The sequence below is a fragment of the Eriocheir sinensis genome, unplaced genomic scaffold (genome assembly GCF_024679095.1).
Source record: "Eriocheir sinensis breed Jianghai 21 unplaced genomic scaffold, ASM2467909v1 Scaffold141, whole genome shotgun sequence".
NCBI classification, from domain to species: Eukaryota; Metazoa; Arthropoda; class Malacostraca; order Decapoda; family Varunidae; genus Eriocheir; species Eriocheir sinensis.
In genome coordinates, this window is record NW_026110751.1 from 37,330 (window position 1) to 109,418 (window position 72,089).

Here is a 72,089-nt window from a genome sequence, read left to right on the forward strand (position 1 = left end):
AAACAAAGTAAATTTGTTTCAAAATATATATACGAATACACATAAAATAACGTAGATTTCTATAGAAATATATATACAAAATACACATGAAATTATGTAAATACGTATAAAAATATATATGCAAAATACATATCTAGGTAAATTCGTGTCAAAATAAATAAACAATCAATAAAAGAATGTGTATTTGTATGAAAATAGATATATAAAATACACATAAAATAACCTAAATTTGTACCAAACTATATACAAAAATACACAAAAATATTTTAAATTTGTATGGAAATAAATATACAAAATACACATAAAATTAGGTAAATTTGTATTGAAATACATACACAAAATACACATAAAATAATGTAAATTTGAATGAATATACATAAACAAATACACTTAAAATAACGTAAATTTTTATAAAAAATATGTACAAAACACAAATAGAATAATGTAAAATCGTATCAAAATAAATACACAGAATATTAATAAAATAATGTAAATTTGTATGAAAATAAAGAAGGAAAATACCCATAAAATAACGCATTTTTTTTATTTATAAAAATATATATATCAAAATACACATAAAATGAAGTAAATACGTATAAAAAAATGTATACAAAATACACATAAAATAATGTAAATTCGTATCAAAATAAATACACAAAATACCAATAAAAGAATGTGTATTTGTATGAATATATATATACAAAATACACATAAAATAACGTAAATTTATATAAAACTAAATAGAAAAATACACAGAAGTAATTAAATTTGTATGAAAATATATACAAAATACACACGAAATAAGCTAAATTTTAATTGAAATATATATACAAAATACATGAAATAAAGTAAATTTGTATCAAAATATTTATACAAATACACATATAATAACGTAAATTTGTATAAAAATATATAAACAAAATACACATTAAATAATGTAAATACGTATAAAAAAAATATGTACAAAATACACATATAATCATGTAATTCGTATCAAAATAAATAAACAAAATACCAATAAAATAATATAAATTTGTATGAGTAAACGTGTATGATGCATATTTTTTCAGCTCAAATTTACCTTATTATATACGCATTTTGTATATTAATTTTAATACAAATTTAATTATTCGATGTATTTTTGTATCTATTTTTATAAATATATTCTTTATTTTTTGGGTATTTTGCATCTTTATTTTCATACAAATTTACATTATTTTATTGATATTCTGCTCATTCATTTTGATAGGAATTGACATTATTCTATGTGTATTTTGTATATATTTTTCATACAAATTTACGTTATTTTATGTGTATTTGTTTATATATTTTGACACAAATTTACAATATTTTATGGGTAATTTGTATATACATTTCAAAAGAAATTTACCTAGTTTCATGTGTATTTTGTATATCTATTTTCATACAAACTCAAATTATTTCTATGTATTTTTGTATATATTTTAATACAAATTTAAGTTATGTTATGTGTATTTTGTAGATTTATTTTCATTCAAATATATATTATTTTATTGGTGTTTTGTTGATATATATTGATACGAATTTACATTATTTTATATGTACTCTGGGTATATATTTTTATACGCTTTTCCATTATTTAATATTTATTTTGAATATATATTTTTATACAAATTCATGGTATTTTATGTGTATTTGTATATATATTTTCATATAAATTTACATTATTTTATGTGTATTTTTATACATATATTTTATTACAAATCTACCTTATTTTATGTTTATTTTGAGTGTGTATTTTGTATATTTATATTTATCCAAAAACACATTCTTTTATTGGTATTTTGTTTATTCATTTTAATTCGAATTTACATTATTTTATGTGTATTTTGTATACATTTTTTTATACGTATTTACTTAATTTTATGTGTATTTTGTATATATATATTTATAGAAATCTACGTTTTTTTTTGTATTCGTATATATATTTTGAAACAAATTTACATTGTTTTATATGTATTTTTGCATATCTCTTTCAATACAAATTTACCTTATTGTATGTGCATTTTGTATATTTATTTCAATGCAAATTTAAAAATTTTATGTGTATTTTGGTATATATATTTTTATAAGATTACGAAAATTTGAATAAAAATATATACAAAAAAACAAAAAAATAAATTTCAATTTATATGAAAATAGATATACAAAATACAACTATAAGTAGTTAAATTTGTATTTAATTACATGTACAAAATACACATAAAATAATGTAAATTTGTATGAAATGAAAACAAATTCACATAAAATAACGTACATTTGTATACAATAGATATACAGAATAATTTTATGTGTATTTTGTATATTTATTTTCATACAAATTTAAATTATTTTTGTGTATTTTTGTATATAGTTTTATACAAACTTAGGTTATTTTATGAGTATTTTGTATATCTATTTTCATACACATACACATTCGTTTATTGATATTTTGTTTATGTATTTTGACGAGAATTTAAATTATTTAATGTGTATTTTGTATATATATATTTTTATACGTATTTACATCATTTTATGTGTATTTTGTATATATATTTCTATTGAAATCTACGTTATATTATGTGTATTCGTATATAGATTTTTTACAAATTTACAGTTTTATGTGTATTTTGCATATTTTTTCAATACAAATTTACCTTATTGTATATGCATTTTATATATTAATTTTAATACAAATTTAATTATTCTATGTGTATTTTTGTATATGTATTTTTATAAAAATATGCATTATTTTATGGGTATTTTCCATCTTTATTTTCATACAAATTTACGTTATTTTATTGATATTCTGCTCATTCATTTTGATATGATTTGACATTATTCTATGTGTATTTTGTATATATTTTTCAAACAAAGTTACGTTATTTTATGTGTATTTGTTTATATATTTTGACACAAATTTACAATATTTTATGGGTATTTTGTATATATATTTCAAAAGAAATTTACTTAGTTTGATGTGTATTTTGAATATCTATTTTCATACAAACTCAAATTATTTTTATGTATTTTTGTATATATTTCAATACAAATTTTAGTTATGTTATGTGTATTTTGTAAATCTATTTTCATTCAAATATATATTATTTTATTGGCATTTTGTTGATATATATTGATACGAATTTACATTATTTTATATGTACTTTTTATATATATTTTTATACGCATTTACATTATTTTATATTTATTTTGAATATATAATTTTATACAAATTCATAGTATTTTATGCGTATTTGTATATATATTTTCATATAAATTTACATTATTTTATGTGTATTTTGTACATATATTTCATTACAAATTTACCTTATTTTATGTTTATTTTGTATGTGTATTTTGTACATTTATATTTATACAAATACACATTCTTTTATTGGTATTTTGTTTATTTATTTTGTTTCGAATTTATATTATTTTATGTGTATTTTGTTTACATTTTTTTATACGTATTTACCTAATTTTATGTGTATTTTGTATATATATTTTTAAAGATATCTACGTTATTTTATGTGTATTCGTATATATATTTTGAAACAAATTTACATTGTTTTATATGTATTTTTGCATATCTCTTTCAATAGAAGTTTACCTTATTGTATGTGCATTTTGTATATTTATTACAATACAAATTTAAATATTTTATATGTATTTTGGTATATATATTTTTATAAGAAATGCGCTATTTGATGGGAATTTTGCATCTTTATTTTCATACAAATTTACATTATTTTATTAATATTCGGTGTATATATTTTGATACGATCTTACATTATTCTATTTGTTTTTTGTATATATATTTTTTTATACATATTTACATTATTGAATGTATATCTTGCATATATATTTCATACAAATTTATTATCTATTATTTATTTTCATACAAATACACATTCTTTTCATGATATTTTGTTCATTTATTTTGACACGAATTTACATTACTTAATATGTATTTTATATATATATTTTTATACGTATTTACATAATTTCATGTGTATTTTGTATATATATTTCTATAGAAATCTACGTTATTTTATATGTATTCGTATATATATTTTGAAACAAATTTACAATGTTTTATTTGTATTTTGCGTTTTTTTTAATACAAATTTACCTTATTGTATGTGTGCATTTTGTATATTAATTTTAATACAAATTTAATTATTCTATGTGTATTTATAATATTTGATGGGTATTTTGTATATATATTTCAAAAGAAATTTACCTAGTTTTATGTGTGTTTTGAATATCTATTTTCATACAAACTCAAATTATTTTTATGTATTTTTGTATATATTTCAATACAAATTTCCATTATTCTATGTATATTAAAAATAAATACAGAATTCAAAAATATATATGTCAAATTTGTTGATTTATATATACAATTTACATTTGTTTTTATATATATATACGCATTTACATTAAATATCTATTTCTATAAATATATATATACAAATTCATGGTATTTTATGTATATACATATATATATTTATACAAAAATTTACATTATTTTATGTGTATTTGTATCATAATATTTATACAAATTTACCTTATTAAATTTATTTGTATTTGTACATTTATATTTATACAAATACACATTCTTTATTATAAATTTGTTTATATTTATACAAAATACACATTAGATTATGTATTTTGTATACATTTTACATACAAATACACATTATTTTATGTATATTTTGTATATATATAAACAAAATATCAATAAAAGTATGTGTATTCGTATATATATATATAAAATACATAAAATTACCTATATGTTTTATCAAAGTATTTTTGCATATATTTTCAATAGAAACCTTATTGTATGTGCATTTTGTATATTTATTTCAATAGAAATTTAAATATTTTATGTGTATTTTGGTATATATATGTTTATAAAAAATGCGTTATTTGATAGGTATTTTGCATCTTTATTTTCATACAAATTTACATTATTTTATTAATATTCGGTGTATTTATTTTGATACGATTTGACATTATTCTATTTTTTTTGGTATATATATTTTTTATACATATTTACATTATTTAATGTATTTAATTTATATATATTTTATACAAATTAACGTTATTTTATGTGTATTTGTATATATAATTTCAAACAAATTTACATTATTTTAATTGTATTTTGTATATGTATTTAAATACAAATTTACCTAATTTTATGTATTTGTATACTTATTTTCATACAAATTTAAATTATTTTTGTGTTTTTTGTATAAAAATATAATAAATTTCTATGATTATATTATTCAAAATACATATAAAAAAATAAATACAGAATACTCAAAATATATATATAAAATACATATAAACAATGTAAATTTGTTTCAAAATATATATACAAAATACACATGAAATAAGGTAGATTTCTATAAAAATATATATACAAAATACACATAAAACTAAGTAAATACGCATAAAATGTATACAAAAAACATAAAATAATGTCAATTAGTATCAAAATAAATAAACAAAATACTAATAAAGAAATGTGTATTTAAATATATATACAAAATACACATTAAATAATATAAATTTGTTTAAAACTATACAAAATACACATGAGATAATGTAAATTTGTATAAAATATACATACAAAATACACATTAAATAATGTAAATTCGTCAAAATAAATAAACAAAATATCAATAAAAGAATGTAATTTTGTATGAAAAAAGAAATACAAAATACACATAAAATAAAACAAATTTGTAAAAAATATATACAAAAATACACAAAAATATTAAATTAAATTTATTTTTTGTATTAGTTGTATTTTTATTTTAATATAAATTCAAAATATTTATATGTATTTTGGTATATATAATTTTATAAAAAATGCGTTATTTTATAGGTAATTTGCATCTTAGTTTTCATACAAATGTACATTTATTTATTAATATTCTGTGAATATATTTTGATACGATTTTATACATATTATTTGTGTTTGGTATATATTTTTTATACATATTTTCTTTATTTAATGTGTATTTTTATATATATTTTATACAAATTAACGTTATTTGATGTAAATACGTATATAAATATATATTTACAAAGCTTTTCACAATTTAAATTATTTTTGTGTGTTTTTGTATAAACATATAGAGTAAATTTCTATGATTATATATATTCAAAATACATATAAAATTATGTAAATAAGTATAAAAATATGAAATACACCTAAAAAAAATTAAATTCGTATCAAAATAAATAAACAAAATTCCGAGAAAAGAACGTATATATGTAGGAAAATAAATATACAAAATACACATAAAATTACGAAAATTTGAATAAAAATATATACAAAAAAACAAAAAAATAAATTTCAATTTGTATGAAAATAGATATACAAAATACACATATAATTAGTTAAATTTGTATTTAAATACATGTACAAAATACACATAAAATAAGGTAAATTTTTATGAAATGAAAACAAATTCACATAAAATAACGTACATTTATATAAAATAGATATACAAAATATACATAGAATAATGTAAAATCGTTTAAAAATAAATACACAGAATATTAATAAAATAATGTAATTTTGTATGAAAATAAAGATGCAAAATACCCATAAAATAAAGCATATTTTTTTAAAAAATACATATACAAAAATACATAGAATAATTAAATGTGTATTAAAATTAATATACAAATGCACGTACAAGAAGCACGTAAAACAATTTGTATTGAAAAAATACAAAATGCACATAAAGTATGTAAATTTGTTTCAAAATATATATACGAATACACATAATAACGTAGATTTCTATAGAAATATATATACAAAATACACATGGAATGTAAATACGTATAAAAATATATATATACAAAATACACATTAAATAGTTTAAATTCTCGTCAAAATAAATAAACAAAATATCAATAAAAGAATGTGTATTTGTATGAAAATAGATATACAAAATACTCATAAAATAACCTAAGTTTGAATAAAACTATATCAAAATACACAAAATAATTTAAATTTATATGAAAATAAATATACAAAATACACATAAAATTAGTAAATTTGTATTGAAATACATATAAAATACACATAAAATAATGGAAATTTGAATGAAAATATATAAACATGCATTTAAAATAACGTAAATTTGTATCAAAATATACAAAAAACACATTAAATAATGAAAATATGTATAAAAAAATATATACAAAAACAGATAGAATAAAGTAAAATCGTATCAAAATAAATACACAGAATATTAATAAAACAATGTAAATTTGTATGAAAAATAAAGAAGCAAAATACCCATAAAATAACGCATTTTTTATTTATAATAATATATATACCAAAAAATACACAAAATATTAAAATTTGTATAAAATAAATATAAAAATGCATGCTATAAGGTAAATTTGTATTGAAATAGATATGCAAAATACATATCAAACAATGTAAATTTGTTTCAAAATATATATACGAATACACATAAAATAACGTAGATTTCTATAAAATATATACACATAAAATGAAGTAAATACGTATAAAAAAATGAATACAATAAAATACATAAAATCGTATCAAAATAAATAAACAAAATATCAAAAGAATATTTCTATAAATATAAATATACAAAATACACATAAAATATCGTAAATTTGTATAAAACTATACAAAAATACACAGAAGTAATTAAATTTGTATGAAAATATATATACAAAATACAGCTAAAATAAGCTAATGATGATTTGAAATGTACATACAAAATACATAAAATAATGTAAATCTGTATCAAAATATTTATACAAATACATATAATAACGTATATTTGTTTAAAAATATATAAACAAAATACACATTATGTAATGTAAATACGTATAAAATATGTACAAAATACATATAATCATGTAATTCGTATCAAAACAAATAAACAAAATAGCAATAAAATAATGTAAATTTGTGAGAAAAACATATACAAATAACGCAAATTTCTATAAAAATATATGTACAAATATGCAAATAAAATAAAGTAAATTTGCAAAAAAATATATATACACAAAACACACTTAATAATGTAAATGCGTACATAAAATAACCTAAATTTGTATAAATCTATATACAAAAATACACAAAAATAATTTAAAATTGTTTGAAAAGAAATATACAAAATACACATAAAATTAGGTAAATTTGTATTGAAATACATATACAAAATACACATCAAATAATGTAAATTTGAAAGAAAATATATAAACAAATACACTTAAAATAACGTAAATTTGTAACAAATATATATGCAAGATACACATTAAATGATGTAAATGTGTATAAAAAATATATATACAAAAAACAAATAGAATAATGTAAAATCGTATCAAAATAAATACACAGAATATCAATAAAATAATGTAAATTTGTATGAAAATAAAGATGCAAAATTTCCAAAAATTATCGCATTTTTATAAAAATATATTATATAGTAAGGTAAATTTGTTTTGAAAGAGATATTCAAAAATACATATAAAACAATGTAAATTTGTTTCAAAATATATATACGAATACACATAAAATAAAGTAGATTTCTATAGAAATATATATACAAAATACATATGAAGTTATGTAAATACGTATAAAAATATATATACAAAATACATATCAAATAATGTAAATTCGTGTCAAAATAAATAAACAAAATATCATGAAAAGAATGTGTATTTGTATGAAAATAGATAATAGATAATAAATTTGTATAAAATATATATGCAAGATACACATTAAATAATGTTATTATGTATAAAAAAGTATATACAAAAAACAAATAGAATAATGTAACATCGTATCGAAATAAATACACCGAATATTAATAAAATAATGTAAATTTGTATGAAAATAAAGATGCAAAATTCCCATAAAATAGCACATTTCTTATAAAAATATATATACCAAAATACACATAAGCTATTTAAATTTTCATTGAAATAAATATACAAAATGCACATACAATAAGATAAATTTGCATTGAAAGAGATATGAAAAAATACATATAAAACAATGTAAATTTGTTTCAAAATATATATACGAAAACAAATAAAAAAACGTAGATTTCTATAAAAATATATATACAAAATACACATAGAATTAAGTAAATACGTATAAAAAAATGTATACAAAATACACATAAAATAATGTAATTTCGAGTTAAAATAAATGTAAATTTGAATGAAAATATTAAAACAAATACACTTAAAATAATGTAAATTTGTATAAAATATATATGCAAGATACACATTAAATAATGTGAATGTGTATAAAAAAATATATAAAAAAAACAAATAGAATAATGTAAAATCGTATCAAAATAAATACACAGAATATCAATAAAATAATGTAAATTTGTATGAAAATAAAAGATGCAAAATTCTAAAAATTTTCGCATTTTTTATAAAAAAATATATATAAAAAAAACATAAAATATTTAAATTTGTATTGAAATAAATATACAAAATGCATATACAGTAAGGTAAATTTGTATTAAAAGAGATATTCAAAAATACATATAAAACAATGTAAATTTGTTTCAAAATATATATACGAATACACATAAAATAAAGTAGATTTCTAAACAAATATATATACAAAATACATATGAAATTATGTAAATACGTATAAAAATATATATACAAAATACATATCAAATAATGTAGATTCGTGTCAAAATAAATAAACAAAACATCATGTAAAGAATGTATATTTGTATTAAAATAGATAATAGATGATAAATTTGTATAAAATATATATGCAAGATACTCATTAAATAATGTAAATATGTATAAAAAAGTATATACAAAAAACAAATAGAATAATGTAAAACCGTATCAAAATAAATGCACCGAATATTAATAAAATAATGTAGATTTGTATGAAAATAAAGATTCAAAAATCCCATAAAATAGCGCATTTCTTATAAAATATATATACCAAACTACACATAAAAATTTTAAATTTGTATTGAAATAAATATACAAAATGCACATACAATAAGGTAAATTTGTATTGAAAGAGATTTGCAAAAATACTGACTGGGGATGTGTTACGAGTGGGGTTCCACAAGGTTCGGTATTAGGTCCATTTTTGTTTATTATTTATATCAATGACTTAGACACAGGAATTAGTAGTGATGTTAGTAAATTTGCAGATGATACCAAGATTGGTAGAGTAATTGAGTCGGATCAGGACGCTAGTATTCTCCAAGGTGAACTCAACAGATTATATGAATGGGCGGATAAATGGCAGATGGAGTTCAATGTAGGGAAGTGCAGTATTCTAAGTGTAGGTAGGAACAACCCCTCACATAACTATTGCTTAAATGACACTCTCATAAGTAGGTCTGGGTGCGAGAGGGTTGGGGTCTTAGTGAGCTCTGATCTCCGTCCAAAGGGCACAATGCATTCAAGCTAGAAATCGAGCTAATAGGGTACTGGGATTTATTTCAAGGAGCGTAAGCAACAGAAGCCCCGAAGTCTTCCTCAAACTATATTTAGCATTAGTTAGACCTCATCTTGACTATGCGGTTCAGTTCTGGGCACCCTACTATAGCATGGAGATAAAAATGTTCGAATCGGTGCAGAGGAGGATGACTAAGATGATTTAGGGGTTGAGAAACTTGCCATACGAGGAAAGACTCAAACAGTTTAACTTGCATTCTCTAGAAAGGCGAAGGGTGCGTGGAGACATGATCGAGGTTTATAAATGGATGAAGGGCTTTAATAAGGGAGACATTCATAAGGTTTTGTTGGTAAGAGAACCGGGTAGGACACGAAGTAATGGGTTTAAACTAGATAAATTCAGATTCAACAGGGACATAGGCAAAAATTGGTTTACTAACAGGGTGGTGGATGAGTGCAATAGGCTTAGCAGTCATGTGGTGAGTGCCAATACAATTGTCACATTCAAAAATAGACTAGATAAATTCATGGACAGCGATATTAGGTGGGATTAGATACACGGGAGCTTAGGGTCAAAGGAGCTGCCTCGTACAGGCCTACCGGCCTCTTGCAGACTTCTGCGTTCTTATGTTCTTATGTTTTTATATAAAACAATGTAAATTTGTTTCAAAATATATATACGAATACAAATAAAAAAACGTAGATTTCTATAAAAATATATATACAAAATACACATAAAATTAAGTAAATACGTATAAAAAAAATGTATACAAAATACACATAAAATAATGTAAATTCGATTTAAAATAAATAAACAAAATACCAATAAAAGAATGTGTATTTGGATAAATATAAATATACAAAATACATATACAAAATAAACATAAAATAAGGTAGATTTGTAATAAAATATATGTACGAAATACACATAAAATAATGTAATTTTATATGAAAGTATATATACAAATACACATAAAATACCATGAATTTGTATAAAAATATATATTCAAAATAAATATAAAATAATGTAAAAGCGTAAAAAAATATATATGCAAAGTACATATAAAATAATGTAAATTCGTATCAATATAAATCAACAAAACACCAATAAAATAATATATATATGAATGAAAATAAATTTACAAAATACACATAACATAACTAAAATTTGTATTAAAATATATACAAAAATACATAGAAATAATTTGAGTTTGTATGAAAACAGATATACAAAATACATATAAAACTAGGTAAATTTCTTTTGAAATGTATATACAAAATAGCCAAAAAATATTGTAAATTTGTGTCAAAATATATAAACAAATACACATAAAATAACGTAAATTTGTATGAAAAATATATACAAAATACACATAGAATAATGTCAATTCGTATCAAAATGAATGAGCAGAATATCAATAAAATAATGTAATTTTTTATAAAATTAAAAATGCAAATTACCCAAAAAATAAAGCTTATGTTTATAAAAATACAGATACAAAAATACACATCGAATAATTAAATTTGTATTAAAATTAATATACAAAATGCGTATATAATAAGGTAAATTTGTATTGAAAAAATATGCAACATACAAGTTTACTCATACAAATTTATATTATTTTATTGGAATTTTGTTTATTTATTTTGATACGAATTACATGATTATATGTGTATTTTGTACACATTTTTTTACACGTTTTTACATTATTTAATGTGTATTTTGTTTATATATTTGCATACAAATTTACGTTATTATATGTGTATTTATATAAATATTTTGATACAAATTTACTTTATTTCATGTATTTTGTATATATATTTCAATTCAAATTTAGCTTATTTTGTGTGTATTTTGTATATATTTTCATAGAAATTTAATTACTTCTGTGTATTTATGTATATCGTTTTATATAAATTTACGTTATTTTATGTGTATTTTGTATATTTATATTTATACAAATACACATTCTTTTATTGGTATTTTGTTTATTTATTTTGATACGAATTTACATTATTTTATGTGTATTGTATACATTTTTTTTATATACGTATTTACTTCATTTATGTGTATTTTATATATATATATTTATATAAATCTACGGTATATTATGTATATTCGTATACATATTTTGAAACAAATTTACATTGTATTTATGCGTATCTATTTCAATACAAATTTACCTTATTGTATGTGTTTTATATATATTTTTAATACAAATCAAATTTTTTATATGTGTATTGTTATATATATTTTTATAAAAAAATGCTTTATTTTATGGGTATTTTGCATCTTTATTTTCATACAAACTTACATTATTTTAATAATAATCTGTGTATTTATTTTGATACGATTTAACATTATTCTCTTTGTGTTTTGTGTATATTTTTTTATACAAATTTACGTTATTTTAGGTGTATTTGTTTATGTATTTTCATTCAAATTTACATTATTTTATGTGTATTTTGTATATGTATTTCCATACAAATTTACCTAATTTTATGTGTATTTTTTATATTTATTTTCATACAAATTTAAAATATTTTTGTGTATTTTTGTATATAGTTTGATACAAATTTAGGTTATTTTATGTGTATTTTGAATATCTCTTAAATATATATACAAAATACATATGAAATTCTGTAAATACGTATATAAATATATATACAAAATACATATCAAATAATGTAAATTCGTGTCAAAATAAATAAAAAAAATATCATGAAAGAAAGAATGTGTATTTGTATGAAAATAGATAGTAGATAATAAATTTGTATAAAATATATATGCAAGATAACATTAAATAAAGTAAAATGTATAAAAAAGTATATACAAAAAACAAATAGAATAATGTAAAATCGTATCAAAATAAATACACCGAATATTAATAAAATAATGTAAATTTGTATGAAAATAAAGATGCAAAATTCCCATAAAATAGAGCATTTCTTATAAAAATATATATACCAAAATTCACATAAAATTTTTAAATTTGTATTGAAATAAATATACAAAATGCATATACAATAAGGTAAATTTGTATTGAAAGAGATATGCAAAAATACATATAAAACAATGTAAATTTGTTTCAAAATATATATACGAATACAAATAAAAAAACGTAGATTTCTATAAATATATATATTCAAAATACACATAAAATTAAGTAAATACGTATAAAAAATGCATACAAAATACACATGAAATAATGTAATTTCGAATTAAAATAAATGTAAATTTGAATGAAAATATATAAACAAATACACTTAAAATAACGTAAATTTGTATAAAATATATATGCAAGATACACATTAAATAATGTAAATGTGTATAAAAAAATATATACAAAAAACAAATAGAATAATGTTAAATCGTATCAAAATAAATACACAGAATATCAATAGAATAATGTAAATTTGTATGAAAATAAAGATGCAAAATTCCTAAAAATTATCGCATTTTTTATAAAAATATATATACCAAAATACACATAAAATAATTAAATTTGTATTGAAATAAATATACAAAATGCATATTCAGTAAGGTAAATTTGTATTAAAAGAGATATTCAAAAATACATATAAAACAATGTAAATTTGTTTCAAAATATATATACGAATACACATAAAATAAAATAGATTTCTATAGAAACATATATACAAAATACATATGAAATTATGTAAATACGTATAAAATATATATATACAAAATACATATCAAATAATGTAAATTCGTGTCAAAATAAATAAACAAAATATCATGTAAAGAATGTGTATTTGTATAAAAATAGATAATAGATGATAAATTTGTATAAAATATATACGCAAGATACTCATTAAATGATTAAATAATGTAAATATGAATAAAAAAGTATATACAAAAAACAAATAGAATAATGTAAAATCGTATCAAAATAAATACACCGAATATTAATAAAATAATGTAAATTTGTATGAAAATAAAGATGCAAAATTCCCATAAAATAGCGCATTTCTTATAAAAATATATATACCAAAATACACATAAAATTTTCAAATTTCTATTGAAATAAATATACAAAATGCACATACAATAAGGTAAATTTGTATTGAAAGAGATATGCAAAAATACATATAAAACAATGTAAATTTATTTCAAAATATATATACGAATACAAATAAAAAAACGTAGATTTCTATAAAAATATATATACAAAATACACATAAAATTAAGTAAATACGTATAAAAAAAATGTATTCAAAATACACATAAAATAATGTAAATTCGAGTTAAAATAAATAAACAAAATACCAATAAAAGAATGTGTATTTGGATAAATATAAATATACAAAATACACATACAAAATAAACATAAAATAAGGTAGATTTGTAATAAAATATATGTACAAAATACACATACAATAATGTAAATTTATATGAAAACATATATACAAATACAAATACCATGAATTTGTATAAAAATATATATTCAAAATAAATATTAAATAATGTAAGAGCGTATAAAATATATATACAAAGTACTTATAAAATGAAAATTAAGATGCAAAATACCTATAAAATAACGCATTATTTTTATAAAATTATTGATACCAAAATATACACGTAAAATATTTGATCTTGTATTAAAATAAATATACAAAATTCACATACAATAAGGTAAATTTGTATTGAAATAGATATGGAAAATATATATAAAATAATGTAAATTTGTTTCAAAATATATACGAATACACATAAAATAACGTAGATTTCTATAAAAATACATATACAAAATACACATAAAATTAAGTAAATACGTATAAAAAAATGTATACAAAATACACATAAAATAATGTAAATTCGTATAAAAGTAAATAAACAATATACCAATAAAAGAATGTGTATTTGTATAAATATAAATATACAAAATGCACATAAAATAACGTAAATTTATATAAAACTATATACATAAAATAACGCAAATTTTCTATAAAAATATATGTACAAAAATGAACATTAGATAAATTTGCATAAAAATATATATACAAAACACACATTAGATAGTGTAAATGAGTATAAAAATATGTATACAAAATACCTATGAAATAATCTAAATTCGTATCGAATTAAATTAAGAAATACCAATAAAATAATGTAATTTTGGATGAAAATATATATACAAAATACACATAAAATAACCTAAATACAAATACAAATGTACACATAAAATAATTTAAAACTGAATGAAATAAATATACAAAATAAACATAAAATAAGGAAAATTTGTAATGAAATATATGAAAAAATACACATAAAATAATATAAATTTGTATGAAAATATATATTCAAATACACATTAAATAACATGAATTTGTATAAAATTTGTATCAAGATATATACTTATACACACAATAAAATAACGTAATTTTTTTTATGAAAATGTATATAAAAAATACACATAAAATAATTTAAATACGTAGAAAAATATATATACAAAAAACACATAAAATAGTGTAAATATGTATGAAAATATATAAACAAATACACATAAAATAATGTAAATTTGGATAAAAAATAAATACAAAACTAACATTAAATAATGCAAATACATATATAAAAAAATATATACAAAAAACACATAGAAGAATGTTAAATCGTATCAAAATAAATAAAGAGAATATCAATAAAATAATGTGAATTTGTATGAAAATAAAGATGCAAAATATCCATATAATAACGCATATTTGCATAAAAATATATACTTAAAAATACATATAAAATAATTAAATTTGTATTACAATAAATATACAAAATGCACGTACAATAAAGTAAATTTGTATTGAAATAGATATGCAAAATACACATTAATAATGTAAATTTGTATCAAAATATATATACGAATTCTTATAAAATAGAGTAAATTTCTATGAAAATATACATACAAAATAGATATACAAAATACACATATAACTAGTTAAATTTGTATTTGAATACAAGTACAAAAATCACATAAAATAATGTAGATTTGTATGAAATGAAAACAAATACATTTTATATAAAATATATATACAAAATACACATAGAATAATGTAAAATCATATCAAAATAAATACACAGAATATCAATAAAATAATGTAAATTTGTATGAAAATAAAGATGCAAAATACCCATAAAATAAAGCATATTTTTATAAAAATAGATATACAAAAATACACAGAGATTAATCAAATTTGTATTAAAATTAATATACAAAATGCACATACAATAAGGTAAATTTGTATTAAAAAAAATGCAAAATACACATAAAATAATGTAAATTTGTTTCAAAATATATATATGAATACTCATAAAATAACGCAGATTTCTATAGAAATATATATACAAAATACACTTGAAATAATGTAAATACGTATAAAAATATATATATATAAAATACACATTAAATAATGTTAATTCGTGTCAAAATAAAAAAACAAAATATCATGAAAAGAATGTGTATTTGTATGAAAATAGATATACAAAATACACATAAAATAACCTAAATTTGTATAAAACTATATACAAAAATACACAAAAATAATTTAAACTTCTTTGAAAATAAATATATAAAAAACATATAAAATTAGGTAAATTTGTATTGAAATACATATACAAAATACACATAAAATAATGTAAATTTGAATGAAAATATATAAACATATAGACCTAAAATAACGTAAATTTGTATCAAATATATATAAAAAAAAAACATTAAATAATGTAAATATGTATAAAAAATATATATACAAAACACAAATAAAATAATGTAAAATCGTATCAAAATAAATACAGAAAATATTATTAAAATAATGTAAATTTGTATGAAAATTAAGATGCAAAATACCCATAAAATAAAGCAGTTTTTATTAAAATATATATACGAAAAAACATAAAATATTTGATTTTGTATTAAAATAAATAGATATACAAAATACACATAAAATAAGCTAAATTTGAAATGAAATATATATACAAAATACATTAAATAATGTAAATTTGTATCAAAATACTTATACAAATACACATATAATAACGTAAATTTGTATAAAAATATATAAACAAAATACACATTAAATAATGTAAATACGTATAAAAAAATGTACAAAATACACAAATAATCATGTAATTCGTATCAAAATAAATAGACAAAATACCAATAAAATAATATTAATTTCTATGAGAAAACATATACAAAAAAACATAAATAACACAAATATCAATAAAAATATATATAATATAATATATTTTTATACATATTTAAAATATTTAATGTATATTTTGTATATATATTTTATCCAAATTTACGTGATTTTATATGTATTTGTTTATATATTTTCATACAAATTTACATTATTTTATGTGAGTTTTGTATATATTTCAATACAAATTTGCCTAAATTTATGTATTTTGCATATCTATTTTCAGACAAACTTAAATTATTTTTGTGTATTTTTGTATATATTTTTATACAAATTTTAGTTATTTTATTTGTTTTTTTGTATTTATATTTTCCTACAAATATACATTCTTTTATTGGAATTTTGTGTATTTAATTTTTTACGAATTTACATTATTTTATGTGTATTTTGTATATATATTTTTCTACGTATTTAAACTATTTTAGGTGTATTTTCTATATACATTTTCATAAAAATTTACGTTATTTTATTGAGTGTATTCGTATATATTTTGAAACAAATTTTATACAAATTCATGTTATTTTATGTGTATTTGTATATATATTTTCATACAAATTTATATTATTTTATGTGTATTCTTACATATATTTTATTACAAATTTACCTTATTTTATGTTTATTTTGTATATTTATTTCATTTATTATAATCAAATTTAAATTTATTATATATGCATTTTGTATATTAATTTTAATACAAATTTAATTATTCTATGTGTATTTTTCTATATATATTTTTATAAAAATATGCTTTATCTTATGGGTATTTTGCATTTTTATTTTCATACAAATTTACGTTATTTTATTGATATTATGCTCATTCATTTTGATACGATTTGACATTATTCTATGAGTATTTTGTATATATTTTTCATACAAATTTACGTTATTTTATGTGTCTTTGTTTATATATTTTGACACAAATTTACAATATTTTATGGGTATTTTGTATATATATTTCAAAAGAAATCTACCTAGTTTTATGTGTATTTTGAATACACATAAAACCCAAAACCCAAAATACATATTAAGTAATGTAAATTCGTGACAAAATAAATAAACAAAATATTATGAAAAGAATGTGTATTTGTATGAAAATAAATAATAGATAATAAATTTGTAGTTAATATATAATTTACATATGTAAATAATGTAAATATGTATAAAAAATATAGAATAATACACCGAATATAATAAAATCATGTAAATTTAAAAAATATATCAAAAACAAATAGAATATTAAAATCGAATCAAAATAATACACATAAAATTAATAAAAAAGTTGCAAAATTCCCATCAAATAGCGCATTTCTTATAAAAATATAGATACCAAAATACACATAAAATATATAAATTTGTATTGAGATAAATATACAAAATGCACATACAATAAGGTAAACTTCTATTGAAAGAGATATGCAAAAATACATATAAAACAATGTAAATTTGTTTCAAAATATATATACGAATACACATAAAATAACGTAGATTTCTATAAAAATATATATACAAAATACACATAAAATTAAGTAAATACGTATAAAAAAATGTAAACAAAACACACAAAATAATGTAAACTCGAAACAAAAAAAATAATCAAAATACCAATATTTTATGTTTTTTCGTATATATATTTTTATAAAAAAATCATTATTTTATGGGTATTTTGCATCTTAATTTTCATACAAATTTACATTATTTTATTAATATTTTCTGTATTTATTTTGATTCGATTTTACATTATTTTATTTATGTTTTGTATATATTTTTTTTATACATATTTACATTATTTAATGTGTTTTTTGTATATATATTTGATACATATTTACGTTATTTTAAGTTACTTTATGTGTATTTGTTTATATATTTGGACACAAATTTACAATATTTTATGGGTATTTTGTATATATATTTCAAAAGAAATTTACCTAGTTTTATATATATTTTGAATATCTGTTTTCATAAAAACTCAAATTTTTTATATGTATTTTTGTATATATTTCAATACAAATTTTAGTTATGTTATGTGTATTTTGTAAATCTATTTTCATTCAAATATATATTATTTTATTGGTATTTTGTTGATTTATATTGATACGAATTTACATTATTTTATATGTACTTTGTATACATATTTTTTATACGCATTTACATTATTTAATATTTATTTTGAATATAAAATTTTATACAAATTCATGGTATTTTATGTGTATTTGTATATATATTTTCATATAAATTTACATTATTTTATGTGTATTTTGTACATATATTTCATTACAAATTTACCTTATTTTATGTTTATTTTGTATGTGTATTTTGTATATTTATATTTATACAAATACACATTCTTTTATTGGTATTTTGTTTATTTATTTTGTTTCGAGTTTACATTATTTTATGTGGATTTTGTTTACATTTTTTTATACGTATTTACTTAATTTTGTGTATTTTGTATATATATATTTTTATAGAAATCTACGTTATTTTATGTGTATTGGTATATATATTTTGAAACAAATTTACATTATTTTATATGTATTTTTGCATATCTCTTTCAATAGAAGTTTACCTTATTGTATGTGCATTTTGTATATTTATTTCAATTCAAATTTAAATATTTTATGCGTATATATAAAATAATGTAGATTTGTATGAAATGAAAACAAATACATTTTATATAAAATATATATACAAAATACACATAGAATAATTTAAAATCATATTAAAATAAATACACAGAATATCAATAAAATAATGTAAATTTGTATGAAAATAAAGATGCAAAATACCCATAAAATAAATCATATTTTTTACACAAAGATACACATAGATTAATCAAATTTGTATTAAAATTAATATACAAAATGCACATACAATAAGGTAAATTTGTATTGAAAAAATATGCAAAATACACATAAAACAATGTAAATTTGTTTCAAAATATATATACGAATACACATAAAATAACGCAGATTTCTATAGAAATATATATACAAAATACACTTGAAATAATGTAAATACGTATAAAATATATATACAAAATACACATTCAATAATGTTAATTCGTGTCAAATAAATAAACAAAATATCATGAAAAGAATGTGTATTTGTATGAAAATAGATATACAAAATACACATAAAATAACCTAAATTAGTATAAAACTATAAACAAAATACAAAAAATAACTTAAACTTGTATGAAAATAAATATACGAAAAACATATAAAATTAGGTAAATTTGTATTGAAATACATATACAAAATACACATAAAATAATGTAAATTTGAATGAAAATATATAAACATATAGACTTCAAATAACGTAAATTTGTATCAAATATATATACAAAAAACACATTAAATAATGTAAATATGTATAAAAAAAATATATACAAAACACAAATAAAATAATGTAAAATCGTATCAAAATAAATACAGAAAATATTAATAAAATAATGTAAATTTGTATGAAAATTAAGATGCAAAATACCCATAAAATAACGCATTTTTTATAAAAATATATATACGAAAAAAGATAAAATATTTGATTTTGTATTAAAATAAATAGATATACAAAATACACATAAAATAAGCTAAATTAAAAGAAAAATATATACAAAATACACATAGAATAATGTAAAATCGTATCAAAATAAATACACAGAATATCAATAAAATAATGTAATTTTCTATGAAAATAAAGATGCAAAATACCCATAAAATAAAGTATATTTTTCTAAAAATACATATACAAAAAAACACATAGAATAATTAAATTTGTATGAAAATTAATATACAAAATGCACGTACAATAAGGTAAATTTGTATTGAAAAAATATACAGAATGCACATTAAAGCGTAAATTTGTTTAAAATCTATATACGAATACATAAAATAACGTAGATTTCTATAGAAATATATATACAAAATACGTATATATACAAATATATATATATATATATATATATATATATATATATATATATATATATATATATATATATATATATATATATATATATATATATATATATATATATATATATATATATAAATATAAAACACAATAAATAATTTAAATTCTCGTCAAAATAAATAAACAAAATATCAATAAAAGAAAGTGTATTTGTATGAAAATAGATATACAAAATACTCATAAAATAACCTGTTTGTATAAAACTATATACAAAAATACACAAAAATAATTTAAATTTGTATGAAAATAAATATACAAAATACACATAAAATTAGGTAAATTTGTATTGAAATACATATAAAAAATACACATAAAATAATGGAAATTTGAATGAAAATATATAAACATATACACTTAAAATAACGTATTTACTTCATTTTATGTGTTTTTTGTATATATATTTTTATAGAAATCTACGTTATTTTATGTGTATTCGTATACATATTTTGAAACAAATTTACATTGCTTTATATGTATTTTGCATATCTATTTCAATACAAATTTACCTTATTTTACATATAAAACAATGTAAATTTGTTTCAAAATATATGTACGAATACACATAAAATAACGTAGATTTCTATAAAAATATATATACAAAATACACATAAATTTAAGTAAATACGTATAAAAAAATGTGAACAAAAAACACATAAAATAATGTAAATTTGAAACAAAATAAATAAACAAAATACCAATAAAAGAATGTGTATTTATATAAATATAAATGTACAAAATACACATACAAAATAAACATAAAATAAGGTAAATTTGTAATGAAATATATGTACAAAATATACATAAAATAATGTACATTTATATGAAAATATATATACAAATACACATAAAATACCATGAATTTGTATAAAATTATATACTCAAAATAAATATTAAATAATGTAAATGCGTATAATATATATATATATATATATATATATATATATATATATATATATATATATATATATATATATATATATATATATATATATATATATATATATATATATATATATATATATATATATATATATATATATATATATATATATATATATATATATATATATATATATATAAAATACACATAAAATTAAGTAAATACGTATAAAAATGTATACAAAATACACATAAAATAATGTAAATTAATATCAAAATAAATAAACAAAATACCAATAAAAGAATGTGTATTTGTATAAATATATATATACAAAATACACATTAAATAATATAAATTTGTTTAAAACTATACAAAATACACATGAAATGATGTAAATACGAATAAAAATATATATACAAAATACACATTAAATAATGTAAATTCGCGTCAAAATAAATAAACAAAATATCAATAAAAGAATGTGTATTTGTATGAAAATAGATATACAAAATACATATAAAATAACCTAAATTTGTATCAAACTATATACAAAAATACACAAAAATATTTTAAATTTGTATGAAAATAAATATACAAAATACACATAAAATTAGGTAAATTTGTATTGAAATACATACTCAAAATACACATAAAATAATGTAAATTTGAAAGAAAATACATAAACAAATACACTTAAAATAACGTAAATTTGTATAAGAAAATATGTACAAAACACAAATAGAATAATGTAAAATCGTATCAAAATAAATACACAGAATAATTCATAAAATAATGTAAATTTCTATGAAAATAAAGAAGCAAAATACCCATAAAATAACGCATTTTTTTATTTATAAAAATATATATACCAAAATAAACATAAAAAAATTAAATTTGTATTAAAATAAATATACAAAACACATACAATAAGGTAAATTTGTATTGAAATGAATATACAAAATACATATAAAACAATGTATTTGTTTCAAAATATATATACGAATACACTTAAAATAACGTAGATTTATATATATATATATATATATATATATATATATATATATATATATATATATATATATATATATATATATATATATATATATATATATATATATATATATATATATATATATATATATATATATATATATATATATATATATATATATATATATATATATATATATAAGTAAATATATAAAATACATATAAAATACATAAATAATAAAATTGTATCAAATATAAACAAAATACCAATAAAAGAATGTATTTTATGAATATAAATACAAAATACACATAAAATAACGAAAATTTATATAAAATTTTATACAAAAATACACAGAAGTAATTAAATTTGTATGAAAATATATACAAAATACACACGAAATAAGCTAAATTTGAATTGAAATATATATACAAAATACATGAAAGAAAGTAAATTTGTATCAAAATATTTATACAAATACACATATAATAACGTAAATTTGTATGAAAATATATAAACAAAATACAAATTTAATAATGTAAATACGTATAAATAAATATGTACAAAATACACATATAATCATGTAATTCGTATCAAAATAAATAAACAAAATACCAATAAAATAATATAAATTTGTATGAGTAAACGTGTATGTTGCATATTTTTTCAATACAAATTTACCTTATTATATATGCATTTTGTATATTAATTTTAATACAAATTTAATTATTCGATGTGTATTTTTGTATCTGTATTGTTATAAACATATGGTTTATTTTTTGGGTATTTTGCATCTTTATTTTCATACAAATTTACATTATTTTATAGATTTTGTGCTCATTCATTTTGATTCGAATTGACATTATTCTATATGTATTTTGTATATATTTTTCATACAAATTTACGTTATTTTATGTTTAAAAATATGTACAAAATACACATATAATCATGTAATTCGTATCAAAATAAATAAACAAAATACCAATAAAATAATATAAATTTGTATGAGTAAACGTGTATGTTGCATATTTTTTCAATACAAATTTACCTTATTATATACACATTTTGTATATTAATTTTAATACAAATTTAATTATTCGATGTGTATTTTTGTATCTGTATTTTTATAAACATATGCATTATTTTTTGGGTATTATGCATCTTTATTTTCATACAAATTTACATTATTTTATTGATATTCTGCTCATTCATTTTGATACGAATTGACATTATTCTATGTGTATCTTGTATATATTTTTCATTCAAATTTATGTTATTTTATGTGTATTTGTTTATATATTTTGACACAAATTTACAATATTTTATGGCTATTTTGTATATACATTTCAAAAGAAATTGACCTAGTTTTATGTGTATTTTGTATATCTATTTTCATACAAACTCAAATTATTTCTATGTATTTTTGTATATATTTTAATACAAATTTTAGTTATGTTATGTGTATTTTGTAAATTTATTTTCATTCATATATATATATATTATTTTATTGGTGTTTTGTTGATTTATATTGATACGAATTTACATTATTTTATATGTACTTTGTATATATATTTTTATACGCTTTTACATTATTTAATATTTATTTTGAATATATATTTTTATACAATTTCATGGTATTTTATGTGTATTTGTATATATATTTTCAGATAAATTTACATTATTTTATATGTATTTTGTACATATATTTTATTACAAATCTACCTTTTTTTATGTTTATTTTGTATATGTATTTTGTATATTTATATTTATCCAAATAAACTTTCTTTTATTGGAATTTTGTTTATTTATTTTAAATCGAATTTACATTATTTTATGTGTATTTTGTATACCTTTTTTTTATACGTATTTACTTAATTTTATGTGTATTTTGTATATATATTTTTATAAAAATTTACATTGTTTTATATGTATTTTTGCATATCTCTTTCAAAACAAATTTACCTTATTTGGTATATTTATTTCTATACAAATTTAAATATTTTATGTGTATTTTGGTATATATATTTTTATAAGAAATGCGCTATTTTATGTGAATATTTCATCTTTATTTTCATACAAATTTACATTATTTTATTAATATTCGGTGTATTTATTTTGATACGAATTTACATTATTCTATTTGTTTTTTGTATATACTTTTTTATACATATTTACATTATTTAATGAGTATCTTGCATATATATTTTATACAAATTTATTATCTATTATCTATTTTTATACAAATACACATTCTTTTCATGATATTTTGTTTATTTATTTTGACACAAATTTACATTATTTGATATGTATTTTGTATATATATTTTTATACGTATTTACATAATCTCATATGTATTTTGTATATATATTTCTATAGAAATCTACTTTATTTTATGTGTATTCGTATATATATTTTGAAACAAATTTACATTGTTTTATATGTATTTTTGAATATCTCTTTTAATACAAATTTACCTTACTGTATATGCATTTGTATATTTATTTCAATACAAATTTAAATAATTTATGTATTTTGGTATATATATTTTATAAAAATGCGATAATTTTTGGGAATTTTGCATCTTTATTTTCATATAAATTTACATTATTTTATTGATATTCTGTGTATTTATTTTGATACGATTTTACATTATTCTATTTGTTTTTGTATATATTTTTTTATACACATTTACATTATTTAATGTGTTTCTTGCATATATATTTTATACAAATTTACGTTATTTCAAGTGTTTTTGTTTTTATATTTTCATTCAAATTTACAATTATTTTAATTCGAAATTACATTATTTTATGTGTATTTTGTATACATTTTTTATACGTATTTACTTAATTTTATGTGTATTTTGTATATATTTTTATAGAAATCTACGTTTTTTTATTTGTATTCGTATATATATTTTGAAACAAATTTACATTGTTTTATATGGATTTTTGCATATCTCAATACAAATTTACCTTATTGTATGTGCATTTTTATATTTATTTCAATGCAAATTTAAATATTTTATGTGTATTTTGGTATATATATTTTTATAAGAAATGCGCTATTTTATGGGAATTTTGCATCTTTATTTTCATACAAATTTACATTATTTTATTAATATTCGGTGTATTTATTTTGATACGATGTTACATTATTCTATTTGTTTTTTGTATATACTTTTTTATACATATTTACATTATTTAGTGTGTATCTTGCATATTTATTTTATACAAATTTATTATCTATTATCTATTTTCATACAAATACACATTCTTTTCATGATATTTTTTTATTTATTTTGACACGAATTTACATTATTTGATATGTATTTTGTATATATATATTTTTATACGTATTTACATAATTTCATATGTATTTTGTATATATATTTCTATAGAAATCTACTTTATTTTATGTGTATTCGTATATATATTTTGAAACAAATTTACATTGTTTTATATGTATTTTTGAATATCTCTTTCAATACAAATTTACCTTACTGTATATATATATCTGGGGAGGCGGTGGCTGAGTCGTCAAAGTAACGGCCTCGTGTTCAGGAGGACGCGAGTTCAATCCCCGCCCGGTGCCACCAAGCTGGGATTTTTCATCCGCCGCCGAGTGGCTTAAAACTACCCACATGCTGTCCAGAAGACCACCTATCAACCCGGACTCTAGATTCTAGGATCAAAGATGAGCTCTGGGAGGGCAGCATGAGCCAATGCAAGATGGCGCCACTATAAACACTTGCCTGCGCCAGAACGAGCTGAGCCGACCATCAGGACCTACCGGAAAGAAGCCTTGGACCGACCATCAGGATCCACCTGGAAGAAGCCTACCGGCGCAATAGGCTGTAAAAAAAAATATATATATATATATATATATATATATATATATATATATATATATATATATATATACATTTTGTATATTTATTTCAATACAAATTTAAATATTTTATGTGTATTTTGGTAAATATATATCTTTATTTTCATACAAATTTACATTATTTTATTGATATTCTGTGTATTTATTTTGATACGATTTTACATTATTCTATTTGTTTTTTGTATATATATTTTTTATACACATTTACATTATTTAATGTGTATCTTGCATATATATTTTATACAAATTTACGTTATTTTAAGTATATTTGTTTATATATTTTCATTCAAATTTACATTATTTGAAGTGTATTTTGTATATGTATTTCAATACAAATTTACCTAATTTTATGTGTATTTTGTATATTTCTTTTCAAACAAATTTAAATTATTTTTATGTATTTTTGTATATAGTTTTATACAAATTTAGGTTATTTTATGTACGCATTTACATTATTTAGTGTGTGTTTTGTACATATATTTTTTTGCAAATTTACTTTATTTTATGTGCATTTTTGTACATATATTTTTATAGAAATTTGCGTTATTTGAATATGTTTTCTCATACAAATTTACATTATTTTATTGCTATTTTGTTTATTTATTTTGATACGAATTACATGATTATATGTGTATTTTGTACATATTTTTTATACGTATTTACATTACTTAATGTGTATTTTGTTTATATATTTTTAAACAAATCTACGTTATTATATGTATTTGTATAAATATTTTGATACAGATTTACATTATTTTATGTATTTTGTATGTACATTTCAATTCAAATTTAACTTATTTTAGCTGTATTTTGTATATATATTTTCATACAAATTTAATTACTTCTGTGTATTTTTGTATATAGTTTTATACAAATTTACGATATTTTATGTGTATTTTGTATATTTATATTTTTACAAATACACATTCTTTTACTGGTATTTTGTTTATTTATTTTGATACGATTTTTATGTATTTTTTGTATTCATTTTTTTATACGTATTTACTTCATTTTATGAGTATTTTCTATATATTTTTATAGAAATCTACGTTATTTTATGTGTATTCGTATATATATTTTGAAACAAATTTACATTGTTTTATATGTATTTTGCATATCTATTTCAATACAAATTTGCAAATTTACTTTATTTTATGTGCATTTTGTACATATATTTTTTTTAGAAATTTGCGTTATTTTATGTGTATTTGTATGTTTTCTCATACAAATTTACATTATTTTATTGCTATTTTGTTTATTTATTTTCATACAAATGAAAATAGATATACAAAATATACATAAATTAAATATATATATATATATATATATATATATATATATATATATATATATATATATATATATATATATATATATATATATATATATATATATATATATATATATATATATATATATATATATATATATATATATATAAATACATAAAATGTAAATTTGTATCAAAATATTTTAACAGATGCGCATAAAATAACGTAAATTTGTTTTAAAATATACAAAATACACAATAAATAATGTAAATATGTATAAAAAAAATATATACAAAACACAAATAGAATAATGTAAAATCGTATCAAAATAAATACACAGAATATTAATAAAACAATGTAAATTTGTATGAATATAAAGATGCAAAATACCCATTAAATAACGAATTTTTAAAAATATATATACCAAATACACATGAAAAAATTAATTTGTATTAAAATAAATATACAAAATACACATACAATAAGGTAAATCTGTATTGAAATAGAAATGCAAAATACATATAAAACAATGTAAATTTGTTTCAAAATATATATACGAATACACATAAAATAACGTAGATTTGTATAAAAATATAAATACAAAATACACATAAAATGAAGTAAATACGTATAAGAAAATGTATACAAAATACACATAAAATAATGTAAATTCGTATCAAAATAAATAAACAAAATACCAATAAAAGAATGTGTATTTGTATAAATATAAATATACAAAATACACATAAAATAACGTAAATTTGTTTAAAACTATATACAAAAATACACAGAAGTAACTAAATTCGTATGAAAATAGATATACAAAATACAGATAAAATAAGCTAAATTTGAATTGAAATGTATATACAAAATACATAAAATAATGTAGATTTGTATCAAAATATTTATAAAAATACCCATAAAATAACGCATTTTTTTCATTTATAAAAATATATATACCAAAATACACATCAAAAAATTAAATTTGTATTAAAATAAGTATACAAAAAACACATACAATAACGTAAATTTGTATTGAAATAGATATGCAAAATACATAAAAAACAATGTAAATTTGTTTCAAAATATATATACGAATACACATAAAATAACGTAGATTTCTATAAAAATATATATACAAAATACACATAAAATGAAGTAAATACGTATAAAAAAATGAATACAAAATACACATAAAATAATGTAATTTCGTATCAAAATAAATATACAAAACACCAATAAAAGAATGTGTATTTGTATAAATATAAATATACAAAATACACATAAAATAACGTAAATTTATATAAAACTATATTCAAAAATACACAGAAGTATTTTAATTTGTATGAAAATAGATATACAAAATAAGGTAAATTCGTTTCAAATTCAATAAACAAAATTCAGATAAAAGAACGTATATTTGTAGAAAAAATAAATATACAAAATACACATTAAATAACGAAAATCTGTATGAAAATATATAAAAAAGTAAACAAAAATAATTTCAATTTGTATGAAAATAAATATACAAAATACACATGTATTTTGTATATCTATTTTCACACAAATTTAATTACTTCTGTGTATTTTTGCATATAGTTTTATATAAATTTACGTTATTTTATTTGTATTTTGTAAATTTATATATATACAATACACATTCTTTTATTAGTATTTTGTTTATTTATTTTGATATGAGTTTACATTATTTTATGTGTATTTTGTATACCTTTTTTTATACGTATTTACTTCATTTGATGTGTATTTTGTATATTTATTTTCATAGAAATCTACGTTATTTTATGTGTATTCGTATATATATTTTTTAAAAAAATTACATGGTTTTATATGTATTTTGCATATCTATTTCAATACAAATTTACCTTATTGTATGTGCATTTTGTATATTTATTTTAATACAAATTCAAATATTTTATGTGTCTTGGTATAAATATTTTTATAAAAAATGCGTTATTTTATGGGTATTTTGCATCTTAATTTTCATACAAATTTACATTATTTTATTAATATTCTGTGTATTTATTTTGATACGATTTTATATTATTCTATTTGTGTTTTGTATATATTTTTTTATACATATTTACATTCTTTAATGTGTATTTTTTATATATATTTTATACAAATTTACGTTATTTTAAGTGTATTTGTTTATTATTTTCATTCAAATTTACATTATTTTATGTATATTTTGTAAATGTATTTCAATACAAATTTACCTAATTTGATGTGCATTTTGTATATGTATTTTAATACAAATTAAAAAAAAAATTGTGTATTTTTGTATATAGTTTTATACAAATTTAGGTGATTTTATGTGTATATTGTATATCTATTTTCATACAATATATATATATATATATATATATATATATATATATATATATATATATATATATATATATATATATATATATATATATATATATATATATATATATATATATATATATATATATATATATATATATATATATATATATATATATATATATATATATATATATATATATATATATATATATATATATATATATATATATATATATATATATATTTTTATATATGTGTTTACATCATTTGATGTGTATTTTGTATATATATTTCTATAGAAATCTACGTTGATTTATGAGTATATTCGTATATAGATTTTGAAATAAATTTACACTGTTTTATGTGTATTTTGCATATTTTTTCAATACAAATTTACCTTATTGTATATGCATTTTGTATATTAATTTTAATACAAATTTAATTATGCTATGTGTATTTTTGTATATGTATTTTTATAAAAATATGCTTTATTTTATGGGTTTTTTGCATCTTTATTTTCATACAAATTTACATTATTTTATTTATATTCTGTTTTTTTTTTTTTAGACAATTTCTAATTATTCTATGTGTATTTTGTATATCTATTTTTATACGTATTTACTTAATTTTATGTGTATTTTATATATATATTTTTATAGAAATCTACGTTATTTTATGTGAATTCGTATATATATTTTGAAACAAATTTACATTGTTTTATAATTATGTATTTTTGCATATCTCTTTCAATACAAATTTACCTTATTGTATGTGCATTTTGTATATTTATTTCAATACAAATTTAAATATTTTATGTGTATTTTGGTATATATATTTTTATAAGAAATGCGCTATTTGAGGGAATTTTGCATCTTTATTTTCATACAAATTTACATTATTTTATTAATATTCGGTGTATTTATTTTGATACGATTTCACATTATTCTATTTGTTTTTTGTATATATTTTTTTTATACATATTTACATTATTTAATGTGTATCATGCATCTTTTATCGTAATTTTGTTTATTTATTTTTTACGAATTTACATTATTTTAGGTGTATTTGATATGTATATTTTTATACTTATTTATATAATTTTATTTGTGTTTTGAATATATATTTTCATAGAAATTTACTCTATTTTATGGGTATTCGTATATGTTTTGATACAAATTTACATTATTTATGTTTATTTTGCATATCTATTTCAATACAAATTTACCATATTGTATGTGTATTTTGTATATTTATTTTAATACAAATTTAATTATTTTATGTGTATTTTTGTAAAAATATGCGTTATTATTTGGGTATTTTGCATCTTTAATTTCATACAAATTTACATTATTTTATTGATATTCTGTTTATTTATTTTGATACGATTTTACATTATTCTATGTGTGTTTTGTATATATATTTTTATATACATTTACATTATTTAATGTATATTTTGTATATATATTTTATATAAATTTACGATTTTTTATGTGTATTTGTTTATATATTTTCATACAAATTTACAATATTTTATGTGTAATTTGTATATGTGTTTCTATACAGATTTGCCTAATTTTATGTGTATTTTCCATATCTATTTTCAAACAAATTTAAATTATTTTTATGTATTTTTTTATATATTTTTATACAAATATTAGTTATTTTAATTGTATTTTGTATTTATATTTTCCTATAAATATACATTCTTTTAGTGGAATTTTGTTCATTTATTTTCATAAGAATTTACATAATTTTATGTATATTTTGTATATATATTTTTCTACGTATTTACATTATTGTATGTGTATTTTGTATATTTATTTTAATACAAATTTAATTATTTTATGTGTACTTTGTATACATTTTCTTATACGTATTTACTTCATTTAATGTGTATTTTGTATATATATTTCTATGGTAATCTACGTTATTTTATGTGTATTGGTATATATATTTTGAAGCAAATTTACATTGTTTTATATGTATTTAGCATATCTATTTAATATAAATCTACCTTATTGTATGTGCATTTTGTATATTTATTGTAATACAAATTTAAAATTTTTATTATTTCGGTATATATATTTTTATAAAAAGAGTTTTATATAAATTTAAAATATTTTATGTGTATTTTGTATATCTATTTTCATACAAATTCACTTTTTTATTGATATTTTGTTTATTTAATTTGACGCGAATTCACATTATTTAATGTGTATTGTGTATATATATTTTTATACGTATTTACGTCATTTCATGTGTATTTTGTATATATATTTCTATAGAAATATATGCTATTTTATGTGTATTCGTATATATATTTTGAAACAAATATACATTGTTTTATGTGCATTTTGCATATTTTTTCAATATAAATTTACTTTATTGTACGTGCATTTTGTATATTAATTTTAATACAAATTTAATTATTCTATGTGTATTTTTGTATATGTATTTTCATAAAAAAATGCTTTATTTTATGGGTATTTTGCATCTTTATTTTCAAACAAATTTACATTATTTTATTGATATTCTGTGTATTTATTTTGATACGATTTTACATTATTCTATGTATATTTTGTATATATATTTCATACAAATGAACGTTATTTTATGTGAATTTGTTTTCATTTCATACAAATTTACATTATTTTATGTGTATTTTTTACATGTATTTAAATACAAATTTAACTAATTATATGTGTATTATGTAGATCTATTTTCATGCAAATTGAAATTAATTTTGTGTATTTTTATATATATTTTTATTCAAATTTTCGTAATTTTATGTGAATTTTGTATATTTATTTTCCTACAAATATACGTTCTTTTATCGGAATTTTGTTTATTTATTTTGATACGAGTTTTCATTATTTTAGGTGTATTTGATATATATATTTTTATACTTATTTACATAATTTTATATGCATTTTCAATATATATTTTCATAGAAATTTACTCTATTTTATGTGTATTCGTATATATATTTTGATACAAATTTACATTATTTATGTGTATTTCGCATATCTATTTCAATACAAATTTTCTTTATTGTATGTGCCTTTTGTATATTTATTTTGATGCAAATTTAATTATTTTATGTGTATTTTTGTATATATATTTTTAAACAAATATGCGTTATTATATGGGTATATTGCATCTTTATTTTCATAAAAATTTACATTATTTTATTGATTGTCTGTTTATTTATTTTGATACGATTTTACGTTATTCTGTGTATTTTGAATATATATTTTTAGACATATTTACATTATTTAATGTATATCTTGTTCATATATTTTTGGAAATTTACGTTATCTTATGTGTATTTGTTTATATATTTTCATACAAATTTACATTATTTTATGTGTATTTTGTATATGTATTTCAATAAAAATTTGCCTAATTTCATTTGTATTTTGCATATCTATTTTCAAACAAATTTAAATTATTTTTGTGTATTTTTGTATTATTTTTATACAATTTTTATTTTATTTTATTTGTATTTTGTATATATATTTTCCTACACATATACATTCTTTTAGAGGAAATTTTGTTTATTTATTTTGATACGAATTTACATTATTTTATGTGTATTTTGTATATATATTTTTCTATGTATTTACATTATTTTATGTGTATTTTGTATATATATTTTCATAAAAATTTACGTAATTTTATTGTGTGTATTCGTATATATTTTGATAAAAAATTTCATTATTTTATGTGTTTTTTGCATATCTATTTCAATAAAAATCTACCTTATTGTATGTGTATTTTGTATATTTATTTTAATACAAATTTAATTATTTTATGTGTATTTTTGTATATATTTTTTTTAAATATGAGATATTTTATGGGTATTTTGCATCTTTAATTTTATAAATTTTTACATTACGTACATATCTTTTATACGTATTTACATTATTTAATGTGTATTTTGTTTATATATTTTTATACAAATTTACGTTATTATATGTGTATTTGAATATATATTTTGATACAAATTTACATTATTTTATGTATTTTCTATATTTATTTCAACTCAAATTTAGCTTATTTTATGTCTTTTGTATATCTATTTTCATACAAATTTAATTATTTTATTATTTATTTATTTAATTTTATTAAATTTTACGTTATTTTATGTGTGTTTTGTATATTTATATTTATACAAGTAAACATTCTTTTATTGGCATTTAGTTTATTTATTTTGATACGAATTTACATTATTTTATGTGTATTTTGTATACATTTTCTTATACGTATTTACTTCATTTTATGTGTATTTTGTATATATATTTTATAGAAATCTACGTTATTTTATGTGTATTCGTATGTATATTTTGAAACAAATTTACATTGTTTTATATGTATTTTGCATATCTATTTCAATACAAATTTACCTTATTGTATGTGCATTTTGTATATTTATTGTAATACAAATTTAAATATTTTATGTGTATTTTGGTATATATATTTTCATAAAAAATTCGTTGCTTTATGGGTATTTTGCATCTTTATTTTCATACAAATTTACATTATTTTATTAATATTCTGTGTATTTATTTTGATACTATTTTACATTATTCTATTTGTGTTTTGTATATATTTTTTTATACATATTTACATTATTTAATGTGTATTTTCTATATATATTTCATACAAATTTTCGTTATTTTAAGTGTATTTGTTTATAAATTTTTATTCAAATTTACATTATTTTATGTGTATTTTGTATATGTATTTCAATATAAATTTACCTAATTTCATGTGTATTTTGTATATATAATTTATACAAATTTAAATTATTTTTTGTGTATTTTTGTATAGAGTTTTATACAAATTTAGGTTATTTTATGTGTATTTTGTATATCTATTTTCATACAAATACACATTCTTTTATTGATATTTTGTTTATTTATTTTGATGCGAATTTACATTATTTAATATGTATTGTGTATATATATTTTTATACGTATTTACGTCATTTCATGAGTATTTTGTATATATATATTTCTCTAGAAATATACGTTATTTTATGTGTATTCGTATATATATTTTGAAACAAATATACATTGTTTTATGTGCATTTTGCATATTTTTTCAATACAAGTCTACCTTACTGTACCTGCATTTTATATATTAATTTTAATACAAATTTAGCTATTCTATGTGTATTTTTGTATATGTATTTTTATAAAAAATATGCTTTATTTTATGGGTATTTTGCAAAATTACATTATTTTATTGATATTCTGTGTATTTTTTTCGATACGATTTTACATTATTCTATGTATATTTTGTATATCTATTTTATACCAATGTACGTTATTTTATGTGAATTTGTTTTCATTTCATACAAATTTACATTATTTTATGTGAATTTTGTACATGTATTTAAATACAAATTTAACTAATTATGTGTATTTTGTATATCTATTTTCAAACAAATTGAAATTAATTTTGTGTATTTTTGTATATATTTTTATTCAAATTTTCGTAATTTTATGTGTATTTTGTATATTTATTTTCCTACAAATATACGTTCTTTTATCGGAATTTTATTTATTTATTTTGATACGAATTTTCATTTTTTTTAGGTGCGTTTGATATATATATTTTTATACTTATTTACATAATTTTATGTATTCTGAATATATATTTTCATAGAAATTTACTCTATATGTATATGTATAGAAAATACACATGAAATAATCTAAATTCGTATCGAAATAAATGAACAAAATACCGATAAAATAATGTAATTTTGAATCAAAATATATATAGAAAATACACATAAAATAACGTAAATACAAATAAATATATACACATAAAATTTGAATTTGAATGAAAATAGATATAAAAATAAACTTAAAATAATGCAAATTTATAATGAAATATATTTACAAAATACACATAAAATAATGTAGATTTGTTTCAAAATATATATACGAATACACATAAAATAACGTAGATTTATATATATATATATATATATATATATATATATATATATATATATATATATATATATATATATATATATATATATATATATATATATATATATATATACACATGAAATGTTGTAAATACGTATAAATATATATATACAAAATACACATTAAATAATGTAAATTCGTGTCAAAATAAATAATTAAAATATCAATAAAAGAATGTGTATTTGTATGAAAATACATATACAAAATACATATAAAATAACGTAAATTTGTATAATACTATATATAAAAATTCACTAAAATAAGTTAAATTTGTATGAATATAAATATACAAAATACACTTAAAATTAGGTAAATTTGTAAAGAAATACATATACAAAATACACATAAAATAATGTAAATTTGAATGAAAATATATAAACAAATACACTTAAATTAATATAAATTTGTTTAAAATATATATTAAAAATACTCATTAAATAATGTAAATATGTATAAAAAATATATATACAAAACACAAATAGAATAATGTAAAATCGTATTAAAATAAATACACAGAATGTAAATAAAATAATGTAAATTTGTATGAAAATAAAGAAGCAAAATACCCATAAAATAACGCATTCTTTATTAATATACAAAATACACATGAAAGGATGTAGATACGTATAAAAATATATATACAAAATACACATAAAATAATGTAAATTCGCGTCAAAATAAATAAATAAAATGTCAATAAAAGAATGAGTATTTGTATGAAAATAAATACACAAAATACACATACGATAACATAAATTTGTATGAAACTATATACAAAAATACACAAAAATAATTTAAATTTGTATGAAAATAAATATACAAAATACACATAAAATTAGGTAAATTTGTATTGAAATACATATACAAAATACACATAAAACACTGTAAATTTGAATGAAAATACATAAACAAATACACTTAAAATAACGTAAATTTGTATAAAAAAATATATACTAAACACAAATAGAATAATGTAAAATCGTATCAAAATAAATACACAGAATATTAATAAAATAATGTAAATTTGTATGAAAATAAAGAAGCAAAATACCCATAAAAAACGCGTTTTTTTAAAAATATATATACAAAAATACACAAAAAAATTTATTTGTATTAAAATAAATATACAAAATACACATACAATAAGGTAAATCTGTATTGAAATAGATATGCAAAATACATATAAAACAATGTAAATTTGTTTCAAAATATATACGAATACACATAAAATAACGTAGATTTGTATAAAATATATATACAAAATACACGTAAGATGAGGTAAATACGTATAAAAATATGTATACAAAATACACATAAAATAATGTAAATTCGTATCAAAATAAATAAACAAAATATCAATAAAAGAATGTGTATTTTTATAAATATAAATATACAAAATACACATAAAATAACGTAAATTTGTATAAAACTATATACAAAAATACACAGAAGTAATTAAATTCGTATGAAAATATATATACAAAATACAGATAAAATAAGCTAAATTTGAATTGAAATGTATATACAAAATACATAAAATAATATAAATTTGTATCAAAATATTTATAAAAATACATATACTAACGTAAATTTGTTTAAAAATATATAAACAAAATACACATTAAGTAATGTAAATACGTATAAAAATATGTACAAAATACACATATAATCATGTAATTCGTATCAAACTAAATAAACAAAATAGCAATAAAATAATGTAAATTTGTATGAGAAAACATATACAAATACATATAAAATAACGCTAATTTCTATAAAAAATATATGTCCAAAAATGAACGTAAAATAAATTAACTTTGGATAAAAATATATATACATAACACACATTAAATAATGTAAATGCGTACATTAAATAACCTATATACAAAAATACAGAAAAATAATTTAAATTTGTATGAAAAGAAATATACTAAATACACATAAAATTAGGTTAATTTCTTTTGAAATACATATACAAAATACACATAAAATAATATAAATTTGAAAGAAAATATATAAACAAATACACATATAATAACGTAAATTTGTATGAAATATATATACAAAATACACATTAAATAATGTAAATATGTATAAAAAAATATATACAAAACACAAATAGAATAATGTAAAATCGTATCAAAATATATACACAGAATATTAATAAAATAATGTAAATTTGTATGAAAATTAAGATGCAAAATACCTATAAAATAACGATTTTTTTTTAAATTATTGATACCAATATACACATAAAATATTTGAATTTGTATCAAAATAAATATACAAAATGCACATATAATAAGGTAAATTTGTATTGAAATAGATATGCAAAATACATATAAAATAATATAAATTTGTTTCAAAATATATATGCGAATACACATAAAATAACGTAGATTTTTATAAAAATACATATACAAAATACACATAAAATTAAGTAAATACGTATAAAAAAATGTATACAAAAAACACATAAAATAATGTAAATTCGTATAAATATAAATAAACAATATAGCAATAAAAGAATGTGTATTTGTATAAATATAAATATACAAAATGCACATAAAATAACGTAAATTTATATAAAACTATATACATAAAATAACACAAATTTCTATAAAAATATATGTACAAAAATGAACATAAAATAAATTTGCATAAAAATATATATACAAAACACACATTAGATAATGTAAATGAGTATAAAAAATATCTATACAAAATACCTATGAAATAATCTAAATTCGCATCGAATTAAATTAAGAAAATACCAATATAATAATGTAATTTTGGATGAAAATATATATACAAAATACACATAAAATAACCTAAATACAAATACAAATATACACATAAAGTAATTTAAAATTGAATGAAATAAATATACAAAATAAACATAAAATAAGGTAGATTTGTAATGAAATATATAAAAAAATACACATAAAAAAAATATGAATTTGTATGAAAATATATATACAAATACACATTAAATAACATGAATTTGTATAAAATTTGTATCAAAATACATACGAATACACACAATAAAATAACGTAATTTTTTTATGAAAATGTATAAACAAAATACACATAAAATAATGTAAATTTGTATAAAAATATATAAACATATACACATAAAATAATGTAAATTTGGATAAAATATATATACAAAATAAACCTTAAATAATGTAAATATGTATAAAAAATATATACAAATTACACATAGAATAATGTTAAATCGTATCAAAATAAATAAAGAGAATATCAATAAAATAATGTAAATTTGTATGAAAATAAAGCTGCAAAATATCCATATAATAACGCATATTTGCATAAAAATATATATAAAAAAATTCATATAAAACAATTAAATTTGTGTTAAAATAAATATACAAAATGCACGTACAATAAAGAAAATTTGTATTGAAATAGATATGCAAAATACACATCAATAATGTAAATTTGTATCAAAATATATATATGAATACTCATAAAATAGAGAAAATTTCTATGAAAATATACATACAAAATAGATATACAAAATACACATATAACTAGTTAAATTTGTATTTAAATACATGTACAAAAAACACATAAAATAATGTAGATTTGTATGAAATGAAAACAAATACATTTTATATAAAATATATATACAAAATACACATAGAATAATGTAAAATCATACCAAATAAATACACAGAATATCAATAAATAATGTAAATTTGTATGAAAATAAAGATGCATAATACCCATAAAATAAAGCATATTTTTATAAAAATACATACACAAAAATACACATAGATTAATCAAATTTGTATTAAAATTAATATACAAAATGCACATACAATAATGTAAATTTGTATTGAAAAAATATGCAAAATACACATAAAACAATGTAAATTTGTTTCAAAATATATATACGAATACACATAAAATAACGTAGATTTCTATAGAAATATATATACAAAATACACTTGAAATAATGTAACTACGTATAAAAAATATATTCAAAATACACATTAAATAATGTTAATTCGTGTCAAAATAAATAAAAAAAATATCATGAAAAGAATGTGTATTTGTATGAAAATAGATATACAAAATCCACATAAAATAACCTAAATTTGTATAAAACTATATACAAAAATAAACAAAAATAATTTAAACTTGTATGAAAATAAATATACAAAAAAACATAAAATTAGGTAAATTTGTATTGAAATACATATACAAAATACACATAAAATAATGTAAATTTGAATAAAAAAAATATAAACATATAGACCTAAAATAACGTAAATTTGTAACCAATATATATACAAAAAACATATTAAATAATGTAATTATGTATAAAAAATATATACAAAACACAAATAAAATAATGTAAAATCGTATCAAAATAAATACAGAAAATATTAATAAAATAATGTAAATTTGTATGAAAATTAAGATTCAAAATCCCCATGTCATGTGTATTCGTATATATATATTTTGAAACAAATTTACATTGTTTATATGTATTTTGCATATCTATTTTTGTGTATTCTGTATTTTTTTTTATACATAGAATAATGTAAAATCGTATCAAAATAAGTACACAGAATATCAATAAAATAATTTAAATTTGAATGAAAACAAAGATGCAAAATACCCATAAGATAAGCATTTTTTTTTAAATAGATATACAAAAATACACATAGAATAATTAAATTTGTATTAAAATTAATATACAAAATGCACACATACAATAAGGTAAATTTGTATTGAAAAAAAACGCAAAATACAAATAAAACATTGTAAATTTTTTTCAAAATATATATACGAATACACATAAAATAACGTAGATTTCTATAGAAATATATATACAAAATACACATGAAATTATGTAAATACGTATAAAATATATATATATATATATATATATATATATATATATATATATATATATATATATATATATATATATATATATATATATATATATATATATATATATATATATAAAATACATATTAAGTAATGTAAATTCGTGTCAAAATAAATAAACAAAATATCATGAAAAGAATGTGTATTTGTATGAAAATAAATAATAGATAATAAATTTGTATGAAATATATATGCAAGATATACATTAAATAATGTAAATATGTATAAAAAAAATATATACAAAAAACAAATAGAATAATATAAAATCGTATCAAAATAAATACACCGAATATTAATAAAATAATTTAAATTTGTATGAAAATAAAGATGCAAAATTCCCATCAAATAGCGCATTTCTTATAAAAATATATATACCAAAATACACATAAAATATTTAAATTTGAATTGAAATAAATATACAAAATGCACATACAATAAGGTAAACTTCTATTGAAAGAGATATGCAAAAATACATATAAAACAAAGTAAATTTGTTTCAAAATATATATACGAATACACATAAAATAAAATTTTGATTTCTATAAAAATATATATACAAAATACACATAAAATTAGGTAAATACGTATAAAAAATGTAAACAAAATACACATAAAATAATATAAATTCGAAACAAAATAAATAAACAAAATACCAATAAAAGAATGTGTATTTGTATAAATATAAATGTACAAAATACACATACAAAATAAACATAAAATAAGGTAAATTTGTAATGAAATATATGTACAAAATACACATAAAATAATGTAAATTTATATGAAAATATATATACAAATACACATAAAATACCATGAATTTGTATAAAATTATATATTCAAAATAAATATTAAATAATGTAAATGCGTACAAAAATATATATAAAAAGTTCATATAAAATAATGTAAATTCGTATCAATATAAATCAGCAAAATACCAATAAAATAATATATATTTGAATGAAAATAGATTTACAAAATACACATAACATAACTAAAATTTGTATTGAAATATATACAAAAATACATAAAAATAATTTGAGTTTGTATGAAAATAGATATTCAAAATACACATAAAACTAGGTAAATTTCTTTTGAAATATATATACAAAATACCCATAAAATATTGTAAATTTGTGTCAGAATATATAAACAAATACACATAAAATAACGTAAATTTGTTTGAAAAATATATACAAAACACATAGAATAATGTAAAATCGTATCAAAATGAATGAGCAGAATATCAATAAAATAACGTAAATTTGTATGAAAATAAAGATGCAAAATACCCATAAAATAAAGCATATTTTTATAAAAATACATATACAAAAATACACATAGAATAATTAAATTTGTATTAAAATTAATACACAAAATGCATATACAATAAGGTAAATTTGTATTGAAAAAATATGCAAAATACTCATAAAAGTGTAAATTTGTTTAAAAATCTATATACGAATACTCATAATATAACGTAGATTTCTATAGAAATATATATACAAAATACACATGAAATGAAGTAAATACGTATAAAAATATATATACAAAATACACATTAAATAATTTAAATTCTCGTCAAAATAAATAAACAAAATATCAATAAAAGAATGTGTATTTGTATGAAAATAGATATACAAAATGCTCATAAAATAACCTAAGTTTGTATAAAAATATACACAAAAATACACAAAAATAATTTAAATATGTATCTATTTTATACAAATGTACGTTATTTTATGTGAATTTGTTTTCATTTCATACAAATTTACATTATTTTATGTGTATTTTGTACATGTATTTAAATACAAATTTAACTAATTACATATTTTTTTAAAAATACATATACAAAAATACACATAGATTAATCAAATTTGTATTAAAATTAATATACAAAATGCACATACAATAAGGTAAATTTGTATTGAAAAAATATGCAAAATACACATAAAACAATGTAAATTTGTTTCAAAATATATATTCGAATACATATAAAATAACGCAGATTTCTATAGAAATATATATACAAAATACACTTGAAATAATGTAAATACGTATAAAAATATATATACAAAATACACATTAAATTATGTTAATTCGTGTCAAAATAAATAAACAAAATATCATGAAAAGAATGTGCATTTGTATGAAAATAGATATACAAAATACACATAAAATAACCTAAATTTGTATAAAACTATATACAAAAATACACAAAAATAATTTAAACTTGTATGAAAAAAATATACAAAAAACATATAAAAATAGGTAAATTTGTATTGAAATACATATACAAAATAAACATAAAATAATGTAAATTTGAATGAAAATATATAAACATATAGACTTAAAATAAAGTATATATGTATCAAATATATATACAAAAAAAACCATAAATAATGTAAATATGTATAAAAAAATATATACAAAACACAAATAAAATAATGTAAAATCGTATCAAAATAAATACAGAAAATATTAATTAAATTTGTATGAAAATTAAGATGCAAAATACCCATAAAATAACGCATTTTTTATAAAAATATATATACGAAAAAACATAAAATATTTGATTTTGTATTAAAATAAATAGATATACAAAATACACATAAAATAAGCTAAATTTGAATTGAAATATATATACAAAATATATAAAATAATGTAAATTTCTATCAAAATACCTATACAAATACACATATAATAACGTAAATTTGTATAAAAATATATAAACAAAATACACATTAAATAATGTAAATACGTATAAAAAAATGTAAAAAATACAAAAATAGTCATGTAATTCGTATTAAAATAAATAGACAAAATACCAATAAAATAATGTAAATTTCTATGAGAAAACATATACAAAATACACATAAATAACGCAAATATCAATAAAAATATATATAATATAATATATTTTATACATATTTAAAATATTTAATGTATATTTTGTATATATATATTTTATCCAAATTTACGTGATTTTATATGTATTTGTTTATATATTTTCATACAAATTTACATTATTTTATGTGAGTTTTGTATATGTATTTCAATACAAATTTGCCCAACTTTATGTGTATTTTGCATATATATTTTCAAACAAATTTAAATTATTTTTGTGTATTTTTATATATTTTATACAAATTTTAGTTATTTTATTTGTTTTTGTATATATATTTTACATATATACATTCTTTTATTGGAATTTTGTGTATTTAATTTTTACAATTTACATTATATTATGTATATATATATATATATATATATATATATATATATATATATATATATATATATATATATATATATATATATATATATATATATATATATATATATATATATATATATATATATATATTCATACAAATTTATATTATTTGATGTGTATTCTTACATATATTTTATTACAAATTTACCTTATTTTATGTTTATTTTGTATATTTATTTCATTCAATTTTAAATTATTGAATGTGTATATTTGTATTTGTATTTAGGTTATTTTATGTATGTTTTCTATATATATTTTAATAAAAAATTTCATTATTTTATTGTTATTTTCTTAATTTAACTCGATACGAATTTAGATTATTTCATAGGTATTTTGTATACATATTTTTATACTCATTTACATTATCTAATGTGTGTTTTGTATATATTTTTTTATGCATACTAATTTTATGTGCATTTTTTTACATATATTTTTATAGAAACTTAAAACGTTATTTTATGTGTATTTTGTATATGTTTTCTCATACAAATTTATATTATTTAATTAGTTTTTTGTTTATTTATTTTGATACGAATGACTTCATTATTAGTGTATTTTGTAAATATTTTTTTATACGTATTTACATCACTTAATGTGTATTTTGTTTATATATTTTTTTTACAAATTTACGTTATTATATGTGTATTTGTTAAAAATATTTTGAAACGAATTTACTTTATTTTATGTATATGTTTTATGTATATTTCAATTCAAATTTAGCTTATTTTGTGTGTATTTTGTATATCTATTTTCATGCAAATTTAATTACTTCTGTGTATTTTTGTATATACTTTTATACAAATTTACGTTATTTTATGTGCATTTTGTATATTTATATTTATACAAATACACATTCTCTTATTGGTATTTTGTTTATTTATATTTATACGAATTTACATTATTTTATGTGTATTTTGTATACATTTTTGATTCGTATTTACTTAATTTTATCTGTATTTTGTATATATATATTTATAAAAATCTACGTTATTTTATGTGTATTCGTATATATATTTTGAAACAAATTTACATTGTTTTATATGTTTTTTGCATATCTATTTCAACACAAATTTACCTTATTGAATGTGCATTTTGTATATTTATTTTAATACAAATTCAAATATTTTATGTGTATTTTGGTATGTATAATTTTATAAAAAATGCGGTAATTTATAGGTATTTTGCATCTTAGTTTTCATACAAATGTACATTATTTTATTAATATTCTGTGTATATATTTTGATACGATTTTATATTATACTATTTGTGTTTTGTATATATTTTTTTATACATATTTTCATTATTTAATGTGTATTTTTTATATATATTTTATACAAATTAACGTCATTTTAAGTGTATTTGTTTATATAATTTCATTGAAATTTACATTATTTTAAGTGTATTTTGTATATGTATTTCAATACAAATTTACCTAATTTTATGTGTATTTTGTATATTTATTTTCAAACAAATTTAAATTATTTTTGTGTTTTTTTGTATATACATATAGAGTAAGTTTCTATGAAAATAAATATTCAAAATACATATAAAATTATGTAAATAAGTATAAAAATATATATATCAAATACACCTAAAAAAATGAAATTTCGTATCAAAATAAATAAAATTCCGATTAGAGAACGTATATTTTTAGGAAAATAAATATACAAAATACACATATAATTACGAAAATTTGAATAAAAATATATACAAAAAAACTAAGAAATAAATTTCAATTTGTATAAAAATATATATACAAAATACACATATAATTAGTTAAATTTGTATTTAAATACATGTAAAAGATACACATTAAATAATGTAAATTTGTATGAAATGAAAACAAATTCACATAAAATAACGTACATTTGAATAAAATAGATATACAAAATATACATAGAATAATGTAAAATCGTATCAAAATAAATACACAGAATATCAATAAAATAATGTAATTTTGTATGCAAATAAAGATGCAAAATACCCATAAAATAAAGCATTTTTTTTTAAATACATATACAAGAATACACATAGAATAATTAGATTTGTATTAAAATTAATATACAAAATGCACGTACAATAAGGGAAATTTGTATTGAAAAAATATACAAAATGCACATAAAACAATGTATATTTGTTTCAAAATATATATACGAATACACATAAAATAACGTAGATTTCTATAGAAATATATATAAAAAATACACATGAAATGACGTCAATACGTATAAAAATATATATACACAATACACATTAAATAATGTAAATTCGCATCAAAATAAATAAACAAAATATCAATAAAAGAATTTGTATTTGTATGAAAATAGATATACAAAATACACATAAAATATTGTAAATTTGTATAAAACTCTATTAAAAAAATACACAAAAATAATTTAAATTTGTATAAAAATATATATACAAAATCCACATAAAACTAGTTAAATTTCTATTGAAATACATATACAAAATACACATAAAATAATGTAAATTTGAATGAAAATATATAAACAAATACACTTAAAATAACGTAAATTTGTATGAAATATATAGAAAATAAACATTAAATAATGTAAATATGTATAAAAAAATATATACAAAACACAAATAGAATAATGTAAAATAATATCAAAATAAATACACAGAATATTAATAAAATAATGTAAATTTGTATGAAAATAAAGATGCAAAATACCCATAAAACAACGCATTTTTTATGAAAATATATATACCAAAATACACATAAAATATTTAAATTTGTATTACAATAAATATACAAAATGCACATACAAATAGGTAAATTTGTATTGAAATAGATATGCAAAATACACATAAAACAATGTAAATTTGTTTCAAAATATATATACGAATACTCATAAAATAACGTTGATTTCTATAAAAATATATATACAAAATATACATAAAATGAAGTAAATACGTATAAGAAAATGTATACAAAATACACATAAAATAATGTAAACTCGTATCAAAATAAATAAACTAAATGCCAATAAAAGAATGTTTACTTGTATAAATATAAATATACAAAATACACACAAAATAACGTAAAATTGTATAAAACTATATACAAAAATAAACAAAAATAATTAAATTTGTATGAAAATAGACACATAAAATAAGCTAAATTTGAATTGAAATAAATATAAAAAATACATAAAATAATGTAAATATGTATCAAAATATATATTCAAATACACATATATTAAAATTGATATACAAAATGCGTATATAATAAGGTATGTTTGTATTGAAAAAATATGCAACATACACGTTTACTCATACAAATTTATATTATTTTATTAGTATTTTGTTTATTTATTTTGATACGAATTACATGATTATATGTGTATTTTGTACATATTTTTTTTATACGTATTTACATTATTTAAAGTGTATTTTGTTTATATATTTTCATACAAATTTACGTTATTATATGTGTATTTGTATAAATATTTTGATATAAATTTACTTTATTTCATGTATTTTGTATATATATTTCAATTCAAATTTAGCTTATTTTGTGTGTATTTTGTATATATTTTCATACAAATTTAATTACTTCTGTGTATTTTTGTATATAGTTTTATATAAATTTACGTTATTTTATGTGTATTTTGTATATTTATATTTAAACCCACATTCTTTTATTGCTATTTTGTTTATTTATTTTGATACGAATTTACATTATTTTATGAGTATTTTGTATACATTTTTTTATACGTATTTATTTCATTTTATGTGTATTTTGTATATATATTTTTATAGAAATCTACGTTATTATATGTGTATTCGTATATAAATTTTGAAACAAATTTACATTGTTTTATATGTATTTTGCATAACTTTTTCAATACAAATTTACCTTATTGTATGTGTTTTTTGTATATTTATTTTAATACAAATTTAATTTTTTTATGTGTATTTTGGTATATATATTTTTATAAATGCGTTATTTTATGGGTATTTTGCTTCTTTATTTTCATACAAATTTACATTATTTTATTAATATTCTGTGGGTTTATTTTGATACGATATTACATTATTCTATTTGTGTTTTGTACATATTTTTTTAATACAAATTTACGTTATTTTAAGTGTATTTGTTTATGTATTTTCATTCAAATTTACATTATTTTATGTGTATTTTGTGTATGTATTTCAATACAAATTTACCTAATTTTATGTGTATTTTGTATATTTATTTTCATAAAAATTTAAAATATTTTTGTCTATTTTTGTATATAGTTTGATACAAATTTAGGTTATTTTATGTGTATTTTGTATATCTATTTTCATACAAATACACATTCTTTTATTGATATTTTGTTTATTTATTTTGACGCGAATTTTGTGAATTTGTTTTCATTTCATACAAATTTACATTATTTTATGTGTATTTTGTACATGTATTTAAATACAATTTTAACTAATTATATGTGTATTTTGTATATCTATTTTCATACAAATTGAAATTTATTTTTTTGTTTTTTTGTATATATTTTTATTCAAATTTTCGTAATCTTATAAAAATATATATATACCAAAATACACATAAAATATTTAAATTTGCATTGAAATAAATATACAAAATGCACATACAATAAGGTAAATTTGCATTGAAAGAGATATGCAAAAATACATATAAAACAATGTAAATTTGTTTCAAAATATATATACGAATACAAATAAAAAAACGTAGATTTCTATAAAAATATATATACAAAATACACTTAAAATTAAGTAAATACGTATAAAAAAATGTATACAAAATACACATAAAATAATGTAAATTCGAATTAAAATAAATAAACAAAATACCAATGAAAGAATGTGTATTTGGATAAATATAAATATACAATATTCACATACAAAATAAACATAAAATAAGGTAGATTTGTAAAAAAATATATGTACAAAATACACATAAAATAATGTAAATTTATATAAAAATATATATACAAATACACATAAAATACCATGAATTTGTATAAAAATATATATTCAAAATAAATATTAAATAATGTAAAAGCGTATAAAAATATATATACAAAGTACATATCAAATAATGTAAATTCGTATCAATACAAATCAACAAAACACCAATAAAATAATATATATTTGAATGAAAATAAATTTACAAAATACACATAACATAACTAAAATTTGTATTAAAATATATACAAAAATACATAGAAATAATTTGAGTTTGTATGAAAATAGATATACAAAATACAGATAAAACTAGGTAAATTTCTTTTGAAATGTATATACAAAATACCCATAAAATATTGTAAATTTGTGTCAAAATATATAAACAAATACTCATAAAATAACGTAAATTTGTATGAAAAATATATACAAAATACACATAGAATAATGTCAATTCGTATCAAAATGAATGAGCAGAATATCAATAAAATAATGTAAATTTGTATGAAAATAAAGATGCAAAATACCCAAAAAATAAAGCATATGTTTATAAAAATACAGATACAAAAAAACACATCGAATAATTAAATTTGTATTAAAATTAATATACAAAATGCGTATATAATAAGGTAAATTTGTATTGAAAAAATATGCAACATTCACGTTTAAAATTTAAATTTATATTATTTTATATTATTTTATTGGTATTTTGTTTATTTATTTTGATACGAATTACATGATTATATGTGTATTTTGTACATATTTCTTTATACGTTTTTACATTATTTAATGTGCATTTTGTTTATATATTTTCATACAAATTTACGTTATTATATGTGTATTTGTATAAATATTTTGATACAAATTTTCTTTATATCATGTATTTTGTATATATATTTCAATTCAAATTTAGCTTATTTTGTGTGTATTTTGTATATATTTTCATACAAATTTAATTACTTTTGTGTATTTTTGTATATAGTTTTATATAAATTTACGTTATTTTATGTGTATTTTGTATATTTATATTTATACAAACCCACATTCTTTTATTGGAATTTTGTTTATTTTTGATACGAATTTACATTATTTTGTGTTTTTTGTATACATTTTTTTATACGTATTTACTTCATTTTATGTGTATTTTGTATATATATTTTTATAGAAATCTACGTTATTTTATGTGTATTCTTATATATATTTTGAAACAAATTTACATTGTTTTATATGTATTTTGCATATCTATTTCAATAGAAATTTACCTTATTGTATGTGTTTTTTGAATATTTATTTTAATACAAATTTAATTTTTTGATGTGCATTCTGGTATATATATTTTTATAAATAAAAAAATGCGTTATTTTATGGTTATTTTGCTTCTTTTTTTTCATACAAATTTACATTATTTTATTAATATTCTGTGTATTTATTTTGATACGATTTTACATTATTCTATTTGTGTTTTGTACATATTTTTTATACAAATTTACGTTATTTTAAGTGTATTTGTTTATGTATTTTCATTCAAATTTACATTATTTTATGTTTATTTTGTGTATGTATTTCAATACAAATTTACCTAATTTTATGTGTATATTGTATATTTATTTTCATACAAATATAAAATATTTTTGTGTATTTTTGTATATAGTTTGATACAAATTTAGGTTATTTTATGTGTATTTTGTATATCTATTTTCATACAAATACACATTCTTTTATTGATATTTTGTTTATTTATTTTGACGCGAATTTTATGTGAATTTGTTTTCATTTCATACAAATTTACATTATTTTATGTGTATTTTGTACATGTATTTAAATACAAATTTAACTAATTATATGTGTATTTTGTATATCTACTTTCATACAAATTGAAATTTATTTTTTTGTTTTTTTGTATATATTTTTATTCAAATTTTCGTAATCTTATAAAAATATATATACCAAAATACACATAAAATATTTAAATTTGCATTGAAATAAATATACATAATGCACATACAATAAGGTAAATTTGTATTGAAAGAGATATGCAAAAATTCATATAAAACAATGTAAATTTGTTTCAAAATATATATACGAATACAAATAAAAAAAACGTAGATTTCTATAAAAATATATATACAAAATACACTTAAAATTAAGTAAATACGTATAAAAAAATTTATACAAAATACACATAATATAATGTAAATTCGAATTAAAATAAATAAACAAAATACCAATAAAAGAATGTGTATTTGGATAAATATAAATATACAAAATACACATTCAAAATAAACATAAAATAAGATAGGTTTGTAAAAAAATATATGTACAAAATACACATAAAATAATGTAAATTTATATAAAAATATATATACAAATAAACATAAAATACCATGAATTTGTATAAAAATATATATTCAAAATAAATATTAAATAATGTAAAAGCGTATAAAAATATATATACAAATACAGATACAAAAATACACATCGAATAATTAAATATGTATTAAAATTAATTTACAAAATGCGTATATAATAAGGTAAATTTGTATTGAAAAAATATGCAACATACACATTTACTCAAACAAATATATATTATTTTATTGGTATTTTGTTTATTTATTTTGATACGAATTACATGATTATATGTGTATTTTGTACATATTTTTTATACATATTTACATTATTTAATGTGTATTTTGTTTATATATTTTCATACAAATTTACGTTATTATATGTGTATTTGTATAAATATTTTGATACAAATTTACTTTATTTCATGTATTTTGTATATATATTTCAATTCAAATTTAGCTTATTTTGTGTGTATTTTGTATATATTTTCATACAAATTTAATTACTTCTGTGTATTTTTGTATATAGTTTTATATAAATTTACGTTATTTTATGTGTTTTTGTATATTTATATTTATACAAATACACATTCTTTTATTGGTATTTTGTTTATTTATTTTGATACGAATTTACATTATTTTATGTGTTTTTTGTATACATATTCTTATACGTATTTACTTCATTTTATGTTTATTTTGTATATATATTTTTATAGAAATCTACGTTATTTTATGTGTATTCGTATATATATTTTGAAACAAATTTACATTGTTTTATATGTATTTTGCATATCTATTTCAATACAAATTTACCTTATTGTATGTGTTTTTTGTATATTTATTTTAATACAAATTTAATTTTTTGATGTGTATTTTGGTATATATATTTTTATAAATAAAAAAATGCGTTATTTTATGGGTATTTTGCTTCTTTATTTTCATACAAATTTACATTATTTTATTAATATTCTGTGTATTTATTTTGATACGATTTTACATTATTCTATTTGTGTTTTGTACATATTTTTTTATACAAATTTACGTTATTTTAAGTGTATTTGTTTATGTATTTTTATTCAAATTTACATTATTTTATGTGTATTTTGTGTATGTATTTCAATACAAATTTACCAAATTTTATTTGTATTTTGTATATTTATTTTCATACAAATTTAAAATATTTTTGTGTATTTTTGTATATAGTTTGATACAAATTTAGGTTATTTTATGTGTATTTTGTATATCTATTTTCATACAAATACACATTGTTTTATTTATATTTTGTTTATTTATTTTGACGCGAATTTTATGTGAATTTGTTTTCATTTCATACAAATTTACATTATTTTATGTGTATTTTGTACATGTATTTAAATACAAATTTAACTAATTATATGTGTATTTTGTATATCTTTTTTCATACAAATTGAAATTTATTTTTTTGTTTTTTTTTTGTATATATTTTTATTCAAATTTTCGTAATCTTATAAAAATATATATACCAAAATACACATAAAATATTTAAATTTGCATTGAAATAAATATACAAAATGAACATACAATAAGGTAAATTTGTATTGAAAGAGATATGCAAAAATACATATAAAACAATGTAAATTTGTTTCAAAATATATATACGAATACAAATAAAAAAACGTAGATTTCTATAAAAATATATATACAAAATACACTTAAAATTAAGTAAATACGTATAACAAAATGTATACAAAATACACATAAAATGATATAAATTCGAATTAAAATAAATAAACAAAATACCAATAAAAGAATGTGTATTTCGATAAATATAAATATACAAAATACACATACAAAATAAACATAAAATAAGGTAAATTTGTAAAAAAATATATGTACAAAATACACATAAAATAATGTAAATTTATATAAAAATATATACAAATACACATAAAATACCATGAATTTGTATAAAAATATATATTCAAAATAAATATTAAATAATGTAAAAGCGTATAAAAATATATATACAAAGTACATATAAAATAATGTAAATTCGTATCAATATAAATCAACAAAACACCAATAAAATAATATATATTTGAATGAAAATAAATTTACAAAATACACATAACATAACTAAAATTTGTATTAAAATATATAAAAAAATACATAGAAATAATTTGAGTTTATATGAAAATAGATATACAAAATACACATAAAACTAGGTAAATTTCTTTTGAAATGTATATACAAAATACCCATAAAATATTGTAAATTTTTGTCAAAATATATAAACAAATACTCATAAAATAACGTAAATTTGTATGAAAAATATATACAAAATACACATAGAATAATGTCAATTCGTATCAAAATGAATGAGCAGAATATCAATAAAAAAATGTAAATTTGTATGAAAATAAAGATGCAAAATACCCAAAAAATAAAGCATATGTTTATAAAAATACAGATACAAAAATACACATCGAATAATTAAATTTGTATTAAAATTAATATACAAAATGAGTATATAATAAGGTAAAATTGTATTGAAAAAATATGCAACATACACGTTTACTCATACAAATTTATATTATTTTATTGGTATTTTGTTTATTTATTTTGATACGAATTACATGATTATATATGTATTTTGTACATATTTTTTATACGTATTTACATTATTTAATTTGATACGAATTTACATTATTCTATTTGTTTTTTGTTTATACTTTTTTATACATATTTACATTATTTAATGAGTATCTTGCATATATATTTTATACAAATTTATTATCTATAATCTATTTTTATACAAATACACATTCTTTTCATGATATTTTGTTTTTTATTTTGACACGAATTTACATTATTTGATATGTACTTTGTATATATATTTTTATACGTATTTACATAATTTCATATGTATTTTGTATATATATTTCTATAGAAATCTACTTTATTTTATGTGTATTCGTATATATATTTTGAAACAAATTTACATTGTTTTATAGGTTTTTTTGAATACCTCTTTTAATACAAATTTACTTTACTGTGTATTCATTTTGTATATTTATTTCAATACAAATTTAAATATCTTATGTGTATTTTGGTATATATATTTTCATAAAAAATGCGATAATTTTTGGGAATTTTGCATCTTTATTTTCATTCAAATCTACATTATTTTATTGATATTCTGTGTTTTTATTTTGATACGATTTTACATTATTCTATTTGTTTTTTGTATATATTTTTTTTATACACATTCACATTATTTAATGTGTATCTTGCATATATATTTTATACAAATTTACGTTATTTTAAGTGTATTTGTTTTTATATTTTCATTCAAATCTACATTTATTTTAATTCGAAATTATATTATTTTATGTGTATTTTGTATACATTTTTTCATACGTATTTACTTAATTTTATGTGTATTTTGTATATATATTTTCTTAGAAATCTACATTTTTTTATTTGTATTCGTATATATATTTTGAAATAAATTTACATTGTTTTATATGTATTTTTGCATATCTCTTTCAATACAAATTTACCTTATTGTATGTGCATTTTGTATATTTATTTCAATGCAAATTTAAATATTTTATGTGTATTTTGGTATATATATTTTTATAAGAAATGCGCTATTTTATGGGAATTTTGCATCTTTATTTTCATACAAATTTACATTATTTTATTAATATTCGGTGTATTTATTTTGATACGATGTTACATTATTCTATTTGTTTTTTGTATATACATTTTTATACATATTTACATTATTTAATGTGGTTCTTGCATATATATTTTATACAAATTTATTATCTACTATCTATTTTCATACAAATACACATTCTTTTCATGATATATTGTTTATTTATTTTAACACGAATTAACATTATTTGATATGTATTTTGTATATATATTTTATACGTATTTACATAATTATATGTATTTTATATATATATATATATATATATATATATATATATATATATATATATATATATATATATATATATATATATATATATATATATATATATATATATATATATTTCTATATGTATAAATCTACTTTATTTTATGTGTATTCGTATATATATTTTGAAACAAATTTACATTGTTTTATATGTATTTTTGAATATTTCTTTCAATACAAATTTACCTTACTGCATATGCATTTTGAATATTTATTTCAAATATAAAAAATGCGATAATTTTTGGGAATATTGTATCTTTATTTTCATACAAATTTACATTATTTTATTGATATTCTGTGTATTTATTTTGATACGATTTTACATTATTCTATTTGTTTTTTGTATATGTATTTTTTATACACATTTACATTATTTAATGTGTATCTTGCATATATATTTTATACAAATTTACGTTATTTTAAGTGTATTTGTTTATATATTTTCATTCAAATTTACCTTATTTGATGTGTATTTTGTATATGTATTTCAATACAAATTTACCTAATTTTATGTGCATTTTGTACATTTCTTTTCAAACAAATTAAAATTATTTTTGTGTATTTTTGTATATAGTTTTATACAAATTTAGGATATTTTATGTACGCATTTACATTATTTAGTGTGTGTTTTGTATATATATTTTTTTGCAAATTTACTTTATTTTATGTTAATTTTTGTACATATATTTTTATAGAAATTTGCGTTATTTGTATATGTTTTCTCATACAAATTTACATTATTTTATTGCTATTTTGTTTATTTATTTTGATATGAATTACATGATTATATGTGTATTTTGTACATATTTTTTATACGTATTTACATTACTTAATGTGTATTTTGTTTATATATTTTTAAACAAATCTACGTTATTATATGTATTTGTATAAATATTTTGATACAGATTTACATTATTTTATGTATTTTGTATGAACATTTCAATTCAAATTTAGCTTATTTTAGCTGTATTTTGTATATATATTTTCATACAAATTTAATTACTTCTGTGTATTTTTGTATATAGTTTTAAACAAATTTACGATATTTTATGTGTATTTTGTATATTTATATTTTTACAAATACACATTCTTTTACTGGTATTTTGTTTATTTATTTTGATACGATTTTCATGTATTTTTTGTATTCATTTTTTTATACGTATTTACTTCATTTCATGTGTATTTTGTATATATTTTTATAGAAATCTACGTTATTTTATATGTATTCGTATATATATTTTGAAACAATTTACATTGTTTTATATGTATTTTGCATATCTATTTCAATACAAATTTGCATATTTACTTTATTTTATGTGCATTTTTGTACATATATTTTTTTAGAAATTTGCGTTATTTTATGTGTATTTGTTTATGTTTTCTCATACAAATTTACATTATTTTATTGCTATTTTGTTTATTTATTTTGATACAAATGAAAATAGATATACAAAATATACATAAAATAAACTAAATTTGCATTGAAATATATATTCAAAATACATAAAATAATGTAAATTTGTATCAAAATATTTTAACAGATGCGCATAAAATAACGTAAATTTGTTTTAAAATATACAAAATACACATTAAATAATGTAAATATGTATAAAAAAATATATACAAAACACAGAATAATGTAAAATCGTATCAAAATAAATACACAGAATATTAATAAAACAATGTAAATTTGTATGAAAATAAAGATGCAAAATATCCATTAAATAACGCATTTTTTATGAAAATATATATACCAAAATACACATGAAAAAATTAATTTGTATTAAAATAAATATACAAAATACACATACAATAAGGTAAATCTGTATTGAAATAGATATGCAAAAAAACATATAAAACAATGTAAATTTGTTTCAAAATATATATACGAATACACATAAAATAACGTAGATTTGTATAAAAATATATATACAAAATATACATAAAATGAAGTAAATACGTATAAGAAAATGTATACAAAATACACATAAAATAATGTAAATTCGTATCAAAATAAATAAACATAATACCAATAAAAGAATGTGTATTTGTATAAATATATATACAAAATACACATTAAATAATATAAATTTGTTTAAAACTATAAAAATACATATGAACTGATGTAAATATGTATAAAAATATATATACAAAATACACATTAAATAATGTAAATTCACGTCAAAATAAATAAACAAAATATCAATAAAAGAATGTGTATTTGTATGAATATAGATATACAAAATACACATAAAATAACCTAAATTTGTATCAAACTATATACAAAAATACACAAAAATATTTTAAATTTGTATGAAAATAAATATACAAAATACACATAAAATTAGGTAAATTTGTATTGAAATACATACACAAAATACACATAAAATAAGGTAAATTTCAATGAAAATACATGATCAAATACACTTAAAATAACGTAAATCTGTATAAAAAAAATATGTACAAAACACAAATAGAATAATGTAAAATCGTATCAAAATAAATACACAGAATATTAATAAAATAATGTAAATTTGTATGAAAATAAAGAAGCAAAATACCAATAAAATAACGCATTTTTTTTATTTATAAAAATATATATACCAAAATACACATCAAAAATTAAATTTGTATTAAAATAAATATACAAAAACACATACAATAAGGTAAATGTGAATTTAAAATATATAAATACATATAAAACAATGTAAATTTGTTTAAAATATATATACGAATACACATAAAATAACGTAGATTTCTATAAAATATATATATAAAAATACATAAAATGAAGTAAATACGTATAAAAATGTATACGAAATACACATAAATAATGTAAATGTATCAAAATAAATAAACAAAATACCAATAAAAGAATGTGTATTTGTATAAATATAAATATACAAAATACATAAAATATCGTAAATTTATATAAAACTATATACAAAATACACAAAAGTAATTAAATTTGAATGAATATATACAAAATACAAATACACACAAAATAAGCTAAATTTGAATTGAAATATATATACAAAATACATGAAATAAAGTAAATTTGTATCAAAATATTTATACAAATACACATATAATAACGTAAATTTGTATGAAAATATATAAACAAAATACACATTAAATAATGTAAATACGTATAAAAAAATATGTACAAATACACATATAATCATGTAATTCGTATCAAAATAAATAAACAAAATACCAATAAATAATACAAATTTGTATGAGTAAACGTGTATGTTGCATATTTTTTCAATACAAATTTACCTTAATATATACGCATTTTGTATTAATTTTAATACAAATTTAATTATTCGATGTGTATTTTTGTATCTGTATTTTTATAAACATATGCTTTATTTTTGGGGTATTTTGCATCTTTATTTTCATACAAATTTACATTATTTTATTGATATTCTGCTCATTCATTTTGATACGAATTGATATTATTCTATGTGTATTTTGTATATATTTTTCATACAAATTTACGTTATTTTATGTGTATTTGTTTATATATTTTGACACAAATTTACAATATTTTATATGTATTTTGTATATACATTTCAAAAGAAATTTACCTAGTTTTATGTGTATTTTGTATATCTATTTCCATACAAACTCAAATTATTTCTATGTATTTTTGTATATATTTTAATACAAATTTTAGTTATGTTATTTGTATTTTGTAAATCTATTTTCATTGAAATATATATTATTTTATTGGTGTTTTGTTGATTTATATTGATACGAATTTACATTATTTTATATGTACTTTGTATATATATATTTATACGCTTTTACATTATTTAATATTTATTTTGGATATATATTTTTTACAAATTCATGGTATTTTATGTGTATTTGTATATATATTTTCAAATAAATTTACATTATTTTATGTGTATTTTGTACATATATTTTATTACAAACCTACCTTATTTTATGTTTATTTTATATGTGTATTTTGTATATTTATATTTATCCAAATACACATTCTTTTATTGGTATTTTGTTTATTTATTTTAATTCGAATTTACATTATTTTATGTGTATTTTGTATACATTTTTTTATACGTATTTATTTAATTTTATGTGTTCTTTGTATATATATTTTTATAGAAATCTACGTTATTTTATTTGTATTCGTATATATATTTTGAAACAAATTTACATTGTTTTATATGTATTTTTGCATATCTCTTTCAATACATATTTATCTTATTGTATGTGCATTTTGTATATTTAGTTCAATGCAAATTTAAATATTTTATGTGTATTTTGGTATATATATTTTTATAAGAAATGCGCTATTTTATGGGAATTTTGCATCTTTATTTTCATACAAATTTACATTATTTTATTAATATTCGGTGTATTTATTTTGATACGATGTTACATTATTCTATTTGTTTTTTGTATATACCTTTTTATACATATTTACATTATTTAATGTGTATCTTGCATATATATTTAATACAAATTTATTATCTATTATCTATTTTCATAGAAATACACATTTTTTTCATGATATTTTGTTTATTTATTTTGACACGAATTTACATTATTTGATATGTATTTTGTATATATATTTTTATACGTATTTACATAATTTCATATGTATTTTGTATATATATTTCTATAGAAATCTACTTTATTTTATGTGTATTCGTATATATATTTTCAAACAGATTTACATTGTTTTATATGTTTTTTTGAATATCTCTTTTAATACAAATTTACCTTACTGTATATGCATTTTGTATATTTATTTCAATACAAACTTAAATATTTTGTGTATTCAGGTAAATATATTTTTATAAAAATGCGATAATTTTTAGGAATTTTGCATCTTTATTTTCATACAAATTTACATTATTTTATTGATATTCTGTGTATTTATTTTGATACGATTTTACATTATTCTATTTGTTTTTGTATATTTTTTATACACATTTACATTATTTAATGTGTATCTTGCATATATATTTTATACAAATTTACGTTATCTTAAGTGTATTTGTTTATATATTATCATTCAAATTTACATTATTTGATGTGTATTTTGTATATGTATTTCAATACAAATTTACCTAATTTTATGTGTATTTTGTATATTTCTTTTCAAACGAATTTAAATTATTTTAGTGTATTTTTGTATATAGTTTTATACAAATTTAGGTTATTTTATGTACGCATTTACATTATTTAGTGTGTGTTTTGTATACATATTTTTATGCAAATTTATTTTATTTATGTGCATTTTTGTACATATATTTTTATAGAAATTTGCGTTATTTGTATATGTTTTCTCATACAAATTTACATTATTTTATTGCTATTTTGTTTATTTATTTTTTTATACGAGTTACATGATTATATGTATTTTGTACATATTTTTTATACGTATGTACATTACTTAATGTGTATTTTGTTTATATATTTTAAAACAAATCTACGTTATTATATGTATTTGTATAAATATTTTGACACAGATTTACATTATTTTATATATTTTGTATGTACATTTCAATTCAAATTTAGCTTATTTTAGCTGTATTTTGTATATATATTTTCATACAAATTTAATTACTTCTGTGTATTTTTGTATATAGTTTTATACAAATTTACGATATTTTTTGTGTATTTTGTATATTTATATTTATACAAATACACATTCTTTTACTGGTATTTTGTTTATTTATTTTGATACGATTTTTATGTGTATTTTGTATTCATTTTTTTATACGTATTTACTTCATTTTATGTGTATTTTGTATATATTTTATAGAAATCTACGTTATTTTATGTGTATTCGTATATATATTTTGAAACAAATTTACATTGTTTTATATGTATTTTTGAATATCTCTTTCAATACAAATTTACCTCTCCATATATACACATAAAAAAATTAAATTTGTATTAAAATAAATATTTAAAAAACACATACAATAAGGTAAATTTGTATTGAAATAGATATGCAAAATACATATAAAACAATGTAAATTTGTTTCAAAATATATATACGAATACACATAAAATAACGTAGATTTCTATAAAAATATATATACAAAATACACATAAAATGAAGTAAATACGTATAAAAAAATGTATACAAAATACACATAAAATAATGTAAATTCGCATCAAAATAAATATACAAAATACCAATAAAAGAATGTGTATTTGTATAAATATAAATATACAAAATACTCATAAAATAACGTAAATTTATATAAAACTATATACAAAAATACACAGAAGTATTTTAATTTGCATGAAAATAGATATACAAAATAAGGTAAATTCGTTTCAAATTCAATAAACAAAATTCAGATTTTATAAAAATAATATAAAATCAGATTATCAGATTTTGTATATCTATTTTCATACAAACTCAAATTATTTCTATGTATTTTTGTATATATTTTAATACAAATTTTAGTTATGTTATGTGTATTTTGTAAATTTATTTTCATACAAATATATATTATTTTATTGGTGTTTTGTTGATTTATATTGATACAAGTTTACATTATTTTATATGTACTTTGTATATATATTTTTATACGCTTGTACATTATTTAATATTTATTTTGAATATATATTTTTATACAAACTCATGGTATTTTATGTGTATTTGTATATATATTTTCATATAAATTTACATTATTTTATGTGTATTTTGTACATATATTTTATTACAAATCTACCTTATTTTATGTTTATTTTGTATATGTATTTTGTATATTTATATTTATCCAAATACACATTCTTTTATTGGTATTTTGTTTATTTATTTTAAATCGAATTTACATTATTGTATGTGTATTTTGTATACTTTTTTTTATACGTATTTACTTAATTTTATGTTTATTTTGTATATATATATTTTATAGAAATCTACGTTTTTTTTATTTGTATTCGTATATATATTTTGAAACAAATTTACATTGTTTTATATGTATTTTTGCATATCTCTTTCAATACAAATTTGCCTTATTGTATGTGCATTTTGTATATTTATTTCAATACAAATTTAAATATTTTATGTGTATTTTGGTATACATATTTTTATAAGAAATGCGCTATTTTATGGGAATTTTGCATCTTTATTTTCATACAAATTTACATTATTTTATTAATATTCGGTGTATTTATTTTGATACGAATTTACATTATTCTATTTGTTTTTTGTTTATACTTTTTTATACATATTTACATTATTTAATGAGTATCTTGCATATATATTTTATACAAATTTATTATCTATAATCTATTTTTATACAAATACACATTCTTTTCATGATATTTTGTTTTTTATTTTGACACGAATTTACATTATTTGATATGTACTTTGTATATATATTTTTATACGTATTTACATAATTTCATATGTATTTTGTATATATATTTCTATAGAAATCTACTTTATTTTATGTGTATTCGTATATATATTTTGAAACAAATTTACATTGTTTTATAGGTTTTTTTGAATACCTCTTTTAATACAAATTTACTTTACTGTGTATTCATTTTGTATATTTATTTCAATACAAATTTAAATATTTTATGTGTATTTTGGTATATATATTTTTATAAAAAATGCGATAATTTTTGGGAATTTTGCATCTTTATTTTCATTCAAATTTACATTATTTTATTGATATTCTGTGTTTTTATTTTGATACGATTTTACATTATTCTATTTGTTTTTTGTATATATTTTTTTTATACACATTCACATTATTTAATGTGTATCTTGCATATATATTTTATACAAATTTACGTTATTTTAAGTGTATTTGTTTTTATATTTTCATTCAAATCTACATTTATTTTAATTCGAAATTATATTATTTTATGTGTATTTTGTATACATTTTTTCATACGTATTTACTTAATTTTATGTGTATTTTGTATATATATTTTCTTAGAAATCTACATTTTTTTATTTGTATTCGTATATATATTTTGAAATAAATTTACATTGTTTTATATGTATTTTGCATATCTCTTTCAATACAAATTTACCTTATTGTATGTGCATTTTGTATATTTATTTCAATGCAAATTTAAATATTTTATGTGTATTTTGGTATATATATTTTTATAAGAAATGCGCTATTTTATGCATATATATATATATATATATATATATATATATATATATATATATATATATATATATATATATATATATATATATATATATATATATATATATATATATATATATATATATATATATATATATATATATATATATATATATATATATATATATATATATATATATATATATATATATATATATATATATATATATATATATCTCTTTTATTTTATGTGTATTCGTATATATATTTTTAAACAAATATATATTGTTTTATATGTATTTTTGAATATCTCTTTCAATACAAATTTGCCTTACTGTATATGCATTTTGTATATTTATTTCAATACAAATTTAAATATTTTATGTGTATTTTGGTAAATATATTTTTATAAAAAATGCGATAATTTTGGGGTATCTTTATTTTCATACAAATTTACATTATTTTATTGATATTCTGTGTATTTATTTTGATACGATTTTACATTATTCTATTTGTTTTTTGTATATATATTTTTTATACACATTTACATTATTTAATGAGTATCTTGCATATATATTTTATACAAATTTACGTTATTTTAAGTGTATTTGTTTATATATTTTCATTCAAATTTACATTATTTGATGTGTATTTTGTATATGTATTTCAATACAAATTTACCTAATTTTATGTGTATTTTGTATATTTCTTTTCAAACAAATTTAAATTATTTTTGTGTATTTTTGTATATAGTTTTATACAAATTTAGGTTATTTTATGTACGCATTTACATTATTTAGTGTGTGTTTTGTATATATATTTTTTTGCAAATTTACTTTATTTTATGTGCATTTTTGTACATATATTTTTATGGAAATTTGCGTTATTTGTATATGTTTTCTCATACAAATTTACATTATTTTACTGCTATTTTGTTTATTTATTTTGATACGAATTTCATGATTATATGTGTATTTTGTATATATTTTTTATACGTATTTACATTACTTAATGTGTATTTTGTTTATATATTTTTAAACAAATCTACGTTATTATATGTATTTGTATAAATATTTTGATACAGATTTACATTATTTTATGTATTTTGTATGTACATTTCAATTCAAATTTAGCTTATTTTAGCTGTATTTTGTATATATATTTTCATACAAATTTAATTACTTCTGTGTATTTTTGTATATAGTTTTATACAAATTTACGATATTTTATGTGTATTTTGTATATTTATATTTTTACAAATACACATTCTTTTACTGGTATTTTGTTTATTTATTTTGATACGATTTTTATGTATTTTCTGTATTCATTTTTTTATACGTATTTACCTCATTTTATGTGTATTTTGTATATATCTTTATAGAAATCTACGTTATTTTATGTGTATTCGTATATATATTTTGAAACAAATTTACATTGATTTATATGTATTTTGCATATCTATTTCAATACAAATTTGCAAATTTACTTTATTTTATGTGCATTTTTGTACATATATTTTTTTTTAGAAATTTGCGTTATTTTATGTGTATTTCTATATGTTTTCTCATAGAAATTTACATTATTTTATTGCTATTTTCTTTATTTATTTTGATACAAATGAAAATAGATATACAAAATATACATAAAATAAACTAAATTTGTATTGAAATATATATACAAAATACATAAAATAATGTAAATTTGTATCAAAATATTTTAACAGATGCGCATAAAATAACGTAAATTTGTTTTAAAATATACAAAATGCACATTAAATAATGTAAATATGTATAAAGAAAAATATACAAAACACAAATAGAATAATGTAAAATCGAATCAAAATAAACACTCGCCTGCGCCAGAACGGGCTGGGCCGACCATCAGGACCTACCGGAAAGAAGCCTTGGACCGACCATCAGGATCCACCTGGAAGAAGCCTACCGGCGCAATAGGCTGCAATGTAAAAAAAAAAAAAAAAAAAAAAAACACAGAATATTAATAAAACAATGTAAATTTGTATGAAAATAAAGATGCAAAATACCCATTGAATAACGCATTTTTTTTAAATATATATACCAAAATATACATGAAAAAATTAATTTGTATTAAAATAAATATACAAAATACACATACAATAAGGTAAATCTGTATTAAAATATATATATATGCAAAATACATATAAAACAATGTAAATTTGTTTCAAAATATTTATACGAATACACATAAAATAACGTAGATTTGTATAAAAATATATATACAAAATACACATAAAATGAAGTAAATACGTATAAGAAAATATATACAAAATACACATAAAATAATGTAAATTCGTATCAAAATAAATAAACAAAATACCAATAAAAGAATGTGTATTTGTATAAATATAAATATACAAAATACACATAAAATAACGTAAATTTGTATAAAACTATATACAAAAATACACAGAAGTAATTAAATTCGTATGAAAATAGATATACAAAATACAGATAAAATAAGCTAAATTTGAATTGAAATGTATATACAAAATACATAAAATAATGTAGATTTGTATCAAAATATTTATAAAAATACCCATAAAATAACGCATTTTTTTTATTTATAAAAATAAATATACCAAAATACACATAAAAAAATTAAATTTGTATTAAAATAAATATACAAAAAACACATACAATAAGGTAAATTTGTATTGAAATAGATATGCAAAATACATATAAAACAATGTAAATTTGTTTCAAAATATATATAAGAATACACATAAAATAACGTAGATTTCTATAAAAATATATATACAAAATACACATAAAATGAAGTAAATACGTATAAAAAAATGTATACAAAATACACATTTACATGGTTTTATATGTATTTTGCATATCTATTTCAATACAAATTTACCTTATTGTATGTGCATTTTGTGTATTTATTTTAATACAAATTCAAATATTTTATGTGTGTCTTGGTATAAATATTTTTATAAAAAATGCGTTATTTTATGGGTATTTTGCATCTTAATTTTCATACAAATTTACATTATTTTATTAATATTCTGTGTATTTATTTGATACGATTTTATATTATTCTATTTGTGTTTTGTATATATATTTTTTATACATATTTACATTATTTAATGTGTATTTTTTATATATATTTTATACAAATTTACGTTATTTTAAGTGTATTTGTTTATATATTTTCATTCAAATTTACATTATTTTATGTGTATTTTGTAAATGTATTTCAATACAAATTTACCTAATTTTATGTGTATTTTGTATATTTATTTTCATACAAATTAAAATTATTTTTGTGTATTTTTGTATATAGTTTTATACAAATTTAGATGATTTTATGTGTATTTTGTATATGTATTTTCATACAAATACACATTCTTTTATTGATATTTTGTTTATTTACTTTGACGCGAATTTACATTATTTAATGTGTATTATATATATATATATATATATATATATATATATATATATATATATATATATATATATATATATATATATATATATATATATATATATATATATATATATATATATATATATATATATATATATATATATATATATATATATATATATATATATATATATATATATATATATATATATATATATATATATATATATATATATATATATATATATATATATATATATATATATATATATATATATATATATATATATATATATATATATATATATATATATATATATATATATATATATATATATTTATACGTGTTTACATCATTTGATGTGTATTTTGTATATATATTTCTATAGAAATCTACGTTGATTTATGAGTATTCGTATATAGATTTTGAAATAAATTTTGCATATTTTTTCAATACAAATTTACCTCATTGTATGTGCATTTTGTATATTAATTTTAATACAAATTTAATTATGCTATGTGTATTTTTGTATATGTATTTTTATAAAAATATGCTTTATTTTATGGGTATTTTGCATTTTTATTTTCATACAAATTTACATTATTTTATTTATATTCTGTTTTTTTTAAACAATTTTACATTATTCTCTGTGTATTTTGTATATCTATTTTTATACGTATTTACTTAATTTTATGTGTATTTTGTATATATATTTTTATAGAAATCTACGTTATTTTATGTGTATTCGTATATATATTTTGAAACAAATTTACATTGTTTTATATGTATTTTTGCATATCTCTTTCAATACAAATTTACCTTATTGTATGTGCATTTTGTATATTTATTTCAATACAAATTTAAATATTTTATGTGTATTTTGGTATATATATTTTTATAAGAAATGCGCTATTTGATGGGAATTTTCCATCTTTATTTTCATACAAATTTATATTATTTTATTAATATTCGGTGTATTTATTTTGATACGATTTCACATTATTCTATTTGTTTTTTGTATATATATTTTTTATACATATTTACATTATTTAATGTGTATCTTGCATCTTTTATCGTAATTTTGTTTATTTATTTTTATACGAATTTACATTATTTTAGGTGTATTTGATATGTATATTTTTATACTTACTTATATCATTTTATTTGTGTTTTGAATATATATTTTCATAGAAATTTACTCTATTTTATGGGTATTCGTATATATATTTTGATACAAATTTACATTATTTATGTTTATTTTGCATATCTATTTCAATACAAATTTACCATATTGTATGTGTATTTTGTATATTTATTTTAATACAAATTTAATTATTTTATGTGTATTTTTGTAAAAATATGCGTTATTATTTGGGTATTTTGCATCTTTATTTTCATACAAATTTACATTATTTTATTGACATTCTGTTTATTTATTTTGATACGATTTTACATTATTTTATGTGTATTTTGTATATATATTTTTATACACATTTACATTATTTAATGTATATTTTGTATATATATTTTATATAAATTTACGCTATTTTATGTGTATTTGTTTATATATTTTCATACAAATTTACAATATTTTATGTGTAATTTGTATATGTATTTCAATACAGATTTGCCTAATTTTGTGTATTTTGCATATCTATTTTCAAACAAATTTAAATTATTTTTATTTATTTTTTATATATTTTTATACAAATTTTAGTTATTTTATTTGTTTTTTGTATTTATATTCTCCTACAAATATACATTATTTTAGTGGAATTTTGTTCATTTATTTTCATAAGAATTTACATAATTTTATGTGTATTTTGTATATATATTTTTCTACGTATTTACATTATTTTATGTGTATTTTTTATATATATTTTCATAAAAATTTACGTTATTTTATTGTGTGTATTATTATATGATTTGATATAAATTTACATTATTTTATGTTTATTTTGCATATCTATTTCAATATAGATTTACCTTATTGTATGTGTATTTTGTATATTTATTTTAATACAAATTTAATTATTATATGTGTACTTTGTATACATTTTCTTATACGTATTTACTTCATTTAATGTGTTTTTTGTATATATATTTTCATAGTAATCTACGTTATTTTATGTGTATTGGTATATATATTTTGAAACAAATTTACATTGTTTTATATGTATTTAGCATATCTATTTCAATATAAATCTACCTTATTGTATGTGCATTTTGTATATTTATTGTAATACAAATTTAAAAATTTTATTATTTTGGTATATATATTTTTATAAAAAGATTTTTATAAATTTAAAATATTTTATGTGTATTTTGTATATCTATTTTTATACAAATACACATTTTTTATTGATATTTTGTTTATTTATTTTGACGCGAATTCACATTATTTAATGTGTATTGTGTATATATATTTTTATACGTATTTACGTCATTTTATGTGTATTTTGTATATATATTTCTATAGAAATATATGTTATTTTATGTGTATTCGTATATATATTTTGAAACAAATATACATTGTTTTATGTGCATTTTGCATATTTTTTCAATATAAATTTACCTTATTGTACGTGCATTTTGTATATTAATTTTAATACAAATTTAATTATTCTATGTGTATTTTTGTATATGTATTTTCATAAAAAAATGCTTTATTTTATATGTATTTTGCATCTTTATTTTCATACAAATTTACATTATTTTATTGATATTCTGTGTATTTATTTTGATACGATTTTACATTATTCTAAATATATTTTGTATATATATTTCATACAAATGAACGTTTTTTTATGTGAATTTGTTTTCATTTCATACAAATTTACATTATTTTATGTGTATTTTGTATATGTATTTAAATACAAATTTAACTAATTATATGTGTATTATGTATATCTATTTTCATATAAATTGAAATTAATTTTGTGTATGTTAGTATATATTTTTATTCAAATTTTCGTAATTTTAAGTGAATTTTGTATATTTATTTTCCTACAAATATACGTTCTTTTATCGGAATTTTGTTTATTTATTTTGATACGAGTTTTCATTATTTTAGGTGTATTTGATATATATATTTTTATACTTATTTACATAATTTTATATGTATTTTGAATATATATTTTCATAGAAATTTACTCTATTTTATGTGTATTCGTATATATATTTTGATACAAATTTACATTATTTATGTGTATTTCGCATATCTATTTCAATACAAATTTTCTTTATTGTATGTGCCTTCTGTATATTTATTTTGATGCAAATTTAATTATTTTATGTGTATTTTTGTATATATATTTTTAAACAAATATGCGTTATTATATGGGTATTTTGCATCTTTATTTTCATACAAATTTACATTATTTTATTGATTGTCTGTTTATTTATTTTGATACGATTTTACGTTATTCTGTGTATTTTGTATATATATTTTTAGACATATTTACATTATTTAATGTATATTTTGTACATATATTTTATGGAAATTTACGTTATCTTATGTGTATTTGTTTATATATTTTCATACAAATTTACATTATTTTATGTGTATTTTGTATATGTATTTCAATAAAAATTTGCCTAATTTCATTTGTATTTTGCATATCTATTTTCAAACAAATTTAAATTATTTTTGTGTATTTTTGTATTATTTTTATACAATTTTTTTTTATTTGTATTTTGTATATATATTTTCCTACACATATACATTCTTTTAGAGGAAATTTTGTTTATTTATTTTGATACGAATTTACATTATTTTATGTGTATTTTGTATATATATTTTTCTATGTATTTACATTATTTTATGTGTATTTTGTATATATATTTTCATAAAAATTTACGTAATTTTATTGTGTGTATTCGTATATATTTTGATAAAAATTTTCATTATTTTATGTGTTTTTTGCATATCTATTTCAATAAAAATCTACCTTATTGTATGTGTATTTTGTATATTTATTTTAATACAAATTTAATTATTTTATGTGTATTTTTGTATATATATTTTTTTAAATATAAGATATTTTATGGGTGTTTTGCA